We start from the raw sequence: 72,089 nt of genomic DNA on the forward strand, positions 1-72,089 counted from the left end.
GTTCAAGGGTACCGTTGTAATGCGGGCATTGCCATCTCACTTCAGCTTCAGTAGAAGTAAATGTTTCCATTTTCTGCTTAGCGATAATTTAAGGATTCATCTCTAATTGGATGATGAGATAGATACAGTGGTAGGCGATTATATCAATACATTGAAGACGACTTTTTTTCATTAAGTTTTTATTTTTATCAAGATTTTTGAGAATTAAAAGTTTACAAGTAAACAAAGAGAAGCTTTTTTACTTGACATCTTCTCTTGACTTATATGTGTATGATGTGTATTCATGCTGTTTAACAGATGATAAAAATAAAAAATTGAAATCGAAAGTTGTCTTCATTGTATTGATATAATATCCTTCCACTGAGAAAGGTAGATTTTACCGCCACGCAATATCTATTGGTTCAGAATAGACACCAAACACATGACCGAACCCTGATTGGATCAGGCGATAATGGAATCGGCATACAAGTGTGATCTTTGCATAAAGGATCACTTGCAATAACATTTTCAGTATCTTTAAAGAATTGTTTACGCAATATCTGTGGCAAAAAATGTAAAACTGGAAATAAACTTTGAAGATAATTATTGCAAACAATTTTCCTTCGATTTAAAAAAAATCATGTTTTATCAAATTATTTAAAAATGTCCGATAAATATATATATATGGCCAGTAAAATCTGCAATATTGTGAGTGCCTAGTTAGCAATATTTACAGAAAATACACTCACAGCGCGCAAAGACGACCGTGTAAATGCTAGTTGAATCCAGGGAATAGGAATAAAGGGAAAGGAAATGGCGCTGGTCTGGCATGAGAAAGCCAGTCGCACTGCTTTGCAGACAAGTACGGTAACCTTACACACACTCTTCTGGTACAGACACACAACATGACTACAGTCAAGGAAATTGCAGAACAATGTCGTTAATTATAATTAAACTTGAATAACGAGTAGTTCATTGTAAACTTTAATCAAATTATATTCTTTGCATTAAAATGTGGCTTTATAGTGTTGACTTAAATATGTAAATAATATATTACATGCATTCAACTTATTTTTAAGTAAACAATTAACAATAAACTCTCCTAGACTGTACAAATACCGAGATTCTTACGTACTGTATAAACCTACAGTACACACCTTTGGTACGGTAACCTTACACACACTCTTTTGGTACAGACACACCCCCATGACGTTTCCGCCCCCCGGTTGAATCGTACAATATCTTTATTTCTACAACCATTAACAACAAGTTGTGTCTGCGATACAATCTTGCGTACCGTTGTAAATAGAAGATGTTACTCTATGAACGAGGAATCGCTTGAAATTACGTCAAAGCTGCAATTTAACTTTATTTTTACTGAATTGTAGTTTTAAATTTTAAAGTTTTTTTTCCCGTTTGATATTTTTTATAAATATTTTGTGTTTAGATGTTCAGGTCTCCTGCATGAGGGATTATCAGCAGTATATTCCTCCTCTCTGGATTATGTGTTTAGGAATCAAAATATTTAATTATTTAATCTTGTTAATCATGAAACTTCATAAATATTGAACATACATTTAGTTGTGTTGATCATGAAACTTCATAAATCTTGAACATACATTTAGTTTTGTTCATCATGAAACTTCATAAATCTTGAACATACATTTAGTTTTGTTCATCATGAAACTTCATAAATCTTGAACATACATTTAGTTTTGTTCATCATGAAACTTCATAAATCTTGAACATACATTTAGTTTTGTTCATCATGAAACTTTATAAATCTTGAACATACATTTAGTTTTCTTCATCATGAAACTTCATAAATCTTGAACATACATTTAGTTTTGTTCATCATGAAACTTCATAAATCACTTAAGCAGGAAACTTCATAAATCTTAAACATGCTTTTGTTCTTTACTGTCACACAATATTTAAGGAGATGGTTCAAAGATACTTAATATTCTGGATTATAGTCGAATTTAAATTAGAAGTAGCTCCAAGTTCAATCAGAATGCTTTGAAAGCCCTAAAAGAGATCCAGCTGGGGCATTCATTCAATAGAATTGAAGTTAAAAACCCAAGTCTAGAATAGGAACATTCCTCCAGATCAATAATTATGAAATATTTTTTACAGATATTTTTTTTCCATATTTGAAAGTTTTGATTTGTTTAGAGAGTGTAGCACATCTTCTTGTAATGTTGAACTTCTCTTCAAACTTCCTGGTGTACTGCTCTGTATCCTCACAGTTCAAGGTATGTACCATTTTTGTACTGTATGGATATTTTGTACTTTTGTACCTGGGCTGCATTACTTTTGTAGCTACACCTTTTCCGTTGGTTGGGTTACCATTCAGCAAAATTCAAAGTTTAAATCATTTGTAAATGATTCAATTTAATCTGGTTAAAAGTTGAAACTATAAATCCAATGGTACTTATTTCTAACCTACAGATAGAATTACGAATGTGAAAATCTGTTATTTGGAATTAAATGTTCTTTGTGTTATGTTTTTGAAAGGAGATATAAACTAAAGGAAAACAGCTAAATCTTTAAAAATGTCAGATAATGTCATTAATTAAGCTTTATAGCTGACAAAGTAATCTCAACCAGGTATAGACTGTTAATTATCTCCTTGTGTTTAGACAGCGTTGACCTCTGCTTGCCCACTGCCTGACTGGTTGAAGGTTCTCTGCAAAGCAAGGTAGCAACAAACAAAGACGACTTTCAATAAATTTAACCACAAATCACAATCAAGGTCAAAATATTTTGATTAAAGCCATCTAAAATCCTAGATTTCTTAAGATTCAAAAGTCTAAACTTAAAAATCTGTCAATGTTTAGTTGCAAGCAAATAGATAATCAAGTACAATACGTGGCAACAGAGAAATGGACCAATTATACACGACGTCACAAGTGTCAAATTTAACAAGGCAAAAGAAATTTTCTCACATTAGTTGATATGTTTTCCAAAATTAAATAAAAAAGTGTAAAAACAGAAAATAAAGAACACCTAAAATTGCATTTATTGTACTGCAAGATAAGCACTTTATTCTAAAATTATCACTATTATTAGTAATTTGTCGGACACAAAAAATGAGTTGACACTTGTGACGTCAGAATACAGCTGTACTGAGATTGTACAAATTCTACGTTGCAATCTATTGTACGAGAATCTATTTGGTTGCAAACATGCTACTAAACTCATCTAAAACATTGTGTATAATTAGGCCTGAGATCGCAGAAAATGGACAAGGAGGAGAAATACCATTAAATAATCAGGTAGGACAATTCAACACCAATATCATGGTTTTAGATTTTCCAGTCTGATAAGAAGAGAATTAAAAAATCACACCGACTTCAAACAAAACTTGTTTCAATATTAAAGTAAAAAAGAATGTTGATGTGAATTTTTTTATTACTTTTTCCACTTAAGAATAAAAAGTGTTTTGAATTTGTTGGGGGAGTATTCCCATTTAAAGTTTAAAGTTATTGTGACCCTCTATTAGAAGAGGGACAGTGGACACGCTTGATTCACAACGGTACCCTTAAAAGAATGACAAAGACCTTCTCGTTTTTGGAATCTGATAAATTATTCTGTTTGATAAATCTATTGTGATTTCTCGATAAAAAGTGATTTTTGGATTCATACGGTCAAGATAAGGATGAAATGGGTGGCAATGAACACATTTTTAGGTAAAAACGACGATATCTTCCTCAATCTTGCTCTGATAACGGCTGAGAGGATACCGCCAATCTTGCATGCAACTCACTTAATGACGGGCCCTAGAAATAAAATGAAGATGATTGATCAAATGTGCTGTCGAGCAACAAAATAATGTTTCAAGCACAAACTAAATTGTCAAAATTACAGTCGATAAATCATTTGTAAAAGTTGCGAGAATTTGGTCTGGTAGCAGGACTGGATTAAAACATCTATAATCCATTTCTTTTAAATGTCCAACATTTATTTAGGAACTACTGATATACTAATGTAAGTCATGTAATCCATGATTTAAAAATAGTCCATTCCTGATCCATTCCTGATCCATTTCTGATCCATTCCTGATCCATTCCTAATCCATTCCTGATCCATGGATGATCCATTTTTGATCCATTCCTGATCTTTTCCTGATAAATTCCTGACACATTCCTAATTCATTCCTGATTCATTCATGATTCATTCCTTATCTATTCCTGATCCTTTGCTAATCCCTTCCTGATCCATTCATGATCCATTTATGATTAATTTCTGGTCCATTCCTGATCCATTCCTGATCCATTCCTGATCCATTCCTGATCCATTCTTGATCCATTCCTGATCTTTTCCTGTTCCATTCTTTATCCATTCCTGATCCATTCTTTATCCATTCCTGATCCATTCTTTATCCATTCCTGATCTATTCCTGATCCATTCCCGATACCGTCCTGATTCATTCCCGATTCATTCATGATTCATTCCTGATTCATTCCTAACCTATTCCTGATCGTTTCCTGATTCATTCCTGATCCATTCCTGATCTATTCCTAACCTATTCCTGATCGTTTCCTGATCCATTCCATATCCATTCCCGAACCATTCCTGATCCATTCCTAATCCATTCATGATCAATTCATGATCCATTCATGATCCATTCTTGATCCATTCCTGATTATTTTCCGATATATTCCTGATCCTATTCCTATAAATTTCTGATCCATTCCTAGTTCATTCTTGATCCATTCCTGATCCATTCCTGATCCATTCCTGATCCATTCCTGATCCATTCATGATCCATTCATGATCCTTACCAGATCCATCCTGATCCATTCCAAATCCCTTCCGGATCCATTCATGATCCTTTTCTGATCCATTTCTGATCAATTTCTGATCCATTCTTCCTATCCTATTTTCAAGTTGTGTTGTGTATACCAGTGTTGTCAAAAACCACTCTTGCAATTACTAACAATAGTTATCTTTCAAAATTTATATTTCATTTTGAAACATTATGAATAAATTATTGAGAAAACACTTTCGCTGGTAAGTATATAACTCAATGCTCCTGTCTTGAGAAAATGAAAATATAAGAATAAACTTTAAACATTTGTTTATTTTACTATTCTTTTGTCGAATATTATTGATGATTTTTGTGATCATTGATGATCATTTATCATTATGAATGATCATTTAACATAATAGATGATCATGAATGATCATTTTTGATTTTGTGATAATCAATCCCGATTAATGATAATTTCATAAATGATTGATCATTCTTTAATTGTAGATCATCAATCATTTAACATTGATCATTGTAGATCATTGAATTAGCTATTTTTTCATCTTTAATGAAATCATGAATTGTTTATCTTTAGGTTGAGATGACAACAAGGAAGGCAGAGGGAGGAGAAGAAGTAGAAACTAACCCTGATGAGATAAATGTTTGTCAGGTCAGATCAAACCAGATTCTGAAAATTGAATATGTCCTTTTTGGAGAGACTGCCAAAGTAATTTAATTAAGGCTTTTATTTAAGAGCTGCGTGTCCGATACACAACAGTACCTTTTACAGTTTTCGTTTTTTATCTTAATTGAAGTGTTAAATATCCTACTTTTTCTCTCAAATCTGCAAGTCCTTTTTACCAAGAAAACATAGTAAAAATAATCAATTTTTAGAATAACAAGGAAATCTTCATTATGCTTGCTGAGATGAGAGTTTAAAAGGTACTGTTGTGAATCGAAAGTACCTCTATAAATAAAAGGCCGTCGACAGTCCCAATATAAATAAAACCAATGGTCGGACTATAATATTAGAGATTATACCACTTGTGAAAATGTACTCAACTCAATAACCAAGATGTATTTGATGTTAAATTAATAAATAATTTTTGTAAAAATCTCTGCGAGCCCAGGTTTTGAGGGAAAAAATTATTTTTTATTCTCTAGGTATAATTCTCCCACTGATTCTTAAACAACGAAGAATTTAAAGAGCCGGCTATCTGCAGAATTTGAAGTAAAATGTGCTTGATGAATTCGTGGACTATATGTACTGAATAAGTGTGCTATTATATGTACTGAATCAATGTTCTATATGTACTGAATCATTAACCATGTTCTCGATCTGTAAACTATATGTACTGGATCATCAAAAATATGTAATAAATATAAGTGTGCTATATGATCTGGACCAGTGCATTACCTGTACTGGGTCTGTGTAATACCTGTACTGGATCAGTGTCCTATATGTACTGGATCGGTGTACTGTATGTACTGGATCAGTGTACTACCTGCACTGGATCGGTGTACTATATGTACTGGATCAGTGTACTACCTGTACTGGATCAGTGTACTATATTTACTGGATATTTCACTTTTTGTACTGGATCATTGAATGATACGTACTCTGTTAATGTAAAACAACAAACATGTTCCATACATGTTCCAAACATGTTCCGATATTGTGTAAACAAGATCATAGTGTAGTGTTCTTTAAACTCTGTATCAGAGATACAACACCACAAATCTAAGAATTATGTCGAAAAGCATTAAAAAAGGTTTGGGAGAATTTTTTTAGTTATTTTATGATGATATTTTTAAATTTACAAGCAATTTCTTCAATATTTTATATACAAAAATATATATATATTTTTATTTATTTGTTAATTTATTTATATTTAATAATCTTTTGAGTTTATCAATTAATATTCTCAAAATACAAATCTTTAATTAAAAATTGAGGTTTTTCTTTATTTATTTCATGATTATATTTCAAAATTTAGTTTTTTTTTCAATATTTTCTTTTAATTTTTTGGGTTTATTAATTAACGTACGCAAAACATAAATCTGTTATATGACCTATATTATGATCTTAACTTCTTAATCATCCGACCTACAGACTAAATATGTTATTTTACTTTGTATCATTCATGATTCATGAATATACATTTTCCAATACCTGGATGTGAAATTTATCAATCTCTCGTAGTCATAATTCTATTCTCGTAATCATAATACGACTTTTGTGATCCTAATTCTATTCTCGTAATCATAATACTAATCTTGTAATCATGATAACACTTGGAATTATGATCCTACTCTTGTAAACATGATCATACTCTTTAAATCATGATCTCACTCTTGGAATCATGATCATATCTTTGGAATCCTGATCCGATTTTTGTAATCATGATCATACTCATGTAATCAGGATCATACTCTTTTTAAAATGATTCCAATCTTGTAATCATGATCTTATTTTTGCTTTTCTAATCATTCTCGTTATCACCGCGAATCATCTTAAAATCACAATATATCCAAATTGTAACATTTATATATGTTGTTTTTGTAAACATATGTTATCATGATCATATTATCTGCATTATCACAATTTTGTATTCGTGATCATAGTTATTTAATTATGATCATCCGTTGTGAAGCGTGAACATCCGGCCGTGTAACCATTTTGTTGATTGTTCTTAGGGTTTCTTCATGATTTAAACATATCAGGTCTAGGAAGCCAGGAGTTGCTTAAATGAAGTTGAATTATATTATATAATTTTTATCAATTTAAGAGTTTATATAATAAAGATTGTACATATTTTCTTATGAATTTTTTTTTTCCTAGGCCAGCTGACAAAATGTTTTATTTATTTAACACTTTTAGATTTATAATCCCGAATACCTTTGGTTGTTTAAATAGATAAATTGAACAATGAAAACGAGTAAATATGAAATATCTAGAAAAATATTCAAAAATATTCAATTACAGCTCTGTAAGTAATGTTTAATGTTTCTGTAAATGTTTAAAATGTGTATTTTTTCAATCTAATTATTAAAAGCAAATAAACACAATTTCATTGATAATTAAATTAGAAAATTTGTTAACAAAGAAATTGAGTCTTTGCCACAAGCTCAAATAATCTCTATATTTTTGCAACATGATGGTGTAAATTGGATGATATTTAACCTTATATTTTTGATCATAGTGTAAAATATCTAAAGTCTATGACATTGGGTTGTAAAGATATAGGGATTAGAAAATCAGAAGTTTCTGGTAAAGACTTAAATCCTTCAATGATTCATGTAGAATGCATTCATGGTATAATATTGTCAAAAAGTTTTTTTGCAATTTGTTTCCAATACGCCTGTTGTAGACCGTACATTTTATAAAGTCTTATTTACAAATTAAGTTTAAGTTAACCCAACTATTGTATCAGAACACAATAAGCTTTCATTTAAAAATTCTTTACCTAGACATATTTGGCAACGACCGATATTTTGGTTGAGGTCATTGAACTTTATTTTTAAAATTAATTAAAGCTGTTTGATAAATTAGCTGCGAACACTAAATATAATCTCTATTTAATCTATGTTGATGTATCCAATAACTATTTATCCTTTATGTAGTTTAGTAAAATGTTAAATCACGTGTCTAATTACAGTGAAACCCTTAATAACGAATACATCGGAAGAATTTATCAAATGTCGTCTTGACAATTTGTCAATGAGTTTTATACAATATTACGTAAATTTCAGTATTTGCGAAAATAAATAAATAGCCATGAATATGCGGGAACAGTTTTAAAGAGTTCTATATAATCATTTAATTAAAAAACTAAATATCTGCAACATTCCATTATCATAAAGTGAAGAATACGAAATTTGATGAATTCTTTCAATGTATTCGTTATTAAGGGTTTCACTGTATGAAAAAAAATATTAATGTTATCTGGTTTAACGGAACTTTAGTGTGAATTCTCGCTAATCTTCAACGCTTGATCTGTGCGCGCGTATGTAAGATGGAGATGAGTTCTGACTTCAGGTTTAAAATGAATATTGTTTATGTTATGACACCAAATCAAAACAATTTTAGAATAAATTCTTGTAAAAAAAGTTAAAAATTTTAATATATTTTATGAAATATTTAATTTTTTTAGCTATTATTTTTTGCTATAATTTAAAATGTCTAAACTAAAATTATTGTATTTATGTATATTATATATTGTATGTACGTGTATAAAACAAAAATATTTTACGTACAATTTCATAGATCAAGTTCTTAGTATATCAATATGTTATATCATTTTCAGAAATGTTCTTATGATTTTAAATAGAAATTCTTTTAAATTCGTAATATTTGGCTTTTGATCAGTCTCAAAAGAATTATACGTTTGTTTAATTATTTACAATTGTCTTAAAAACTTAAATTTTCCGACTCTTTGTTGGTTGTGTAAAGGTTATATATATGTTCTGTAATTTGTTTATTCTAAGTAAATAAATGGTTGATATCGTAAAAATAATTATTTTAGAGAGGTGAAAAGTATTATTTACGACTCTTTTATCTATATCTACTCTACTCTACTCTACTATATACTCTATATCTTTTTAAACTGATGGTTAGAATCTTTGATATTTTAAACTTTAATTATTTTATATACCAGAATTCATAGATGCAAAGATATGGAAATTGGGGATTAGAAGATCAGAGTTTGTGGCAAAGACACAATTCCTTTAGTCTGCTTTCTTGGAACCGTTCATACTTTTACAAAACAAAAATTGACGCTGAAAAATAAATCTATACTCTCTCTAATCTAATAGTTCATTGAATGGACGGAAATTGATCCACTGCATGATTTATATACATCTGTATCTGCAACCTACCCTTCACAAAAAATATTAGGTTTCATTTTTAAAGGGAGTGACCATATGGTAGTTGAACTGAGAATGCAGATTTGTAGAGTATTTTTTTTAGGATTCATTTGAAACATATGAAACGTTTTTAAGGTGCATAATTCTTCAGCAAGAGTGTGCAAATTTATTTTTAAATCCTCTTTCATTGTCCATTCTGGAGAGATGATTTTAAGAATCGTTTTTTAACTTTTAAAAAACGACGACAAAAAATGTAAACAAAATTCTAAGGTACACTAATTAGATGTTCAGTAACATATTTCTCAATAGAAATTTGTCAATAAATCAATGTTAGAATCAATTATTTCCTTTTCATCATTATATTGAATTTCTTATTCTTTCAAAAAAAATTTCGCAGATTTCTACAAATTCTTTAAATGTTGTTTTTTCAATAACAATTACAAGAAATCTACAGAAAATGTTTGTGAACAATGAGACATTACAGAAACTAATAACTGTATTAGATTACTTATTATCGAGGATAAGAGTTAAGTTTTATGTTCTCAACCCGTTCCTAAACAATTTACAATTTACTTTACTGTCGATTTTTTGTTTCATTTTTTGTGGTCGTCATTGAATAATTTTTAAAAAACCGATCTCCAAAATGGAAAATTTATGAGCATTTTTAAGATTAAATTTGGGCGCTTGCTGAACAAATATGCACCATAAAAACGTCTGGTACGTCTCAAATGAATCCCAAAAAACTCTACAATACTACATTCTCAGTTCAACTATCATACATTGCCGGTTTAAAATCATGTAGCTTTTTAACTTCTAAATATTTAGGTTTTCTTTTATTTTAAAAAATGTAGGTTTTTTTTTTAATTTGGAGGTTTTATTTTCAAATATGTAGGTTTTATTTTTAAATATATAGGTTTTTTTTAGGTATATAGGTTTTAATTTTAAATTTGTAGGTTTTATTTTAAATGTCACTTTTTTTAAGGTGTCAGTTTCTAATATCTAGTTTAATGTTTCAAATATGTAGGTGTGTCAGTTTCAAATATATAGGTTTTATTCTTAAATATCTAGATATTATTTTCAAATATGAAAGTAACATTTTTACTGCACCTAGGATGTTTTTTTCTAATAGCAATATCAATATATTAAAAATAGGTTTAATTTCTGAATATCTAGGTTTCTTTTCTGAATATCTAGGTTTCTTTTCTGAATATCTAGGTTTCTTTTCTGAATATCTAGGTTTCTTTTCTGAATATCTAGGTTTCTTTTATAAATATCTAGGTTTCTTTTCTGAATATCTAGGTTTTTTTCTGGATATCAAGGTTTCTTTTCTGAATATTTAGGTTTCTTTTCTGAATATCTTTTCTGAATATATCATGTTTTATTGTTAGATTTCTAGATTTAATTTTTGATTTGAAATTTTCTAAATATACAATTTTAGTCGGGTCAAAAAATATGAGAAAATGTTGGGTTAAAATAAGATGGTATAAAGGAGAACTATAAAGTATGTATTTAGAACAACAAAATCGTTGATTTCACGAATTTAAATTTGATTGATGAATTGTTTCCTTGGCTCTATTTCATTTGATTAGTTTTCAAACTTAAACATTCGAAGAGAACAAAAACATTATTATTTTATTTTTTTTCTAACTTGAGATAAGAAGCTTTAGAGAGATACAAACTTTGGTTTGCTGTTTCCATGTTGACTTAAAGTTTAACAATAAACAAACATTTATCTTAAAAACCAAAATATTCAATATTTTATGATTAATTTAATCTTCTCCACTTTCTTCTTCTTCTTCTTCCTCCTCTTCTTCTTCATCTTCCTCGTGAAACCCTGAATACAGCGGATATTAGTTCCAAATCTGGTTTCGGGTCCATTCCAGCACTGAGTCTTAGATAAGCTGTTTTATTTTGCCTTCCCTGATAAAAACTATATTTAACGAATCAGCTTCAAATTAAAACATTTCAATATTTATCAGAATTTCACTCTATGGCAATCCTCAGAAGATTAATCCATATATATTTTATTTAGCACTACGAAGACATCATTTTTTGATAAGTTCCTAAATTCAAAGTAGTATTAAGACAATGCAAGATTTTCCATTTAAGTATAACTTTCCCAAATTCAAATCTTGGTCGCGTTTTGGAACAAAGTCCAACTTTAGTAACGACTCCCATTTCAAAACAATCATCAATTTAAAACAAAACCCAGAATATAAACAGAAAAAAGTAATGTCTGATCAAATACACAAATATGGGTCTTTTTTAGGGAAAGCATTGGCAAGAAAGAAAAACTTTATAAAAGAATGTTACATCTTTAGAGTAAAATACGTTAAAGAATAAAAGTCACTACAAGAGTACAAGAATGTTTAAAGCCTACTTTATAATTGAAACTCCCCTTTACGATACGTTTTCATTGGAGAGCTAACTCTTCCCTCACCTACTTATCACCTTCTCCACTCCTTCCCTCAGCTACTCATCACCTTCTCCACTCCTTCCCTCACCCACTCATCACCTTCTCCCCCTTCCCTCAGCTACTCATCCCCTTCTCCACTCCTTCCCTCACCTACTCATCACCTTCTCCCCTCCTTCCCTCAGCTACTCATCACCTTCTCCACTCCTTCCCTTAGCTACTCATCACCTTCTCCACTCCTTCCCTCACCCACTCATCACCTTCTCCACTCCTTCCCTCAGCTACTCATCCCCTTCTCCACTCCTTCCCTCACCTACTCATTACCTTCTCCACTCCTTCCCTCAGCTACTCATCACCTTCTCCACTCCTTCCCTCACCTACTCATCACCTTCTCCACTCCTTCCCTCAGCTACTCATCACCTTCTCCACTCCTTCCCTCAGCTACTCATCACCTTCTCCACTCCTTCCCTCGCTACTCATCACCTTCTCCACTCCTTCCCTCACCTACTCATCACCTTCTCCACTCCTTCCCTCAGCTACTCATCACCTTCTCCACTCCTTCCCTCAGCTACTCATCACCTTCTCCCTTCCTTCCCTCAGCTACTCATCACCTTCTCCCCTCCTTCCCTCACCTACTCATCACCTTCTCCCCTCCTTCCCTCAGCTACTCATCACCTTCTCCCTTCCTTCCCTCAGCTTCTCATCACCTTCTTCCCTCCTTCCCTCACCTACTCATCACCTTCTCCCCGCCTTCCCTCAGCTACTCATCACCTTCTCCACTCCTTCCCTTAGCTACTTATCACCTTCTCCACTCCTTTCCTCAGCTACTCATCACCTTCTCCACTCCTTCCCTCACCTACTCATCACCTTCTCCACTCCTTCCCTTCCTATTAAACTATTACCATGGGAGGGTAGTACCAGGGTTGCCCGACGTTTACTGTTAAATTCAAACATATCTAAAATAGAATTTGAAAAAATTCATTTCTTTCTCTTTCAAATATTTTAAGATCATTTTATTAGATTTTAATTTTTAACTATTTGCTAATTATACTTTGAAACTGGGTCTAAAATCAAAATGAAGTAATTGAGTTTTTGCCCAAAACTTTGCAACTTGATTTCGAAACCTATTATATTTCAAACTATGAATTTCAAATATTATAGATCTACACAGGTTGCAAAGATGGATTAGAATATTTGAGTTTGTAGCAAATACTAAATTCTTATAGAAAATTAAACCTGAATGTCTATCTCTCATGTCAGAAAACGCTTTCCTAAACCAAACCGTTGAAAAAATAAATGATAAATTAGATAGAAATATTTATGAAAACTTGTGAACTTTCAGTGCTATACAAACTGAAATGCCCGGCGTTGCCAGTGGAATTAAACAAAAAAAAATATTTTTGAAAAGAAGTTCAGGATTTTTAAAGAAAAAAAATAGAATTTTTCGCCTATGTTACCCCTAGGGTACTCAAGGGTTCCGTAAAAAAATTCAACGCATTCGGACCGGCGGCCGGCCGTTTGGCCAGCAACAGCTAACATATATATACATACAAATATTTATGAGCGAAGAGGTTTATTAGATAGAAGAAGATGTACAAGATTGGGAGCTAAGGGTTAGCTAAAAATTGCAGTGTTTTCCAACAAAAATAAACAAACCATTAAACTAAATACTTCTATGGTTCTGCCGAGTTACCCAATCAAAATTTGAGTCAAATCGGCAAATCATGTTTCTATACCTGCAGTAGCTGGTTTCTACCATTCATGTTTCTATGAACTATACCTGCAGTAGATGGTTTCTACCATTCATGTTTCTATGAACTATACCTGCAGTAGATGGTTTGTACCATTCATGTTTCTATGAACTATACCTGCAGTAGATGGTTTATATATTCTGTCTGCGTAAAAGACATATCCAGCTAATTTTATTACAAGAATAGCACAAACTACAAGATAAACTTTACCTAACTATAAGAAAGAAAGTTTGTCTCCTAATTTTTCCTGATGGGAATTCTAAGATTAAACCACATTTTCCTCACTACTCTTTTAAGTGCCTCTAAATAGGTAATGCTTGTAATTGTTTAACGTCTATAGCTAAAGTATGATGTTAAAAAAAATACTCTAATATTTGTAATCTCAGATATTCAAAGCTAAAAGATCGATAAATTGTTCGTTTGAATTTAAGAGAAAAATAAGAAAAGCTTTGACATTAAAGTTGCGCAAGAAATTTTAGGTTTTTTTCTAAAAAATTAAAAGGGGTGTAGGCTAAAGTCTAAAAATAATATTTGTTCCATCTGATGTCTCTGTCCGGAGAACGTGATATAAAACCGTGTCCAAGTTGTACAAAAATTCATGCATTTGTGATATGGAATCAAAGTTCTAACAGATCATATAAAGTAAATACGGAACTAATCTAAAGATTACGATAAACTAGAGGTGCAGCCTATAAATTTTAGGCACACTCCTATAATAATTTAAATACTCATTTTTTTTGATAGATATAATTGTTTCAATCTTGTCTTTTCTCTATCACGTGTTAATAATTTCCAACAATGGCCGTGTAGTATTTAGTCAATTGGCTCCGTCCACCATATGTTACATGTGTGTTTTCATATAACTCAGACACAGTTCTACATCAATTTCTTGAGACAGGTACAGATATAGAACTATTCATTGGTCGCGCATAAAGCCTAACAATTTATATACTTTAGCGTATACCCCCTTTTATTTTACCTTAACAGTCCCTTTAAGGTTAAGATTAAGGTTAAGGTTATGGTCAGATTTGAAAAAAGGGGTTACTAATCAAAAAAGCAACTAAAAAAAAATAATTGTGCAAGGAAGAGCATTTGAGGCGGTTCGGAAGAATAAATGAGGAGAATGTGGCTCAAATACTGTTTGTATTCCTGGCCGAGAAATACATAAAGTTGGTCTGTTCTGATATAGACAAGTTAGAAAAGTTTTAGAATATTTAAATACGAAATGTATTTAGTAAACCTTGTATTTCCAGGAATATGTAGGGAAAAGTAATTACTGCCAAGGTTCAGATCTATAATTCCTGTGACTAGAACATGGGAATAGAACAGGGGGCGGAAACGTCATGTGTGTGTCTGTACCAAAAGAGTGTGTGTAAGGAATACCGAACCGAAGGCCTGTTTTGTAGGTTTATACGGTACATACGAATCTTGGTATTTTTACAGTCTAGGAGAGTACATTTGTTTATTGTTAATTGTTTACTTAAAAGTAAGTTTAAAATGCATGTAATATATTATTTACATATTTAAGTCAACACTATAAGCCACATTTTCATGTAAAGAATATAATTTGATTAGAGTTTACAATAAACTATAGTCGTTATTCAAGCTTAATTATAATTGACAACATTATTCTGCAATTTCCATGACTTCCTTGACTGTAGTCATGTTGTGTGTCTGTGCCAAACGAGTGTGCGTGTGCGATACCGAACTCGTCTGCAAAGCAGTGAAACTGGCTTTCTCATGCCAGACCAGCGCCATTGCCCTTTCCTTTATTCCTATTCCCTGGAATTGAAAATGCGGCATCTCTCCAAACTAAGAATCAACATGACAATTATTAAATCCTGACCATTATTAAAATTCCATTTGATAAGCCTTAAACTAGATCTATTAAACATTCGCCTCAATTTCAAATTTTCTAATCCCTATATTTTAGCAGCCTTTGAATTCAAATATATCAAAAAGTTTTCATTTTTTATTGTACATATACTATGTTTCTGTGTCCATACAAAATATTTAATTTTAATTTGATTTGAAGTTTGAAATATCAAAAGTTTTCACCATTAGGTTGCAAAGATAGAGTTTATGGTGAGAACTTTGCTGTGTTTCGTGAATATTTCAACAGTGGTCTTTCTACTCTACAATTGGATCTTACAGTATGTAAAACTAGATTATTTGATGAATAAAAGCTGTTTTTATTTGCTTTCTTTTGTTTGGTTTCCTAATTTCTCCGATAGGTTTCTGGAGCACCACGAATTCGTCATCATCTTCGGCTCTCACACTCTCAATATATATATATATATATATATATATATTCAAAAAAATAAAAATAACAATAATAATAATAATAATACTCCCCTATATCTGTTCTTCTAGCCTGATTACCCTCTGGATGAAACTGTGGAGCTCGGTACCAACTATCATCACTCAAGCTAACCTAGGAGACCAAATAGATTGTTTAAAGGGACTGTACGCGTATTTTCAAATGACCCTCCATTTAAAGAGGGAATTCCCCGATTCACAACGATCCCTTTTAAACTATTGACTGAATAAGAATTTGAGATATATCCTTATTAATTTTTTTAATTGTTAAACACTTTGTTTATAAGCTGTTAAAAACATATTTGAAAAATATCAATATTTACTTCCTGTAAGTGGCAGAAAATAAAACTGTACTTTTTAATGTTTAAAACCCGGTTTTAACGTAAAATAGTTGATATTTTTAAGGGACACTAGAAACGGATCAGCTGTTTTGAGTTCTCACTTTACTGTCACTTAGAATTACGCTTACAGTCCCTTTAAATGGAGTTTTAGAAAATTTTACAAACAAACTATCATCTAATCCAAATACTGGCATCAGCATCTTTAGGTTATGAAAGTTAAAAGAGTTTCGCAACGTCTTGTACTCTGGTTTTACCTCATCAACTTTCCTTTACTTTTTTTTAATACTATGGAAATGTACATTTTTATACTGCAAGGTTCAGATTGTCCCACGAAACATGACAGTTGGTTATTAGTTTTGAATGTCGTCTTCCGTGCAATGTATTAGATATTAAAGACTGTTTGCAGTTTATTTCCTTTAAAAAATCCTTTGCTCAAATATATTTTACTTTGAAGTTAATTTTACTATAATATGACTCCCATTTAATATTTTCATTCTTGTTTTTGGTATTAAACAACTTAAGAAATTATGGAAGAAGACATTTAAACTATTTAAACTGTTATGTTTCGTGGGACAGCCTGTAGCTTCAGTTTAAACGGAGAAACTACCGAAATTAGCGTTAATCTATGTACTTGCATATTTTGGTTCAAGGTGGCGTGTACATGTGTGTTGATACTAAAAGTGAACAGAAAATTATCAGGATTATCATTTGTTCTTTCTGTTGAATTATAAATGCTTATATTTTCTGATTTATTTATACTCAGATTTAGCAAGAGGAATACTCAAGGTCTCAGTAAAAAAAAATGTCTATTGAGTGTATTAATAACGCAACTAGCATCATTAAAGGGACTGTAAGCTTAATTTTAAGTGACCCTCTATGCAAAGAGGCCAATGCACGATTTACAACGGCATCCTCTACATTTTTGTCTGTTCATCGAGGACAGAGAACATCGTGTGTATATCTCTCAAATAGTGTCAAGATTACCGTAAGATCTTATTGTGTGCTTTAGTACTGAATGAACACAACAAAGCCGACGTTACCATGATCAGTGAAAAGTCCGAAGGGTACCGTTGTGAATCGTACACCCCACTCTACAAATGGAGGGTCCCTTTCACAAGTAAGCCCTGATCAAAAAAAAATATAATAAAAAAATTATTTTATATCCTATTCTCATCAAGATCATGAATCTAACCTGCCATCTTTCTTCCATTTCTTCTCTTTTACCCTTTACTGGTGCCTTGGAGACGGGTTGAACTAAAACATAATAATTCTTATATTCATGTTATATTCCACTCCAGTATGCCGAGTTCATTAGCGCCTCACCCAATCAGGGTTCAGTCATGTGTTTGTTGTCTATTTTGAACCAATAGAAATAGTATGGCGGTAACATCTATCTTACTATCTATCTCATTATCCAATTAGAGTTATGAATCCTTCAATCGGCGCTATCAGTAAAAGGAAATATTTACTTCTACTTCACGATATTTGGTTTGTGGTAGCTTTTTTCAAGTGAATATTGTAAAGAAAAAAATAAGCTTACATGTTTCGCGCATCTCTTCTAGTAACCATTGAAAAACTTAAATTGCGCCGATTTTTTTATAACATTGCATGGGGTAAACCGTTGTAAATTGTTTACGGAACTGTTTGTAAACCGTGCAGCAGTATTTCCTTTACATAACTGTTTGTAAACCGTGCAGCCGTAAATCGTTTACGGAACTGTTTGTAAACCGTGCAGCAATATTTCATTTACGGAACTGTTTGTAAACCGTGCAGCAGTATTTCATTTACGGAACTGTTTGTAAACCGTGCAGCAGTATTTCATTTACGGAACTGTTTGTAAACCGTGCAGCAGTATTTCGTTTACGTAACTGTTTGTAAACCGTGCAGCAGTATTTCGTTTACGTAACTGTTTGTAAGCCGTGTAGCTGTAAATTGTTTACTGAACTGTTTGTAAATCGTGCAGCAGTAAATTGTTTACGGAACTTTTTGTATACCATGCAGCAGTAATTCGTTTAAGGAACTGTTTGTAAACCGTGCAGCAGTAATTCGCTTACGGAACTGTTTGTAAACCGTACAGCCGTAAATCGTTTACGGAACTGCTTGTAAACCGTGCAGTCGTAAATTGTTTAAGGAACTGTTTGTAAACTGTGCAGCCGTAAATCGTTTACCGAACTGTTTGTAAAGCATGCAGCCTTAAATCGTTTACGGAACTGCTTGTAAACCATGCAGCCGTAAATTGTTTACGGAACTGCTTGTAAAGCGTGCATCCATAAATCATTTACGAAACTGTTTGTAAACGATGCAGCCGTAAATCTTTTACGAAACTGTTTGTAAACCTACCAAATTCCCGTGCAACGACTCTAAGATAAAATCTTAATATTTTTATAAAATTATTCTAAACGATTATTTTGATGTTATTAAAAATCTATTTTTGAAAAACTGTTCTTTGTTTGTATTCAGGTTGTTTAGATCCCTATTGATCTACAGAACAACAAAGCTTGGATGGTATAGAGCGTAGCAAGTGACCGAATTATTTAAATTAGGATTAAAACATTTTCACAGATTTTTACAAATTTATTATAATTAAAATCAAGTTTTCATGGCGACTTGAAACTTGATCATTGCAAGAACTGTGTTATAAACTCATTAAGTTCAGGTTTTTAAGAATTCTTTTATATTTAAATTGATTTTTGTGCTCTAAGTCACACAGACAAAAATAGAAACCCTTAACAAGCCTCAAATCTGACGAAAAACAGCAAAGGGAAGGAATTGAAATTGAACTTAGATTTAAATAAAAAAAAATTTAGACTAAAATTTGTATAAACTTGTTCTTTCCACAAACTTTTTCAACCCCGATCAAATAGTTAATTATAAATATCGAAGGATATTAAAAGTTTACACCATCAGGTTCCTAATTGATAAAGGGATTAAAAAAGTTGAGTTTGTAGCAAGAGCAAATAAAAAAAACAAAGCTGGAGAAGTGTTTTCTTTAATCATTGATATCTATAAAAAACAAGAGGACTGGAAGAGGAGGGTGTATTTACTCATATAATATGCCATGTGTAAAATATAAAATATAAAAGGGGAGGTTTTAAGCCGCATATCAAGAAATTACAAAAGTAGTTTTCAATGCTTTTTATGAATTTTGTTAAAAACTAACATTAATAAAAATGTTAAAATGTTGAGCTTATGATTTGGTTGGATCAGGTTCAACACTTTGATTAATACAATCTAGCCAACACCAAGCTCTTGACATAATCCATCCTGTCTCTGAGCACTTCTCTTATTTATATAACAACTATTGGAAGATTTACTAAGTATCGTATTATATATATGATAAAACAATAAATATAAATATATACATATATATATATATATATATATTCAAAATAGTGACAATTTGAGTTTAGATAGATAACATTAAATTTACATTCGTTGAAATTAGATTTTACTTTATTTTTGCCAAATCTGAATGTTTATGGAAATGTACCTAATTTTCAAAAAAAATGTTCATAGAAAAATAAACTTTCCTAAAATTATGAATTTAAAGATACTATTCTAAATGCAATATTGAATTATGTTTAATGGATATCTTATATTTTTGTTTATTTCAGATAGCTTAAAAGGAGTGGTCGCGAAAAATGAAAAGGGGCATAGGCTTACGTAAAAAAATATTCGATGGTAATTTCAACTAATCTTACTACTACTAATCTGTTGCGTCTATAAGGAGAAAATTATAAAAACGAACGTAGCGTCCAAACAAATCAAGAAAGTTGCAATATTCGAATCGGATCGTAAAAAATCAATTTGATTCCAAACAAATCATTCAAATATTCATAACCTATAATCATTGATCTGTTTTTTGACGCATTCATATTAAAGCTGATATTTCATAATCTTTTTATATTTCATGACCCGAGAGCTACTCTTGAAAGCGTTCACTCCTATTTCGAGGATTTTTAATTATGAAGACGACGTATTCATATTTCTAATGATGTTCGAAAATCCAGCACCAGCTCTAAAAACAAGTTGTAAGCAAAATGTTAATTTAAAAAAAAGAAAAAAAATCGATGATCATAGGTTGTAATATCTGAATGATTTTTTGGAATTAAGTAGATTTGTTTACGATCCGAGTCGAATATTGGAACTTTTTGAATTTGTATGAACACTACGCTCTTCGGTAGGAGTAGTTTTAATTATTATCTCTTTATAGACGAAACAGATAGAATCATCGAATAATATTTTTTACGTAAACCTCATTTTATTTTTTCGCGAACAATCCCTTTAATAATGATTTAAGTTTTTACCGCGAACACTATTTCTCCATCGAAATAAACTAGACCGTGTTTTTTTGCCTAACAAAATTTATAGTCAAAACAAGAAATAAATAATAAATACAATGTTGAAATATTAAATAAAGAAAGAAATATTGAAATATTAAATCAAGAATTAAAAATATTAAATTTGTTTAATTAAAAAAATGCTTTGTGAAACCACTTATAGTTTTGGTATAAATCCTTGATAAGTATCCCGACTGTGTTGGCACGGTTCAGCATCTAGAATTAGTAATGGTCAAATTTAAGAAATATGCCAACATTGACATGTTGCCAATCTTACAATCTGTGAAATAATACCATCATTTTAACTCATTAACATCTTCCTTTCTTCCTTGGCATATCCTTTCCTTACATATACTTTCCTCTTCCTTTCCATATCCTTTCTCTTCTTTCACATATTCTTTCTTCCATCGCGTTTCCTTTCTTTCTCTTTACATATCCTTTCCTCTCCCTTAACATATAATTTTCTCTTCCTTCACATATCCTTCCCTCTTCATTCACAAATCCTCTCCCCTTCCTTCACATATCATTTCCTTGTCCTTTGCATATTATTTTTCTCCCTTCACATATTATTACCTCTCCCTTTAAATATCCTTTCCTCTCCCTTTACATATTCTTTTCTCTCTCCCTTTTCATATCCTTTCCTCTCCCTTTACATGTCATTTCTTCTTCCTTCGTATATTTTTTCTCTCTTTTCACATATCCTTTTACTCTCTTCTCCTTTCCTCTCCCTTCGCACATCCTTTCCTCATCCTTACAAGGTCCCTTGCGCTATTTTTGACGGATTTTGAATGACAAATCCAAATACAGACAGGATTTACTTTGTTGTAGTTAGTTTGACGTGGTCGTGTAATTTGTTGTAGTTAATCGACTTGGTCGTGTACTTTGATGTAGTTAGTTCGACGTGGTCGTGCACTTTGTTGTAGTTAGTGTGACGGTGTCTTGTACTTTGTTGTAGTTAGTTCGACGTGGTCTTGTACTTTGTTGTAGTTAGTTTGACGTGGTCTTGTACTTTGTAGTAGTTAGTTCGACGTGGTCTTGTACCTTAAAAAGCCAGGTGAAACCAATCGCTGCTGTTCCGTCGTCATATCTCTCCCCATGTCCATAGATAATCTCACACAACACCTCTTTTCAGATTATCATTACATCAATAATAATGATGATGAGAAAAATAATAATAAACCCCCCCCCCCCCTCCCTTGAATTAAGGTATAGGGTTGCAATGCATGTTCATAGTAAATCTTTTAAAGGCTAACTTCAATTATTCGGGTTCTTGGGTAAAATGTAGAAGATAAATTTTTGTTTTGATCTCCTCCCACACCAGTTCTATGCTCGCCTCAAACTCAAATTTTGCAATACAAATATCTTTGCATCCTTGTGACGGAAACATTTGATATTTTGATAAGTTTTAAATATCAAAATTGTTAAAAACGACTCATACCAAAGAACGTAGCGTCTATACAAATTCAGAAAGTTGCAATATTCGAATCGGATCGAAAAAAATCAATTTCAATTCAATTCCAAACAAATCATTCAGATATTTCAACCTATAATCATAGATTCTTCAGTATGATTCGTTTTTAACAATTTTATCCATATAGACGCAACAGAAAGTAAGATTAGTAGCAATCACCATCGAACATTTTTTGACGTAAGCCTATACCCCCTATAATTTTTAAGATACATATTTTGTTCAAGGCATCTGATGAATAAGGGGCAAGGTTGATCTCACTCGTCCTTCTCTGAGGTTTAATCTCAATGTACCTGATAAAGTTGGAGCAAGGATGATTACACTCTTCCTTCTCTGTGGTTTAATCTCAATCTACCCGATGGAGTAGGAGCAAGAATGATCTCAATCTTCCTTCTCTGTGGTTTAATCTCAATGTACCTCTGATGGAGTAGGAGCAAGAATGATCACACTCTTCCTTCTCTGTGGTTTAATCTCAATGTACCTGATGGAGTAGGAGCAAGGTTAATCTCACTCTTCCTTCTCTGTGGTTTAATCTCAATGTACCTCTGATGGAGTAGGAGCAAGGATGATCACACTCTTCCTTCTCTGTGGTTTAATCTCAAGGTACCTGATGGAGTAGGAGCAAGGTTAATCACACTCTTCCTTCTCTGTGGTTTAATCTCAATGTACCCATGATGTAGTAGGAGCAAGGTTGATCTCACTCTTCCTTCTCTGTGGTTTAATCTCAAGGTACCTGATGGACTAGGAGCAAGGATGATCACACTCTTCCTTCTCTGTAGTTTAATCTCAAGATACCTGATGGAGAACGAGCAAGGTTAATCACACTCTACCTTCTCTCAGGTTTAATCTCAAGGTACCTAATGGAGTAGGAGCAAGGTTGATCACGCTCTTCCTTCTCTGTGGTTTAATCTCCCCTGTCTCCACCTAGAGATTAAGGTACACTGTAAATCAAAAGGAAATCAGATATTAAAAGATAGAGTTCTTCTTATCTTTTAATCCTCCCTAATTGAAATCTTGGATGGTTGAAGTATCCAGTATATCTCTCAAGTTAGATAAGAGATAAATAAACTTCTATAAGTTCTAAAAGTACTAGAAGTACGTAAGTCATAATTTTTGGTAATGCGAACCTCGGAATTAAGCTCTTATCTCCATCTTATGCAGATTTAAAGAATTTAATTCTACTCCGCTAATCGTGATGGTCAATAACCTGCAGGTATAACTTTAATCAAGGAATCAAGCATTGATCCTCAAATTCAATATCGAAACTAAGTTTACAAGATTATCAATATCCACACAAAAGTTCCATTCTCAGGAAACTGTTATATTCCGCATGTTTGGTAAATTCTACCAGTATTTTCTAATTGTTTGGTATAATCTTCCTGATTGGTATGATCTACCTGTTTGATATTATCTACCTGATTGGTATGTTCTACCTGTTTTGTATGATCTACCTGTTTAGTAATGTTTGGTATGTTCTACAGGGTGTCCCAAAAAAACGATCTTTAAGACATTGTAGAACTCACTATGGTTCAATTTTTAAAAAAGTGTACATTTTTGAAATCTTTGGAACATTTCCGATCAATGAGAGGTATCTAGCACTAAAATTAAGAAAGTATTGACTGTTTAAAGTTTGTCATTTTGGCTTGGTTGAGTTTATATATTATTTTTTTTAGAATTTTAAACATAATATGGAATCTTATTAGGGTCTGAAAAATATGCAAATCTTTTAAACAAATCTTAAAAATGCAGTCATTGTTAAGTAATGGCAAAACCTCAGTTTACAACACAGGAAAGTAATAATTCCTTGCTTTTGAGTACCACAAAAGAAAGGGTGACAGAACTAAAGGTTATGCCTGGTCTTATTACGGACTGCGGGCGCAAATTTCCAAATGCAAGACGCCTGCTTTATGTTAGGAAAGAAGAATTTATAAAAAGGTAATAGAGTAGGGGGCAGTTCTCATTGTGAATAGTAAGACGAATCCTGGAAATACATTCAGTGGAAGATCCTAGCTGACATGTCAGAACTCAGAACTCCTAGAAATGTTGTCAGGGTTGCTGCAGTAATGAACAGAGATACTGTCAAACAGATTGTAGGTAGAAATACTTTTATTGTGAGTTCTGCAAGAAGAAACTCTTTGATGTTAGACAAGTCCAGCAGGTCAAGGATATCAAGTAATATGAAATATCACCCATATTGGCCAATCAGAAGGGAGGAACTTAAACCTGAAGATTTACCAAGAAGGATACAGTTTTGTACTTTGTACAGATTTTCAACCAAGCTAAAATGGCAAACTTCAAACAGTCAATACTACCTTCATTTTAGTGTTATCAACCTGTGACTGGTTTCAATATATTGGAAATATTGCAAAGATTTCAAAAGTGTACAAATTTTTAAAAATTGAACCATAGTGAGTGCTACAATGTCTTAAAGATCGTTTTTTGGGACACCCTGTACCTGTTTGGTATGATATACCAGTTTAGTATAATGTTTGGTATGGTCTACCTGTTTCCAGAATTTTTCTCCAGTTTGCTGCTGAAGATCCATCCCATCCTTTCTATACTCAGCCAACCATTCAGGGTTATTCTCTAGTTGGGGTTTATTCTCCTAGAATATTATCGATATTCTCTAGTTGGGATGTATTATCTTATAATTATCTATATTCTCTGGTTGGGGTTTATTCTCCTAGGATATTATCTATTCTCTAGTTTGGTTTATTCTTCTAGGATATATATTTAATTTCTAGTTTGAGTTTATTCTCCTAGAATTATGATTGCTTGATTTCAAAACCATTACTGAGATCAATTACGTCATATACAAGAGTACGCAGCGTACACACTAGAAGGGTAAATTTTTGGGTAAATTCATGTTGTCGTATCCTTTACTGTTAGGACCATGTTTGGAATATAATATTTGTTTTCCTTGCAAAAATCAGAAAAATTAAGTTATCGTATTTAGAATTATGGAAATCTGAAAGTGCATTCTCAAACCACAAATTTATGTTTTAGGATTAATTATGATTATGTTCAAATAAACATACTATCAGCAAGTTTAGAAAAGTTTATGCATTTTAGTTTAAACTGTACACTGTACAGTGTACAGTGAATAGAGAGCGAACATGTCAAAAAAAAGTAAAGTTCGCGTTGGATTGAAATCTTACATAACTCGATCCTTTTATTGAATAGCTATTGAGCAGAAAATGTTTTTAATTTCTAGTAGTTACCAAAGAAATTTGCTTTTGTTACACTTGAGCGTTTCATAAAATTTAGAGAAGCTACAGGGTCACAAAGTCCGACAAGTAATGTGGCTTAATTTGACCTTGTCATGTTGTCTAGAGTGGGGTGTGCTTAGCTCCTGTGAAATGTAATTCTATAATTGTGAGAAGAAACGAAGCAAGTTTGTTAATTGGAAAATAATTTGATTTATTTTTACTTAATTCTACGAGTTTGTCCTTCTTTCCACTAGTTTCTACTTAATTCTAATTGGTTCTACTAGAGTTTACTAGTTTCTACTAGTTTCTACTAGTTTCTACTAGTTTCTACTTGTTTTTCCCCTAGTTTCTAATAGATTCTACTTGTTTGTCATTCTTTCCACTAGTTTCTTTTAGTTTCTACTAGTTTCTACTAATTTATAGCACTTTCTACGATTTTCTACTAGTTTCTACTAGTTTCTCCTAGTTTCTACTAGTTTCTACTAGTTTCTGCTCGTTTCTTCAAGTTTCTACTAGTTTCTACTAGTTTTTCCTAGTTTCCCTTAGTTACTCCTACTTTCTTCTAGTGTCTACTAGTTGCTACTAGTTTAGACGAATTTCTACTAGTTTCTAGTTGTTTCTACTGATTTCTACTAGTTTCTACTAGTTTCTACCATTTTCTACCACTTTATACTAGTATCTACTAGTTTCTACTAGTTTCTACTAATTGCTACTAGTTTAGATGAGTTTCTTCTAGTTTCTACTATAGTTTCTCATAAATTCTACTAGTTTCTTCTCGTTTCTACTTGTTTTTACTCGTTTCTACTAGTTTCTACTAGTTTCTACCATTTTCTACCACTTTATACTACTATCTACGAGTTTCTACTAGTTTCTGCAATATCTCTTATTTTCTATTCTTAGTATCAGTTATTTTCTCTAAGTTTCTATTTTTCTACTAGTTTCTATTATTTTCTACTAGTTTCTACCAGTTTCTACCAGTTTCTACCAGTTTCTACCAGTGGCTATACCTTAAGATGAAGAAGTGCTGCTCTGCGCCAGAAATCCGTTTTCTCCGCAACCCTTAACATTTTAATTAGATTAAAAAAGTTATCAATAATCAGTCGGAGTTTTTTTAACTTTATGAGCAAAAAATTAACTCTTTTTTGAAATTTGTTTTTGAAAAATAACTTATTTATAAAATTCGGTTCATCACTATAATTTATATTTTAAACTGTTTTCAATTAGGACCAATTAGGGTAAAATTTAGTGAAATTTGATAGGTAAAATAGATACTATCAATTATTAGATTCTCTAATTTTCGATTCTAGAGATTAAATTTTTTTTCCCCAAATTAGGAGGAAAATGAATTTCGGGGATTTAACAACTTTTTTCCAAGCCAAACTTTTGCCTAGTTTCATTTTTTTCATTTTAAATGTTTCAGCTTTATTAAAACGTGGTTTAAAAAAAAGTTTGTTTCTACTTACAAATGGCTTTCTTCTTGCGTTTTGAGAAGGAGTAGAGTTTGAGAGTCGAGTAGTGACTTCTTTCTTTTCGACTGTTTACATATACACCCCTTTCAGATTGGAGATCTTTTAATATATATTTATCAAGGAAAAAATGACTGAAGTAAAATGACATTGACCATCATACATACATGCAATAGAAAATGCTTAACTTGATTTGATAAAAATAAAACCTAAATTAGAATAAAGTAAACTGAACTACTGTATAAAGGATATTAAGTTGTTCTATTTTTCCCTTTCTAGTCCTTGATCTTAAAACAACATGTTTTTATCCCAAAAAGTATTTTTTACATAGTTATTGGTTAACATAGTTTTCGTGACTGCTTAGCATTAATTATTTATTCTATAACTTGATGTTTTTGACAGAAAACTAAAGAATAACACAATATTAGAGATAAACCATGTAAAATGAGAGGTCAACCACAATATTAGAGGTAAACCACAATATTATCGGTAAACCACAATATTAGAGGTAAACCACAATATTAGAGGTAAACCACAATATTAGGAGTAGACCTTAATAGGGGTAAACCATAATGTCAGGAGTAAATCAAAATATTAGGGCAAAACCATAATATTAGAGGTTCAGAAAAAAGTGAGCAAGATATTGAGCAATTTCAAATTGATGGCTCAGAAAAAAAAGCAAAATCATTCAAAAATAGTTCTTACTTGTAACACGGCACACTACAAGAACATCCAACAAAATTCTTTCAAAATTTTCAAAATTAGCCGAAGTATGATTTAAGGATGGACCAACAAGAAAGAAATGAAGAACAAGAAATATAGAAATCTCAAATATATCCATCTGATATCATATGAATATTTAAAAATATTGTAAAATTTAAATAAAATAAATGATTAAAGTTAAAAAGAGGTATAAACCACAAAATATCAGGAATAAACCACAATATCAGGATCGAGTAAACCACAAAATTAGGGGGTAGACCAAAACATTGTATGAAAATCCACTATAACATTAATGGCGACAATGTCAATGCTAACTTGAATTTTAAAAACAATGAAATTAACTTGATTGAAAATATATTTATATCTGAATTTAGTTTATTCCTGTTGCATCATATCTGTCAACATATCCTTCTTTAGTTTAAGCTGTCCTCTGCAGAACTGTAGGTTTATATCATCCCGGGGTAGATTAGATTTCAGACCAGACTATACAGAAATACAGAGATACAGAGATACAGAGATACAGAAATACAGAAATACAGAGATACAGAGATACAGAGATACAGAAATACAGATATACAGAGATACAGAGATACAGAAATACAGAGATAGAGAGATACAGAGATACAGAGATACAAAGGTACAGAGATACAGAGGTTCAGAGATACAGAGATACAGAGATACAGAAATAGAGAGATACAGAGATACATAGATACAGAGATATAGAAATATAGAGATACAGAGATACAGAGATGAATAGGTACAGACATACAGACATACAGAGATACAGAGATACAGAGATACATAGATACAGAGATACATATATACAGAGATATAGAAATATAGAGATACAGAGATACAGTTATACAGAGATACAGAGATACAGAGATACAGAGATACAGAGATACAGATATACAGAGATACAGAGATACAGAGATACAGAGCACAGAGATACAAAGATACAGAGATACAGAGATACAGAGATACAGAGATAAAGAGATACTTAGATTCAGAGATACAGAGATACAGAGATACATAGATACATAGATACAGAGATACAGAGATACAGAGATGCAGAGATACAAATATACAGAGTTATAGAGATTCATAGATATACAGAGAAAGATATTATTAATTATATTATCTCATGTAGTCAGAGGTGTCTACGGCATCAATGGGTGCTGGAAATAAAAAAATGAAGCCCCCCCCCCCCGTGTACATATTCCTGTAGGTAACGCATTGTAATATCGTAAATCTCAAGACTATAGAGCTTAAATTTGTTAAACAAACCCAGTCGGCCTCCTCCCCCCAAAGTTTCTTTTCTTATCGAAACTTTTTGTAACAGGATAGGTTTACAAAATATTGTGTGACTGGAACAGGTTGGGAGAAAAGAACCATGCGGCAAAATTGATATGTAGTATTTTGTACTCAAGAATATTATTAAATGTTCACAATATACATCTTTCAGTTTTTATATTTTTTATGTGTCCCCGTGGCCCGTATACTTACAAAGTTGTACATCTTAGAAACATCTTTAGGTGCAGATAGCTCCAGGGTTGCAGTAAACTCCATAACATTCTTCACAAAAATACCTCTCGCCTGTTGTTAAAAAAATATTTTAAAAAATTTAAGTAAAATTTAAGGTGACCCTTCGTTGATATAGTGGCATGTCGGATTATATATCCATGTTTTGTACTTCTATCTGTTTGATTGTTATTTGTTTCCTCTGCAATAGTGACTTGGCTTTAGAAACAATGAAGAAATTATCGGAAATAAACAAATTTTCAAGCAAGAAAAACGACGTTATCCTCCACATTATTGATCAGATCAAAGTTTCAACCGCACTGTGAATCCTTTTCATGAGTTCTGTTATAAATCAAAAATTGTGAGAAAAGAGTAATGCAACATTTATAATAAATTTTGTAATGTTACATATGCCAACTAAATATGTATTCACGAAATAAACATTAAAGTTTAAAATTAATCAAAAATTAATAGAATAAAAAAATAAAATAAATAAAATAAATAATATGAATAAAATAAGTTATATAAATAAAATAAATAAAATAAATAAAATAAATAAAAACAGAAACTAAAAATTGAAAATCATATTTCATCCCACATCGATAGTAAAGTTATGCAATATAAGAAGACGACTGTTGATTTTATAAAAGTCCAATGAACAGCTCGGCAATTGTACAGTGTTAACAGACTCGGCACAGTCATCCAAAGGTTGCAATTGTACTCACGCAAATATTTGTCATGTCCAGAGCTACAAAATGTTTAAATAAGTTAGTTATCGAGTCCGAGGCGTTGCAAAACTTTAAAATCTACCCAGTTTTGAAAAAGAATTAATTTGCTGATTTGCTAATCACTATGTTTTTACAATCCAACGTCTATATCTTGAGTTTGTGGTAAGACTATAATTACTTTATGTAACTTTGCATAGCAGCATGGATTTGATTTCAATCTAGCTTTTTAACAACATTAAATACACAAAAAGTTACTCAATTGTCGTCTTTATATTCTCCAGTTTAACTGCTCTCACTATATCTCGAGGTTAGATATATTTAATATTAAAAATTGTATATTTTCTATCAAAGAAAACTTCTTTTAGGATTTCTTTCTATTTAATCAAATCAAGATCGAACCTTTCTTGATTATTTGATTATTTTATTATTTGATTATTTGATTATTTGATTATTTGATTATTTGATAATTCTTTATTGGCTTCTGTTTTTAATCAAAAGTAAGTTTACAGCTAAAGATATAAAAAGAAAAACAGATGCCATAAAATGAAAAGCAAAGTACATCCCATATCCATAAAAGTTAATTTTAAAAATCTGCTTAATGTTTAAAAGTATTAAAAATATTAGACAACGTACCAAGAAACAGTTTTCAATTGCAATCTTTATCACTCCGCGAAGCGTTTTCTAAACTAACACTTTCCACTTCTTTTTTTTACTGAATAAAATGTTTCTTCAACATGTTTTTTCTACACGAAATCTTTACATATTGTTTCTACTCAAAATGTTATCTCCACATATTGTTTCTACAAAATCATTATCTTTACGTATTGTTTATACACAAAATGATATCTCTACAAAATGTTTCTACTCAAAATGTTTATACACAAAATGTTTTGTCTACATATTGTTTCTACACAAAATGTTATCTCTACATATTGTTTGAACACAAAATGTTATCTCTACATATTGTTTCTACACAAAATGTTATTTCTACATATTGTTTCTGCACAAAATGTTATCTCTACATATTGTTTCTGCACAAAATGTTATCTCTACATATTGTTTATACACAAAATATTATCTTTACATATGGTTTCTACACAAAATGTTATTTCTACATATTGTTTCTACACAAAATGTTATCTCTACATACTGTTCCTACACAAAATGTTATCTTTATATATTGATTCTACACAAAATGTTATCTCCACACATTGTTTCTACACAAAATATTATCTCTGCATACTGTTTCTACACAAAATGTTATCTCTTCACATTGGTTCTACACAAAATGTTATTTCTACATATTTTTTCTACACAAAATGTTATTTCTACATATTGTTGAAACACAAAATGATATCTCTACAAAATGTTTCTACACAAAATGTTATCTACATATTATTTCTACACAAAATATTATCTCTTCTTATTGTTTCTACACAAAATGTTATCTCTACATATTGTTTATACACAAAATGTTATCTCTACATATTGTTTCTACTCAAATGTCATCTCCACATATTGTTTCTACTCAATTAATAATATCTCTACGTACTGTTTCTACACAAAATGTTATCTCTTCATATTGTTTCTACACAAAATGTTATTTCTACATTTTGTTTTCTACAAATTGATTCCTTTCCTTTTTTCACTGCATGAAACGTTTAATGTACATTTTGTTTTCTATTTATCTCTATTTGGACAAAGATGAATTTTGTTTTGCAATTAGTTTTTTCAAAAATACAATTTTGCAACAAAATAATTCTTGAATAAAGAGATTAGGTTTGTACCTCCTGAATAGCGCAGATATGAATTAGGTTTTTAGAATTTAATTAAATTTTTAATTTCTTTCTTTTTCTGAATTTTTAGCGTGTACGTGTGCACCCATCTTAGCCTGAAAATCTAAACTTTTCCTCCATAAGTCGACTAACTCTTAACATAAAACTAAACCAAATTTAGAAAATTCTGTTCGTGCTAACGAATTCTAGAATCAAAATTCGATGCATATTGGTCTAGGCAAGAATGAAAGGCAAAGAAAGTCAATTGCGGTTGTGTATACTCTGTGTACATATTGAAACCAGTTCTCTTTGGGCGGAATTTGTAAATAATAATAGATGCATCAGAGTTTGTTTAGTATCCGAGGAGGTTAAAAGCATGAAATTTTGATAATTTTGATAATTCACATAATAATTTCCTATGACCAGAATATTTCATTGATTTTTTATGTGAATGATGGATCCCATGTCAGGCTTCGACATCCGTCTTGTGTTTACATTAGCTCCCAGAGCCAGTACACTGCAGTACTAAAGATGTGTACACTTCTGAAATGACTTTCCTTGCCTTCCATCCTTGGGTCTAGGGGTTCCTGAGTTATGATTACACAAAAAAAAAATAATTAGAGATTACTACTTTACATAAATGAAACTATACTCACCGCTAAATCCTCAGGAGAGAAGGATAAATCTCCGTGGAAAGGATTTCCATTATTCTCCTCGATCCTGTCCAATTCCTGGACATCAAACAAGAAATACAGGGTGTCCCAATATACATGGGAGTTCAGTGACGGCTTCGAGATCGTCTTTCTTAACATAGCATTGCAATACCGAATTTAGAAAAAAAAACTCAACAAATGCTAAACATTTGCAGACGAAATACTTAACGGTCAAAGGATTACATGCTTTCCTACTGTGATCGGCGTTTATATCAATAAAATAAAGACACTCTTATATTTAAGTTGACGCATCGCCATACCAATCAACAATCATTCATAAAGACGTCATTAGAATTGTCACTTAAATCCCATATTTATTAGGACAACTGTTCACTAATCCTTAATATTAACGTACTTAAAATGACGCAGTAAAATGGGCGCACTAATGCGGACACCCTAAAGCGGACAATCCTAAAGTTAACACTATAAAGTGGACACCCTGATGTGGAGTGTGGGCACACTAAAGCGTAAAGTGGACACCCCGATGTGGAGTATGGGCACACTAAAGCGTAAAGTGGACACCCCGATGTGGAGTGTGGGCACACTAAAGCATAAAGTGTACACCTTGATGTGGAGTGTGGGCACACTAAAGCGTAAAGTGGACATCCTGATGTGGAGTGTAGGCACACTAAAGCGTAAAGTGGACACCCTGATGTGGAGTGTGGACGCACTAAAGCGTAAAGTCTATTGATGCTCTAAAGTGGACTCACTAATATTGATGGTCTAAAATGGACGCACTAATATTGATGCTCTAAAGTGGACGCACTAATATCGATGCTCTAAAGTGGACGCACTAATATTGATGCTCTAAAGTGGACACACTAATAAGGATGCTCTAAAGTGGACGCACTAATATTGATGCTTTAAAGTGGACACACTAATATCGATGCTCTAAAGTGGACGCGCTAATATCGATGCTCTAAAGTGGACGGACTGATATTGATGCTTTAAATTGGACTCACTGATATTGATGCTTCAAAGTGGGCGCACTGATATTGATGCTTTAAAGTGGACACACACATAAGGATGCTCTAAATTGGACGCACTAATATTGATGCTCTAAAGTGGACATACTAATATCGATACTATAACGTGGACGCACTAATATCGATGCTCTTATGTGGACACACTGATATTGATGCTTTAAAGTGGACTACTGAAATTGATGCTCTAAATTGGACGCACTGATATCAATGCCCTAAAGTGGACGCACTAATATGGATGCCTTAAAGTGGACGCACTAATATGGATGCTTTAAAGTGGTCACACAAATATCGATGCTCAAAAGTGGATACACTAATATAAATGCCCTAAAGTGGACGCACTAATATGGATGCTTTATAGTGGACGCAAAAATTTTGACGCACTAATATGGAGGTTCAATTGTGGACACACTAATGTTAACAACGTAAAAAACGATTCATGATTTTATTTGCTCCTCCTTTCTGATTTTTGCAAACACTCCCCTAACTAAAATTTTGACCTTGAGTTGGTTTTCTGTTGCCTCGAGTTCTCGAATGATCATCTCCTGCTCGACCTCCTTCAACTCCTCCCTGTTCACCTTCTCCACCTCCTCGCTTCCTAACTCCTTTTCGAGGTCTTCATTCATTTCCTGAATTGACAAGTAAAATAAAGGATCCTAGGGTTTGAGGTCCCAGGGCATCTATATAAAAATTTAGCTTGGGTGGGTGTCTCTTTGTTTGTTTGTCTGCTTGTTTGTATCCAATAAACGTTAAAACGGCTGACCCGATCAGACCAAAATTTTGTGTGGAACAGCACGTGGCCCCAGGGAAGGTTTATGGCCAATCAGACTTTAAATATGTAGTCCTGAAATATTTTTATCTTAAACTATTTAATTTAGTAAAATTTTGAAAATCCACGAAAAAATAGTATGAAATCCGAAAAAAAAAATTCTTTAAATTTTTTACTCTACAAAGAGAAGATGCTCACAGATAAAGCCACAATAAAAAGTTGAAAAAGAAGACGGGCGCGAAGCGCCCTAAATGCCTAGTACTAAATTAAGAAACAAGGTTTTAAGTGAAAAAGTGATCCCCAGAATAATTGTCGTTTTTGAATTTGCATTTGCACCAGTAATTTTGTTAATAAATTGAAGTTCAGAGACTTAAAAAAACTTTTTGTTCATATGAAAGTTTTTTTAAAAGGCTGGGTTAGTAATTTTTCTAATTTAGTAAAAATTTTAGCGGATTTAATTAGTTCCTTGCTTAAAAATAAAATAAATATGAAATGAATAAATTTCAAAAATAAATTGAATATTTTTGAAAAAGTCTTTTTTTACAAAAAAAGTTTTGCCTGGGTAGGTTTTATCTATTATGAAAGAAGTAAAAACAATAATAGCATCTACAAAGAATTAAGTTAAAAAGGAACATAAAAAGGAACATGTAACCGAAATTTTAAAATTACAGTTTGATTTTAAATATCAAAAGTATAATTTTATAAAAAAAAACGAGTGCCCTTTTGAAAGATACTCTATCCTTGTCTTACCAAATAGCGTTTTTTAAACATGTTGTTTAACCTTTGTTTGCTTTGCATATCAAACCTATTTTTTGCATTTTGAAATTTATTTTTGTCTTAGGGTTTTGGGGAAAAAAAGGAAGAATTCTGAATTCTGTCATGGAGATTTATTTTCCTTTTCTTTATCTACAATATTTATAAACAAACAAACAAACTATACAATATTCACAAGAACACAATGCATTATAGAAAAGAAATTACACAATACATTATAAAAAATATTTTGCCATTTAAACAGTTCGAAAACAAGCTGTTTTACCTCTATTTCTTCATTCTCCATAATTTCAGACATTTTTTATTCTAAAACTTTTAAAGAGAAAAATTAGTTTGATTTTAATTACAAAGGCAACTAACAAACTTAATTATAAAAATGTTTTGCTTTTTACTTGTTAGACCAAATATTGTATTTTCTACTGAATTTACAACATTGTTTAGGATAATCTTTGATTTCAAAACTTTTACCATTTCAAGAAAATCTAAAAATATTTTTAATTTGTAGTTATTTTTTAGACATTTTCTTTAATAGGTATAGGCGTCATGAAATTGATTTAAGCGTTGGAACCATTTGGTTAATGCTTTAATGTTTCCATTAAACTTTCAGCTATTTCTATAAATCTTCAGAAATTCAACACAATGTTGTGCTTTCTAAAGATTCAGCAAAACTTTATTTCAATTTCCAGGAGGTATTCCATAAACCTTAACTTTTCATCAACCAATTCAACACTTAAAATTACAAAAGTTTACAGATCGCAAACTTAGTATGAATATATCGGCAAAAGAAATTGAGTGCCGCGCCACAAACTCTGATTTTCTAATCCCTATCTTTACGAACCAATGTCGTAGGTAGACCTTAGCATTTTCAAACCATAAATTCTGTTCAATAAAGATTGAAATATTAAAATTGTACACCATATGGTTGCAAAGACATTGGGGTTTAAAAATTTGAAGTTGAAGCAAAGACTCAAATTACAAATTCACTACCCCCGGAGACATCCTTCTTTCTTTTATCTAAATATTTCAAATTGTTAAGTGCGGGTTCTGAATAGGTTCATGTGTGTCACGGACAAGAGCTGAGGTAAATTAACTGATTTTTCTTTTTAAGAAAAATGTCATCAATATCTTTCTCATTTTTACTGAGACAAGGTTTAGGGGGTATTGTTTTATTCATTAGAGGTTAAAGTCCCTTTAATATATGGTATATACAGTTCCTTTAATATACGGTATATACAGTTCCTTTAATATATGGTATATACATTCCCTTTAATGTATGGTATATACAGTCCCTTTAATATATGGTATATGTATATACAGTTCCTTTAATATATGGTAGATACAGTCCCTTTAATATATGGTATATGTATATACAGTTCCTTTAATATATGGTAGATACAGTCCCTTTAATATATGGTATATGTATATACAGTTCCTTTAATATATGGTAGATACAGTCCCTTTAATATATGGTATATGTATATACAGTTCCTTTAATATATGGTAAATACAGTCCCTTTAATATATGGTATATACAGTCCCTTTATTATATGGTATATACATTCCCTTTAATGTATGGTATATACACTCCCTTTAATATATGGTATATACATTCCCTTTAATGTATGGTATATTTTTTAATTTTAATGGAGTAAAAAGCCCCATAACTCACTCAAATGCTTTTTTCTACTCATAAATGTTTTAAACCTAATGTTACAAACTTTTAATATTTCAAACTTTTTAAATATTTAACTATATTAAACTTTAATCTAACAGAATTCATAGTTTTAAATATTAAAGGTCTTCGGATTGCAAAGATTTTTGTCAAAAACTCATTTCATTTTTAATACCCCGTCTTTTCTTTAAAATCAAAGCAATGTGAATTCCTAATCTTAAATTTCAAAACTTACTCAAACACGAAGACAAAGCTTTGTTAAGTAAAATTAAGAGAAGAAAGTTAAATTAGATGTTTTTGAATTTGAATATGAATGTTGCTAACTCAAAATTAAATACAGGGTGTCCCACGAACCAAGTAAGATGAGAAACGAATTGAAGGTCGACTTTGATCTTTTTTGACATTTTTGGTTTTATCCAATATTGAAATTTGATCGAAATTCTTAATATCTCAGGTAATATTGAAAGGACAAAAAAGCAGACCACATTTTGGAAATGCCAGGATTAGGAGAATTTTGTAGTTATTTCATTAAAAAATATACATTTTAAATCTAGTAGGTTTGACGAAGGGATGCTGCAAATTATTTCAACTGTCATGTTTTGTTGGACATAAAAAAAGTAACTTCAGCAATCATATTTATTTTTTACGATGGTCATAATTATGTTTATTCTTTCCCTTCGTCTATTTCAAGAATTTATAAAAGAGAATTCAATTCTTTAGGTTTTCCGACTTTAAGTCAAAGAAAATTAAGAAAGTTTCTAATCTCATCTCATCTCATTTCATCTCATCTCATCTCATCTCATCGCATCTCATCGCATCTCATTTCATTTCATTTCATCTCATCTCACCTCATCTCATCTCATCTCATCTCATCTCATCTCATTTCATCTCATCTCATCTCATCTCATCTCATCTCATCTCATCTTATCTCATCTCATCTTATCTCATCTCATTTCATCTCATCTCATTTCATTTCATCTCATCTCATCTCATCACATCTTATCTAATCTCATCTCATCTCATCTCATCTCTTTCTACAGAATCTCATTTCTTTACATTCACAATATTGGCGTAAAAGCATTAACTCAGTTACTTCTATAGTTCTATTCTAACTACTTAAAACAAGGTATATTGATTAAAAATAGGGGTTTAGGACATTACATGGATCCAGATTGCTATGAAAAGTTGCATCAATTTTCAAGATTGGGTCGACTTTAAAGGGGTCAGCGCCTTGAACTTTCGATTATACATTACTTACTAAAATATACTCTTTTGTAGTACAAAACATTTAAATTTTAGAATTTGTTCTAGCTTTTACTTTATGGAAATAGTTTTCATCGATTTTTGCTTTAAAGCTTATCCTTTGGATTACAGTGAACAAATTATCAAATTTTAATATTCTTTTAAAACTGCGGGTTTCTTTAAACTTGAATGTATTAGCACGTAGGCGACACTTTGCCATACAACAAATTGACCAAACGACGATTTGCTAGTTGTCATTTTCCATGGGTTATTTTTGCAAGGATATAAACTTCCTAATTGTCATTTTCCATGGGTTAACTTTGCCAGGAGATAAACTTTCTAGTTGTCATTTTCCATGGGTTAACTTTGCCAGGAGATAAATTTCCTAATTGTCATTTTCCATGGGTTAACTTTTACAGGAGATAAACTTTCTAGTTGTCATTTTCCATGGGTTAACTTTGCAAGGAGATAAACTTTCTAGTTGTTATTTTCCATGGTTTAACTTTGCCAGGAGATAAACTTTCTAGTTGTCATTTTCCATGGGTTAACTTTGCCAGGAGATAAACTTGCTAGTTGTCATTTTCCATGGGTTAACTTTGCCAGGAGATAAACTTGCTAGTTGTCATTTTTCCATAGGTTAACTTTGCCAGAAGAAAAACTTTCTAGGTGACAATTTGCTAATTATCATTTTTCCATGGGTTGACTTTTCAGGGAGATAAACTATGGGTTAACTTTGCCAGAAGATAAACCTGCTAATTAATATTTTTGTATGGAGATAACTTTCTAGTTTTCATTTTTCCATGGGTTAACTTTGCCAGGAAACACTTGCTAGGTGACATTTTCCATGGGTTGGCTTTGCCAGGAGATACACTTGCTAGTTGACATTTTCCATGGGTTGGCTTTGCCAGGAGATACACTTGCTAGTTGACAAATTGATAGGTGACATTTTGTTATGAAACACAGGAATTGTTTCTTTGTTCCAAACTCTGATGTTAAATCTCTATATCTTTGCCACCCAATGTCATAGAACTTAGATATTTAAACTAGAAATTTTGCCAGATCAAATAATTTAAATTTGAAAGGTTGTAAAGATATGAAGATTCTAATCTTTGAGTTGAAATACCAAGTGCCGCCTAAATTATTATACAGGGTGTCACAATAAACATGAGAATTAATTCGAATTCAAAATCGTCTTTTTTCGTTTTATTGTAACCATAAAAAAGTGGATTGAAATATAGAAAATCTAAAGCCTTAAAACTGATGTGAGTAAATCTACAGAGTATAAGAAAAAAATGTGCTTACAAGTAAAAAATAAACAAATAAAAATGATTCTAATGAATCATGGAAAGCAGGAGCTCTCTGACGGACTCTTCCCTCTTCAGACTCTTTGTGAATCACTGCGATTTAATGGTCTCACGCTCTCAAGCTTAAATTGTTGATAATTTCGCCAATTAATTCTAAAATACCAAAGCTAACAAGTGCTTTACATTACTAAAATGTACATGTAAAGAGCTACAGAAAAGCATAACTGAGTTAGAGCGGTAAAATCTAAGATGAGGGCGTTGCGACACTTTAAAGTCAACCCTGTCTTAAAAATTGATGAGACTGTTTATAAGCAGGCTGAATCTATGCGGAATACCGATTCCATTTCTGTTTTAGCCCAGGCTGATCCTATTTTCTCCTTCCTAGCCGTGGTTCATGCCTATTGTCTTGCATTTAAACTAGGATCTGGGGCAACGGTGGCTTTGGTTTTTTCAGCGTTCAAACATGCGTTCAAAGCATGTTTTCTTGGTTGGCATTTTCTAACGACAAACATTTCTCTACTTTGGCGACTTAATGTCCGACCCACTTTCTGTTCGATCTATAACTATGTACAAAAGAGCTAATACGTACGTTGTCCTGTTTATAGGCCGGCCTACTCGTAATCCGTATGAGGACTGAAGGGATTACATTAATGGACCTATTCCGAGCTATTGAGCTCACGCCGTTTACAGTATAATTACCTAATTTCAATAGTCAAAAATAGTTACGTCTGCTAGACTATATTTTCTGTAAGCAGTAAAAGATTGTTTTGTTATTCTAAAAAATGTTGTATATTTTTCTGTAATATTTCTACAAGATAAACTGTACTGTGTTTGTTTACGGGCATTTTTCATTAAACTACGTATAACAGTACGCTATCAAAACATAAACAAACAAAGTCTTAACTCTAGTAGACGATACATCTACGGATTACAACTTGTCTAGATACTAAATCAAAATATGATGTAAATCGTCACTCAATTCCCATGTTTATTGGGGCACCCTGGACATAAAACTTAGTCTCTTAAACTAAAGAACCATGTTTTTTTATTAATCTTGTCATTTTTTATATACAAAATGCTCTTTTTACTGACAAAGAAATCTCGGAACTTAATTATTTGCTTTTGAAAGGAAAGTTGATTGGATCTAATTTATTTCCGTGTAGACATCTAAAAAAGATATGAAAGGTTATCGTGAACACTTTTTTCAGCTTGTTAATAGTGCCCACAAGATCGTCTTCGCTCCTTGAAACAATTTGCGGCATTTATTTGTAAACATAGTTTTACAAACTAATTTCGTGAAACAATAATTTCAAAAAATAAAAAATGTGCCCTGCGTTTATTGATTTTTTTTATTTCCGGATTTTATCTAGATTCAAAGAATTTTGGTTTTATTTAATTAATAACAAATCTGAACAAAATCATTTATATCTCAGATAATTTAAAAAGAACAAGAAAGGCACATCCTGGATATACAAAACTATCCTGCACATAAACAAAATGGTTTCTGCCTGAAAAAGAAAGTTCAGCTTTCACTCCACTTTGAATAGCAGATTAGGGACTTGAATGTCTACGTATATCCTTCAATGATTCCCTGGAATCATTATTAAAGCCTGTATATGGTGTTGAAAGTTTTGTAGCCTAATTTCAAGGGTCATTTTACGGAACTAAAGGTTTATAGAAATTGCAAAAAGTAAGTTCGAAAAGTAAATATATATAATAATTTATAATCAATGAGTTAATGCAATGAAAGTTATTTCAGAAGTGTACGTAAACACAAGACGGATGTCGAAGCCTGACATGGGATCCATCTTTCACATAAATAATCAATGAAATATTCTGGTCATAGATAACTGTTATGTGAATTATCAAAATTTTCAAAATGTAATGTTTTTAACCTCCTCGGATACTAAACGAACACTGATGCATCTATTCTTGTTTACAAATTCCGCCCAGAGAGAACCGGTTTCAATTTGTATTCAGAGTATACATGACCGCGATTAACTTTCCTTGCATTAGAACTTTAACTCACTTTATTGTAGCCCTTTACGTGTATATTTTAGCACTGAAATGCACTTGTTGTTAGCTTTGGATTTAAAGAAATAATTGACAAAATTCTAATAGATTTTTGCTTGAGAGCTTAAATCACAGTCATTGGATTTCAACATTCTAAACCTTATTGGAAAGCCTATGACAATAGGCGGAAGATTGTTCAACTATATTTTAAAAAATTTGCAAAAATTTTTGCATATTTGAAATGGCATGGTCAAGGGCTTTTCAAAAATGTATAATTTGTTATTTTTTAGTTAATAACTGCAATTCCCAATATACATTTGGATTTATATAAAATTGGCAAATACACTCACGATATGTTGGGCAGAAGAGACGTCTGTAGGAATAGGGTTAAAAACGGTTTGATATAAATTAATTTTAAGATCACTAAAATACATACATTTTATACTCAAGTATTAATATTCAATATATTTTCCCGGATATCAAGGTTCAACTGATCAATATTTTTGATTTATCAGCATTTTTCAAGATCATGAAAATGTATTCAGGATTTAAAAAAGGAAAGCTTTCATGACCTTTCATGTCGGCCTGCCATAAACATAATTTTTAACAAGGGTGTAATGCAAGGAAAGTTATTTCAAAAGTGTACGCATCAGGGAGTAAGAAATAGAAAGGGAGATATAACTGACGCGGTTCGCCCTACCATATGATTATACATGCTTTACAGACGAAGTACTCCATTTGAAAACGAGTTTTTTTAAAGGTCTTCTTTTAATTTTTTAAATGTACTTTTTACTTTACCATAATAAATGAAAACAATCTTATTTAATATAAAAAAATACGTTTGTATTGCTAATTATTTTGCATCTTAAAAAATGAATTTATTTGGCGATGTTCAGCATACTTTTTTCCCTGTTAAATGTAATTTCAATGACCTTTTCTGAATACATATACGCGGTAATTGTGCATAAGACGACATTTAAATATTTCTTATTCAAATGGAGTACTTCGTCTGTAAAGCATGTATAATCATATGGTAGGGGGAACCGCGTCAGTTATATCTCCCTTCTATTCCTTACTCCCTAGTACGCATCTTTTGTACTGTAGTGTACTGTCTCTATGTGGTAATGTAAACGCAAGACGGATGTTACAGCCTGATATGGGATCCATTTTTCACATAGGAAACTATTATGTGAATAATCAAAATTATCAAATTTAATGCTTTTAACCTCCTCGGAAACTAAACGAACACTGATGCATCTATTTTTGTTTACAAATTCCGCCCAAAGAGAACTGGTTTCATTATGTATGCAGAGTATACACAACCGCAATTAACTTTCCTTGCATTACACCCTTGATTTTCAATATATCAAACACTTTATTCTTAAAATATTTTTGACACAGTGCATACATTCTGATCCTGTTAACAATGGATATATTTTCCCCAATGTCAAATCCAATCCTTCCAAGTATTATAGTATAACAGAGATAAGAGAGTACACAGATCTATTAAGGGATAAACTATGCAATATTTTCTACAACAGGTTCCATTGTGTACAACTGGAGTACACGACCAATTAGAAGGGATATTTATGGACCCTTTGGATATAACATATAAACTAAATACATAAGTTTTATGTTTAATGTGAAAGGTTAGAGTATATCTTTAAACATTGTAAAACTTAACAAATGAATGGGTATAATATGCAACAAGTAGCGGCTAAATCATTAAATGGCAGTCAAAAACCTTTTGAGGAAATATATATTTGTATCTCTATTCTTCCTAAAGAAGATTTTATTGAATTGTAAATAAATCTTTGAGGAAATGAAACAATTTGGGGAAAGCCTTGTATTCGAATTGAAAAATTTGAAAATTTCATTTTGCCGGCAATACATCAGGATTTTCCAATTTTAAAATGTATTGAGTGAAAAATTATAAGTAAATGCATTGTTTATTGCTGAAAATATAAAGAATTGTTAAATGGAAAAAATTGCATCTATTCCATGTTAAATTATGTTTAATAAGAGTAAAGGAACTGAGGTTTTGTGTTTCGTGGTTTTACCACATTATCATAGCTGTATCAAAATGTCTGTTTTGTATTTTCTCTATGATTTTACTGATATATTGCAGTACACCTCCCCCCCTGTTTAGCTCAGACCAGTTCGTGTTTAAAAACAAACTCTGTTTAAAATGTGCATATGGTTACCAATGTTCATGAGTATACACAGTCAAAGTCTTAGAAGGACTTAGCGCTTTCCTGAGCGTATTAGGTATAACTATTAATTAATTGTTAATACTATTTTTACTAGTTGTATTTCTATTGTTATTTATTAGTTATTTTTGTGTTAATAATATGTATTTTTCAGCATAAAAACATACTGAAGAAATACACGTTATTGCTTCTACCCGTTCTTTATCCGCGTGTTGGTTGGCTTTGAGTTCAAGACCTGATTAAAGAATTTAGCGAAAGTTCGCGAAACATTTTGCTACAAATCCCTATGTGTTTACAATTGCAACCCAATGTCGTGTACATATTTTAAATCATGAATTCTGTTAGATCAGATAATATAAGGTTTACATCATTAGGTTGCAAAGATATAGGTATGAGTCAATTTGAGTTTGTTGCAAAGAATCAGTTCCTTTCACGCTATTATGAAATCTCATGCTTTTAGTAATAACCAATTTTTTGAAGAGCTCTTGAAAAGACGAAAAAAAATTTATTTCTGATTACCCCCAGGGTATACATAGGTTCCGTCAAAAAAGTCAGCCAATTATATAGGACTAGTCGTTTGACCAGTTATAGTGATTAATTATTCACTTTGTGAGTGAAGAGCATTATTATATAGAAGATAAACTGTTACACAAATGTCTATTTTTTAGCTTCCTCTCGAGATTTTAGCTGGTTTCTTATAAAAGACAATAAAGTATATAAAAGTATATTTGTAAAATTAATTATAAAAAAAGATAATAGTTATTAAACATTTGCATAAAAATCTTAGGAAGACATTTATCTATACATAAGAAATATTACTTTTTAAAAATATCATTAAAAACAGGTACAGAGGGTTCAGAGGGTACAGAGGGACTTTTCACCTCGAACATTTTCAACATTTATAAAAGAACTGTTAAAAATAGTTATCAAAATAAATATTTTAGCACTAAACATCTGTGCTAATTTTAATAATACATTTGTTTGCGAAAAAGTAAATTTGCACACATATATTAAAATGATAAACTAAAATGCAAGTTAAAGGAAAGATAGATCGGTTTACATAAAAAAAAATTTCGAAAATTGTAAATTAGCTAATTATAAACCGGGTTTATGTTCTGTATGATCGATGCAAATTTTTCTTTTGCAAAACTAAGAATTTTAGATTACTGTTTAAATAATCAAAAGAGAAAACTGCGAGCTTTTAAAGATTAAATAAATGCTCTAATAAATAACTTTTGAGCTTGTTTTGTTGCAGTAGTGTTGGATCATTGAGCTTAAAGGAACTGTTTGAAGAGGCGTATTCCCAATTCACAATAGTACCCTTGAAACATTAATCTGATTAATAATGTGGAAGATTTCAGGCTTGAAAACTGTTTGGCTCTGATAATTTCTTAATTGTTTTTGATGCAAGAAATGCGCAGGTTAATTTAATATATAAAACCACAAAAGAAACAATCAGTTTTTTTGTACAAAAAAATTGAAATCTAATTCATACTTGATCAGACAAAGCTTTCAATGGTACCTTTGTAAATCCACAATGCCACTGTATCTATGGAAAGGCACTTGAAATATCGTTTACAATAACTTTAATGCTCTATCTATCTATCCATTCGTCTACACAAAAAAAAATCACTTTCGTTAATACCCAAGAACTAGGCCCGTACAGTACAACACAATTAACACTATGTCTGTACAGTACAGGCCCGTACAGTACAACTTGATTGATGCTATGCCTGTACAGTACAGGCCCGTACAGTACAACTCAATTGATGCTATGCTTGTACACTACAGGCCCGTACAATACAACTCGATTGATGCTATGCCTGTGCACTACTATGCCCATACAGTAAACACGGATAAGTGCTATGCCTGTACAGTACTATGCCCGTACAGTACAACACGATAAGTGCTATGGCTGTATAATAAAATAAAAATTCAGCAAAAATGTCGACTTCATAATCAAAATCAAATAAAGATAATTATTTGAATGTTGTGCACGTGTATTTAACGGTTCTGTCAATATTCCAGAAAGCTGTGACTTTCGATCACAATTTTGCTATTAAACATAATTGTTTAGCCTTTACATAAAATACTTTGTTGCCGACAAATACATTTTGAATGAAAAGTCTAAAACAAACAAAACCGTAAGTTTAAAGATTGTTTGATTATAGACCAAAGCGCGTAAGATTTCAAATAGAAGAAACCAAATGCTTCTAAGTCTGGTTAATCCAGGGTGTGTGCATAAAAAAAAATTGTGATCGTCTTTATTATTCTGATCCTACTGTATGCGGGACTTTATACTGAAGCATTGTATCTATAGCTGTACCGGGCCTGCAGTACACTGTAGCAGTGTATCTAGCTGTACCGGGCCTGTACACTGTAGCAGTGTATCTAGCTGTACCGGGCCTGTACACTGTAGCAGTGTATCTAGCTGTACCGGGCCACACACTGTAGCAGTGTATCTAGCTGTACCGGGCCTGAACACTCAAGCAGTGTATTTAGCTGTACCGGGCCTGTGTTCCTTTGAATATGGGAGGTAGCTGTACCCAACCTGTACAGTGTACATTGTATCTAGCTGTACCAGGCCCTAACACCTGAACCACCTATTTGGGTTTCATAACATGGAAATCCTAGATCCTCGAGTTCATGTCTTGATTTCTCAACCTTCAAAATAAAATAAAATTAGTTCAGCTTTCCATATTTTTTATACTGGGCTTTCCACAAAGAATGAGACTTAAGATACGACTGTATCCTATTAAATGGTTTCTGTGGCTTCTAATGGGAAATAAAGCAAGAGTCGTTATATATCTTTCATATAAAATTTTTAGAATAATTAAACGTTCCACATATTTCAAAATTTTTGGAATAATTAAACGTTCCACATATTTCAAAAAAAAAAAAATTCTGAACAATTGGTTTTTCTTAAACCATGCAAAATCTTAACCCTGAGAAAAGATATATGCAGAAAATGGAACCAAAACAATAGATTTTTGGTTCGTTTTTGCCTTATGTTTTCTCTCAAGGTTACCTACAAAGACGACCTTAAACTTTTGAAATATGACGAGTTTAAGGTTAAATTAAGTCTTTTGCCTTGAATATAAGGAAACATACGGTATACATTTTGTGGGTAACCCTACAGTAGAACAAAGTAAACTTTCAGGCGTCATATTTCTGTTGAAGGTTGTCATTAAAGTAATCCTTGTAGAATAACCCTTTATGATAATAGATGAATATTGCAATCTCCTCTCATTAAAAGTACAATGAGACCCATAAAACTAAGATAGGAAGACTGCATTTAAGAAAATAGTTTTACCGTTAGCTTTAAAATAAACTTGTTTAGTAAAATTGGTCTGTGTACTGTGTGCATTGGACAATTTCCTTTACATGGACTATTTAAAACTATAACTTGAGTCTTATATTCGATCTTTCTCTTTTACAGTTTAATGTGTCTCACTGTATTTTGTAAAAATACTCTAGAAAGAAAATATTGTAAACCTGCTGACGTTGAACATACGGCGTTATTAGGCCGAGGGCGAAACCTCCGCCTCCGGCTCCGGTCAGCTTGGCGTGAATAGAGTTACCGGCGAATATTTCCACAACCCGGCCTAAGGCGGGGTGGGATACGCCCAGTCCTGCCAGTAAACCCTGGTTGATGTCGATCAAGTTCTAAAAACATGAAAAAATTGATTATTTTTTTTAAATTTATGTTGTAGGGTACAGGGCGGAAAANAATTAAAATTTTATCTTCGGCCAATATGTTTTTTTAGTTCTAGAAATTAACAAACATGTGTGAGGATTTAAAAATGTTAAATCGACCGTGTTTGTTTTAAATATTTGCATATGCAAACTATGCCTGAATTACGAATGGTTTGCATAAGATCCTGGAGACGAATTTAATGCGTTATATACGGATAATATGACTAGGAGTCTGGAACCCTTAAAGTACGCACAAAAAGTACGTTTGCCTACTGGAGACAAAAACTTGTGACAAAGTACACCTTCAGAACCGGGTTTTAGAAATTAATTGTATAAAAATAAAGATTTAAGAAATAATTGTATAATAAAACTTAATTTTATTTAATGCTGTTGAAACTCAATACTGCTTAAAGGGGGGGGGGTCAAATTGACTCCCACCCACTATAGTTTCAGTAGAAGTACATATTTCCATTAATTGTTATAGCGACGATATGAGGATTTATCTCTTATTGGATAATGAGATAGATAGAAAAATAGATGTTACCACTGTATATATTGAAATCAGGTACATTTAGAGTTTCCATTGAACGTAAACTTTCGTGAAAAAATGCGAAATTTCGCGAAAAATGCAAATTTCGCATTTTCGCCAAACAGATTAACGAAAATTTTCGCATTTTTCCTACTAACGGATTGCGAAAAAGTGCGAAATTTTCAGCGGAAAAAAACGTTCCCGGAAAATGTCATGTTCATTGTAATGAATGCTGCGTTGACCACAGAAGATTTTGAATGAACATACCTCTAGTGTTCTAAACTCCTCCTGGCATCCCTTGAACCCCTTGATTGCTGATGCTTGAAGGCTGGATATAGCAGTCTGCGTAATACGCTCAATTGCGTCAAATATCGGCCCAATCACCTTAACAATATTTCTTTATAAATAACGTGGTAATCTATGGTTTTCTGCATGTTTTTGTTTTAGTATGTCCGATTAAAAATCAGGAATCCAGCTTTACCGATTTGCCTTAAATTTAGAATAAGGAAGTCGGTAGGAATGTTCTGATCGCTCGGTTTTAAAGTTCTACGTTGATTAAGTTGACTTTTGAAAGAAAAAATAGTTTCCAGATTCCGAAACTAGGTTATAAACTAGCTAAAAATAGTTTCCAGGTTGCCAAACTAGTTCTATAAACTAGGAAAAAATAGTTTCCAGGTTCCCAAACTAATTTAAAAACTAGCTAAAAATAGTTTCCAGGTTCCCAAACTAGTTCTAGAAACTAGCTAAAAATAGTTTCCAGGTTCCCAAACTAGTTTATAAACTAGCAAAAAACCCAAGTTATGCCTTGCAATAAAGTTTTCTTTAAAAAATTCAACCTATCCAATTAATAACTTTTAAACTGTGCTAATTTTAAGAACGTCAAAACGGCTGAACCGATCGATCTCAATTAAAACAGAAAAAACGATTATAAATGTCTTTAAGAAAGAGAGTGCAAAGCTCCCAAAAACCTTGCATATACATATTAGGCTTGTTTTATATTGTTGTTGATGTTAAGTCTATTCAAGTTGTTATTGGTTTTAGTTTATTATTATTGTTGGCTGGTTTAATTTAGTCATGTAATCAATTTAATTAGTTCCAGTTTGTTATTTTGTTAGGTCTTGTTATTAAATTTATGGTTAGTTTGGTATAGTTTTGTGGTTATGTTGGTTGCTTTAGTAATATTTTGTTTGGTTTGGTCTAATTATGTCGTTATTTGAACTGGTTCAGTTGTTTTTTTTAATTGGGTTGTTCTATTTATCCCGTCCTCGATGTTATTTTAACAATATTGTTGGTTGGTTTTGTCTAGTTTTGTCATTATGTGGGTTGGTTCAGTTGTGTATGCTGTTTACAGATTTGATCTACTTATGTCGTTATTTGAATTAGTTCAGTTATGGTCTCGGTTTGTCGGTATTTTATTCGGTTAAATTATTTTAAAGATACCTTGGGTAAAAGAATATGTCTGTTTCTAACAGCTGAGACTAGTTCTCTAGTATTCCTGGGAACTTTTGTATTTACCTAAACAAAACATTTTCTCAAATTGGTTTCTGAGTTCTTCTTTGCAAAAACAGCATTTCTTAGACCTAGAAGTGTTATTCAAGATTTTCTATTAAAGAAAATATTAGCTTAATTTCCGATTCCCCCTTTAAACCTTTAAACTGCTCAAGGATTTTGGACTTATCCTTAGTAATCTAGATAAACACGTGCAATTATGTAACAATTGATTTGCAACCTGTTTTATATCTAAAACACAGTGATGCTAGCGTACACTTCCATTTTAAGGCAATTTAAACACGATCCAAGAAAAAAACACAGCGATCCACTACTCTTTTAATATGTAATTCTGTATATTCGCAACTTTTGTTATTAAAATATCTTGGTAACATGTCTCGGGTGCATTTCCGGAGTTGTGATAGGTAAAAATTGAAAACTCCTTTTTGGTATTTGTCGAAATAAAAGAAAAAGTAAAATCTATAATAATTCCGCTTCTCATTAGCTTTAAAGTAGTTTTGAATGTTTATATATTTTCAATCATTTTCTCATGGCTTCTCATTCTTAAGATTGACAAATAATTTTTTAAATTTCTCTTCTCATAAATACGTTTTTTTTAATTTCCTAAATTTTGCTATAATTGCCTATTCATTTACTTTATATTTTATTGGTCTATTCTGTCCTATAGGACGGATCATAATGTAGAAAAACATCGAAATATATTTCCTAATGTGAAATTGTGCATTCTACAGATAGAGAACACTTTTAACCAATACGGATTTTTACAGTTTCAAGGCCTTTTAACCTTGAAAGATCGCAATAAATGTAGGAAAATAATAGGCCATATCGAGCGATAATGAAAGGCCCTTTTGGTTTAGTCGTTTAACATTTTATTGTCCACTTCGAAATGTTCAAAATTGATTTCATCCTGCAATTTATGAATAATTTTCACAAATTAAGATTTTTTAATTTGAGAATTAAAGAAATGATTTTTACCAGTAGAATCTGTAGACCACTGAGATCAGATACAGGCAACATTTCTCCAGATCTACAATGTAACAAGATAAGGAAGCTAGGAGAATATAACAAGCTAGGACGGAGCTAGGAGGATTAACAAGTTAGGACGGAGCTAGGAGGATATAACAAGCTAGGGCAGAGCTATAAGAATATAACAAGCTAGGGCGGAGCTAGGGGAATATAACAAGCTAGGGCGGAGCTAGGAGAATATAACAGGCTAGGGCGGAGCTATAAGAATATAACAAGCTAGGGCGGAGCTATAAGAATATAACAAGCTAGGGCGGAGCTAGGAGAATATAACAAGCTAGGGCAGAGCTATAAGAATATAACAAGCTAGTGCGGAGCTCGGAGAATATAACAAGCTAGGGCGGAGCTATAAGAATATAACAAGCTAGGGAGGAGCTACGAGAATATAACAAGCTAGGGCGGAGCAAGGAGAATATAAGAAGCTTGGGCGGAGCTAGGAGAATATAACAAGATAGGACGGAGCTAAGAGAATATAACAAGATAGGGCGGAGCTAGGAGAATATTACAAGCTAGGGCAGAGCTAGGAGAATATAACAAGCTAGGGAGGGCGGAGCTAGGAGAACATAACAAGAAAGGACGGAGCTAGGAGAATATAACAAGCTAGGGCGGAGCTAGGAGAATATAAAAAGCTAGGGCGGAGCTAGGAGAATATAACAAGCTAGGGCGGAGCTAGGAGAATATAACAAGAAAGGACGGAGCTAGGAGAATATAAAAAGCTACGGCGGAGATTACAACAAAAATAGTACGGAGCCAATAGATTACAAGAAGCTATGTAGAAAATTAAATATTATGTTTTCAAATATTTCTAGAATCCCTGGCAAGTAGTTGAGGTGTGGTGTGTGGTGGGTTGGTAGAATGGATAAATGTTAAAGTAGGACGGATATAGAAGATATAGATATGACCCTCTACTGACCTATATGCCAGGGCACCTCCAAATGTAGAGACACTGTTGTCTATTCCTAGACAATAGAACGTTATTATACAGAGGGGAGGGGGTAGGAGGGTAGAACCTATAGTTAGAGGGAGCCTTGTTTATATTGGAATGGAAAACGGTGGTGTGGATTTAGCCTACAAAGGCAGTATAAAATATGCCTATATTTGGAATATATGCGGCCAAGCTAATCTATCTTAGGAATCTTGCATTCAAACTGCCGCAGGACAACATATATTTATATATATTTACACATTTTTCCAGGAATAGGGGCGGTGTGCTAGGGTGGGGCAGAGGGGATGGAGAGAGAGATTGAGAGAGAGAGAGAGCTAAGAAGGAAGATAGGATGGGATGACTGGAGTGAGTGGTCTACAGATTTTTACCANTACAGCGAGGAGTTGGGGTGACAGTAGGTTCAGAAAGTGAGAGTTAGTAAAAGAGAAGTGGGTGTGAAAGGGGATGGGAAAATAGAAAATGTGATTGTTATGATGCAAGTTATGAAGAAGTTTGAGAAGTGAGGGTAGTGTGTGTTAGAATTACATAAGTGAGAAGGGATGAATGGGTATTATTAAAGAGTAAGAGAGTTCTGATGTCGAGAGTGAATATAAAATGTTATGATACAAGGAAGCAAATAAAGAGAATAAGATAATTATTGATATATATAGAGCCCCAAGGAGACGAGAATTTTGACTTGACTGATTAAAGGTTTGCGGCAGAATAACAGAGACAGGTCAGATAGATATATTTAATTTTGGGTAGGAATACCTCATATTACGGTAAGGAGGGGAGGGGGGGGGGNCCCCCCCCCCCTGTAATCTTATAACAAAAATGTTCCACTCCCTCTCCCCCCCCCTTACTAATAAAAGGCCTTAGAGTATTGGTATAGAGTTGAAATGCATGTTATTAGCCCAATTTGTTAAGGCCAGGTCATTGAAGAAAAAATTGGACCGATATCTTTAATAGTTTGGGTACTCCGTGCTAGGGAGGGTTGAAAAAAATGCAAAAAAAAGTGTTAAAATGTGGAAGACGATGCCTGGCCGCCTTAAACAAGTCCCACAAGATTCAACGAAATGAGATAGAAAGGATACGGGGCATTGTACTGACAGTCTGCAGTCTACACGTGTGATATTGATATCAACTCATGTTCTGAACCCTCTAGTAATAAGTTATAAGAAATATATACACTGGAAGTTACTTTATGCGTTTCATTAGAGTTTGACCTTACGTCCTCTGTAAAAATATTTATCGAGATTATTTTTGGTACAAACAAATATAAAGATGTGACGCATGTTTCTACATCCATTTTTCAAGGGCTTTTAAAAAAATATATTTTTTAGGTTTGTAGCGAGCTTTAGTCTCAAAAAAAGTTATGGGCTACTATTTTAGATTTTTTTGCACGGNGGGGGGGGGGGGCATTCTGTTTAGGCTCTAAAAACAAATCTTAAAATTTGTTCCAACTCCACACAGATTTCAAAGATTAAAACTAACTCTGTTCTCCGGTGATAGTGTCAAAAATTAGAGTGCTAGGACAAAAAAATTAAACTCTCGCACTAAACGCCCCCCTCCCAGACTGTTTAGGGTTAATAATCCTTTTAATTATCTTTAACGATATAAAAAAAATATTTTGGATTAAAGTTTATACATAAACATTATACATATCATATCAATGAAGGGAGAATTATTCTTTTAAATTATTGATCTTTTAGTAAATAATGTTCTTAATCATTCTAATTTTTCTTCCAGCAATCTGCAAGTAGTTTCATGTTTATTTTTAGAGTTAAAATTAAAAGTATATCAAAAGAAGCCTGAAAATAAAAAAGGAATTTTTGTTCAAAATAAAAGAAAATATATATCCTCCTTTCCTATCTACGATAATTTAGTTTTCTTGGGCCGCTTGAAAAAAAAGCATTTAAAATACTGTTGTCCCAAATTGAGGCAAACATATTTGGGTGCATCGCCATTCTTCACGGGTTGACCAAACTGTCGGTGCTCATAGAAAAAAGCCTTCCGAGAAATGACTTTGTAAAATCCAGAGGGGGGGTACATCCCCCCCCCCAATTTCATTCAGGGGGAGGGGGTAATGGACTGCCCCCCTGAATCCACCAATGGGACGGGGGGGGGAATGTATGAATACATCATATTACATGATGTTCGCGCGGTTCATGTTAATATGAATGTTAAAAAAATTTGAAAAAAGTTTAAATGATTATTTTAAATATTAATACCTGATGGAGTTCCATGCATTATTTTCTCCGCCATAAACGCCCAATCAGATATTAACTGTCTCTTCTCAGGGTTTATTTCTATCTCTTTTCTTCTAGTTCTAGATTCAATAATTGTTAACAATCATTGACAATACAAATGCTGGGGCCTCGTCTTAAAGGGGCTGTGGCATATCTGATTCACAATGGTACCCTTTTTAACTTTATCTAAGGAACATTAATAAGGAAGATATCCTCGGTTTTCTAGCTTGAAATTTCTGCCAAATACTATAGAGTTTCTCAAGCATAAAACTGCAAGTCACTTTTTCAAAGAAGCCACAATTTTAGAGAAAAAAAAGATATCTTTAACATGTTTGCATAGATTTAAGTCTTCATTCCTTTATACTAAAAAGTGAATTTATAATATAATAAAAATAAATGGAGACATAATAATAGAGAAGTATCTGTATATAAAGCCTGTAAACCATTGATAAGACAAAGTAATTAGTATTAAGAAAATTAGTATGAAGGCACTAAGAATTTATACTATACAGTGATTACTAATAATTGTTCTCGTCTTGGTTCTTTCTTTTAATCAAAATTGTCTCTCAGGACATTTCTTAATTTCTGGCTTTTATATTTTTTTAAATATTCGCTGTGAAATTTTTAGAAGATTTACATTTTAAAAATTTATGAATTGACATCAATTTTTTTTATGACCACTTGTTAAGTTTAAAAGTCAGTCAAAATTTCACTTTTTCGCGTAAAAATTAAATATTTGACTTATCAGCCTTTTATTTTTGCATAAACATTTTTTTGATCTTTCATTTTTGAATTTTAGTTTTGTTTTTATTCTCAGCGAATAACGCACATTTTACTAAAAAGTCTTTTGATTTCATTTCCAAATTTACGTATGTAACAACAGGTGTTACAAGAAAGCGAATCATTTATATTAAAATCTAATGATCATTTGAATTCCATGAACCGTAGCCATGAAAAGGTTAAAGTATTAAAATAAAAAAATATAAAAATTAAATATTTAATTGACTACCTTGAATATTTCTTGCAGATGAGATTACAGAGTTTTATTAGAAATTGTGCGTGAATGAGTTTATACTTCTTCTCTTTATATAAAAAATCAGATTCTTGTGAATTTTTTTTTGCAAAAAGTTCCAATTAACTTTTTACACCTACGATTTTTTTTTATAAGTAAACTTTCGTGGCTTAATGTGCATCAAAATGTAAAATGTCAAATGTGGAATTTTAACATTTAATGTTATATTTTTTAACACATACCTTGTATCATGGCCATTCTCCTTACAGTTTCCATTACCAGTATTCTGTTCGTTCAACTTTAATAATAAAAATATAATCATTAACGGTTTCTAGCTCACAGTTATATTTCTAGTCTAGTAAACCAAAACCGAGTTAATAACCACATATTCAACCTACACTACACTACACTACACTACACTACACTACACTACACTACACTACACTACACTACACTACACTACACTACACTACACTACACTACAATACAATACACTACACTACACTACACTACAATATTACCAGGTTTGAGTAGAGGACTAAGGAAGAGGAGAAACAAACTGACATTGCTGCACTACTCCCTAGTCCAGCTCCTAAATATTAAATTTTTTTATTTTCACAACAGAGTTAAAAATAGGCTAAATGTTAAACAAAGATAGTTGAAGCTAATTTGAGTGTTTCAAAACTTAAGAAAGATCAAGCTTAGATACATGATAGGCTTAGTAGTTTTGGGTTCAATCCCTTTAAAACGCAGTGAAGTATAGCTTCCAGTAATAGAACCACACAACAGCTTACATTTTTGTAATGCATTGGGGTTCCGAGGTTTTTGTTTGTGGGATTTTACCAATTTTAACAGCGGTTTATTGTAATTATTCTGAGAAATCTTGAACAAAATAATAAAACAAAAATAAGTCAGGTAATATTACATGATATTTTCTCAGATCATTTTTATTAATTTTTATTATTATACACGAAATAAGAAAGACATAAACGAGTTCTCAGATTTTCTTATACGATTGGTCGCGGAGAATTACAGAAAAGTACATTTTTAAATAAAAACAAAGTATTTTTAAGTAGTCGGAATAGTTGTCAATAGAAAAAAAACTGGCTAATATTTGAGGAGAACCATGATAAAATAAAAATAAGAAGATTCAAATTCATTTTCGAGGTATTCAATTTGAAATTATTAATTCATATTATTAATTAGCTGTCAGTCTCGTGCACTGTAAACAATCTTAGATTAAACTCGTAACTCTACATTCGACACTCGGTTAGAGAGTCCAAGACTGGGTTGGGTCCGTTGGTAGGGTCTAAAATTCATGTGTTTATTTAGTAAACTGTATACTGGACCTATTGGTATCTCTGAAGACAAATTGACCGCAAGCGGAGGTAGAGCGGAGAAGAGTCTCATGTAAAGGTAGAGAAAGGCTACAATACCACTGTCGGAATCTGTATTGTTGTTACAGCTAGAGGTTACAAAATCTCTCATTCCTTCTATTGTTTCAGCGTCTAAAAATTATGTAAATATTAAAAAAGCAGCGCTCTAAGAACCTTAAAATTGTATAAACAAGTAAAGTGTATAAAATTCATATTTTCTAATTTTTATGTAAATTTGCTACTCTCGAGACCCTTGATATTTCAGACTATGATTTCTGCTAAGTTAAAAGGTCAAAGTTTGCAATATCAAAGGTTGCAAATATATAGGGATTAGAAAATCAAAGTTTGTGGCGAGTAATCAGTTCATTTTAGCTCAAGAGAGTTTTAAAGTACTAAAGCTCCTAGGCAAACTATTTTTAATGATCTAACCGTCGTGTCTTAGACGTTTTTTTATTGTATATTGTATAGCGTAAATACATGAAGTAAAATAACAATGTTAAAACCTGCTGGGGTTGGAATCTGTGTACATGTATCGAGGCATAAACTTTCACGGAGCTGGGTCAACTCTTCCAATCTCCAGGTATATCTATAAATAAATATATAGACATATAATAACAATGTTGATAATAATATAAAGTGAGACATGTTAGCACTGAGTGCAATGCAAAATGATAAAATAATAACCATAATGATAATAAATGAGGCAAATAATAAAACTTAATAATAATAAGACTAAACAAGTTTTACTATTCCCAGACTTAAAAACTAAATTAGTATTCGCAATTTTTAACATTTTGCAAACAAAATATTGCAAATCATGAACCGTAAAGCAAATAATTATTATTAAACAGAAGATTTGTGTCTTATAACTGTAATACCGTTTGTTAAAACTCCACTGAAAATGAAACAATTATCTTTATTAAAAATAATTATTTTACTTTTAATATTTTTATTGTTTTTTTTTGGCAACCATTTTTCTAGGGTTTTTGCAGTTATTATTTACTAAATGTATCTAGGCCCCCATCTCCGAAAAAAATATAACTTTTCAAAGCAAATGAAGATATCAAAATATGCTGCTGAATGTCCAACATGAAACACAATGTCCAGCAATAACCAATCATAATAAACAATAGAAGATATCTAAATATATAAAGTTGTAATCTCTGTTCGTCCGTATATCCAATTATAACTCATGAAACCCAGGACCGATTTAAAGGGAGTGTTCGCCAAAAATGAAAGGAGGTATAGGCTTACGGCGAAAAATAAGCGCTTTTGATCGCTACTAATCTTACTTCTATCTGTTGCGTCTAAAATTATTAAAAACGACTTATACTGCTTTTGGGATTACTCCTTATAGACGCAGCAGATAGAAGTAAGATAAATAGCGATCAAAAGAGCTTATTTTTTGCTGTAAGCCTATACCCCCTTATTTTTTCGCGAACACTCCCTTTAACCTATAAATTTTTATTGGGGAATTTGGGAGAAGCAAGTTAATTTTCTTAGCCTGGTTTTGAGATTCTCAGGTAGTGGTTCGACTTGTACTGGGAAGAATAGCTAAAATCGTTATATACAGTTAAGATCGGGTAAACGACGGGAGTAACAATAGAGTACCCTGGGTAATGCATGGTTCCTATCCTAGTATTTATATAATAATACAGTTTAATAATCTTTGTACAAGGAGAGTTCAAGATTTAACAAAACAAATTCCGATTGATCAATCAGAGACGACCAANAATCAAACGTGCTTTGGTCTAAAATTCAACAATCTTTTAACTTTAACAACTTTAATAATTTTTCATTCAAAATGTATATGCCGACAAAAAAAGTATTCTTGAAAAAATGCAAAAAAAATATGTTTAATGGTTCAAATTGTGATCGAAAGTCAAAGCTTTCTGGAGTATAGACAGAACCGTTAAATCCACGTGCCCCCCCCCCCGCAAAAAAACTAATTTCACAAATATATATGATTGAACACTAAATAGCTAATACTATTTTGTAATTTGTTAGCCAATTTTGACATTATAATGATATATATTGACCCAATAAACTTGGAGAGAAAAACGTGTGAATTCCTTTTGAACACCCTTTGTATCTAAAAGAGGTAATTTGCTGATGAAGGAAGAATATTAGACTATTATAAATATAAACTTACACTTTGTTCATATCTGGGAATTTTACAACAAGGTAGTCTGTACCTTCCTGAAAACAATAGAAAATTTTTGAAAACATTTGAATGAAATGTTTAATAATGATGATGTTTACTATAAGCAAGACCATTAAAGTATGGAATTGGAAAACGACATTTAAAGGATATTGTGTGTATTTGACGGCTGTTACACACAAGCAACTATTTTTTACCAGTAGTTTTAAATTCACCTTAGTGCGGGTCTGTGTACACTGCACAATAGCTGTGTTTCATGTTTATTGAACTATTTAAACTAATCGTCTTTCTTTTTCTCACTGTAGATAAGGAATAGGAATCAAAAAGGTATTTAAACTTGGAAAATATAATAAAACCGTTTATTGACAAATATTTAAATTGTTTTTATTTGTATCAATGAATGTTATTTTTAAAGGACAAATGATAAAGTTGTGACTTAACAAATTCTTAAAGTAATTGCCTCTGGTGCAGTTTTATATATTTAGGTTGGCATACACAGAATACATGAATGAAGCTTGCTCATCAAATATATAAATAAAATAGGGTCGTATGAAAACAAAAAAAATCACTAGAATTTGTTAATTAAAAAAACATGATTTAACAGTTCAAGGATACAGACAGCTGCATTATTTTTACTTAGGTTGGCAAACACATATATTGTATAAAGGAAGTTTGGTAAACAAATATATAAATAAAAAAGTTTGACGTAAAAAAATAATTAAATAGAATTTTTGTTTAAAAAAACATAATTTAAAAGTGAAAGGATGAATGAACCCTTGAAACATAACAAAAAAAACATGTGGACTGCAATTTTTCGCATGATTGATTAAAAGATTTGTATGAAACCAGGAACTTAATTAGAATTAATGAATGCAACCAATTTAAAAAAAAATATTTAAAAATTTGACATAGGTACCTTAAAAAAATATCTTCAGATAATAATATTCAAAATAGGAAATTCAAACATTAATTTTATTTCTGTAACTCTTAACATTTGCATGAACTTGAAGAATTTTTTCAAAGGTTACGTCGTCATAAGGATAAGAAAATCAGAGTTTGAGAAGAGTTATCATTTAGTTTAGCTGATATTGAGAAGTATATAGATTACCTTAATAGTAAGTTTAGTTCTAAGGTTTATACTGACAGCTAATGCAGTTTTACCAAAAACAACAGCATGCTCTCCGTACAGGATTACCTAAACGATATCAAACCATATTACAGGGGGGGGCTATAGTTTCAAACCTAGCTCTTGTTGTCATGTCTGGGCACAAATATTATGATCCACGTTTAAGATGCATCAATCAATGCTCAGTGAAATTGTATTTTAAATACTATTATAAAGCATGACGAGAGCTAGAATTACCATTGTTAAATTTTTTAAAAATAAAACTGAATTAGAAATCCCTTGATTTTAGATAAAAATATTAATAAAAATATTATAATAATAAAGTATCCCCCCCCNAAGCGAAGAGTCTACACAGTATGCCCGTTCACCCCTGCAGTAGATGCATCTTTTGTATAATGATTGATGGATTGTACAATCTCTCAGCGTATAAAATAGGTTGATTTGAAGAGAAAAAACGTTATTCATTTGAATAAAAATTAAAATAAAATTTTTTATTTTAGGAAAGTTTTGTATGTCATATTTCCATTAAATAAAACTAGCTTTCTCGTCCGAGTATTTCCTTCATTGTGAAAAATCTATATATTGTATATTCAAAGGATACCATTATCTTTTGGTGTTCGTCTCTTGAATCGGGGTATCGTATACTCTAAGAATGATATTATTTCTTATTGTTTCTCTGATATATCTGTATATTGTACACTCGAAGAACAGTACTATATCTTGGTTTTCCTCCGGGGTTTCTCTGATATATCTGTACATTATATACTCCAAGGATAGTACTATATCTTGGTTTTCCTCTGATATATCTATACACTGTATACTCCAAGGATAGTACTATATCTTGGTTTTCCTCTGATATATCTATACACTGTATACTCCAAGAATAATACTTTATCTTGGTTTTCCTCTGATATATCTATACAGTTTATACTCTAAGGGAAAAAAGTTTTTACCTTCCCAGGAGAGGACACCTCCAGTTCTCTCATTTTTATATTTCTGAAATTATAATTTAATTTTTTTATGTTTAACATTTACTTTAGATATTTAAATCAGCATTTCAATTTTTTTCCAACAAAAATTACATTTCAGCATTTTAAGTCCTAGAAACGCAACGAAAAAATTTGTTTAATGCATTTTAGAAATGATTGATTGATGCAGGATGTAACTAAAATGTTGAAATGATGCAGAAATCAATGAAAGATTAAATTGTGTTGCCTGTTAAAGTGAAAAAGTCCTTAACTATGCTGCATTCAATCAAAGTTGTGATGCATTTATGCCTTTGATTCTACTAAGATTGTCATTGATACAGTAAATGCATTTTAGTTGATATTTTGGATGCAGAACGCTAAGGAGATGATGCATCTGATACATCCGATATAGCTGTCGATGATAATGCTATAGCGCAACAACTGTTTATGATGCATTTGATGCAATGAAATTAATATTGTCAGGTTTGCCAAGAACATTTCTTACTCTCTTCAGTTCCGCTAAGGCAAGATTATGTCCCTTTTAAATTAAAATGCAGATTTTTTAAAAACATGTTTTTCTGCTATAGTATTGATTGATGGAGAGATAATAAAGTATATGCAAGGTAATTGGACTGTATGTGTACCTTAAATTTACAGTTCCTAGGGAGGGGGGGGGGGGCAAAAAAGTTGGCACCCCTCTATATTTATTTCTGTATAAGCCCGGCCTAGTATATAGATAATAGGGTGGATAAAGCCTGAAGCTGAGTTGGGTTCGCTTGGGAAGAGATATTTGACATTTTTTCATCCGTAAAATATCAACGGTTAGAAAAAACAGGAGAAAAAACTAAGCTTAGAGTATAATATGAACGGGACATATCTGGATATTTCAGGATATCAGGATATCAGGATATCAGGATATCAGGATATCAGGATATCAGGATATCAGGATATCAGGATATCAGGATATCAGGATATCAGAATATCAGGATATCAGGATATCAGGATATCAGGATATCAGGATATCAGGATATCAGAATATCAGGATATCAGGATATCAGGATATCAGTTATATCAGGATATCATGATATCAGGATATTAGGATATCAGGATATCATAATATCAGGATATCAGGATATCAGGATATCAGGATATCAGGATATCAGGATATCAGGATATCAGGATAAAAGGATATCAAAATAAATGGATATCAGTATATCAGGATATCAGGGTATCAGAACAAAAAATGAAATATTCCAATACTAGCAAAAATTTTAAAACACGTTGGGGAAGAAAAAGAAATCAAATTTTGAATAAAATAAAATGTTTAATCTATGTTACCCTCAAGGTACTATTGATTTCCTTTAAAAATATCAGTCAATTTGATTATTATATTTAGCTGAATATATTCTGACTAGAAATACTAGAATTTATCTAGATATATACACTATACAGCTAGGCAGATAGATAGGTATATATCTGACATATTAAATATTAAACCCTGAAAGGGTTGTGGTTCGGTGCAACTCAACTCTCCAGACACTTTGGCTCCGTTTTAACAGGTTTAGATTATTTTGAGTAATTAAACTTGATAACACTTGCTGAGACACAAGGATGTGAAACATTTTAGCACTGAGTGCAGTGCAAAGTGAAACACGTTAGCACTGAGTGCAGTGCAAAGTGAAACATGTTAGTACTGAGTGCAATTCAAAGTGAGACATGTTAGCACTTAGTGCAGCGCACAGTGAGACATGTTAGCACTGAGTGCAATGCAAAGTGAGACATGTTGGCACTGAGTGCAATGCAAAGTGAGACATGTTAGCACTTAGTGCAGCGCACAGTGAGACATGTTAGCACTTAGTGCAATGCAAAGTGAGACATGTTAGCACTTAGTGCAGCGCACAGTGAGACATGTTAGCACTAAGTGCAATGCAAAGTGAGACATGTTAGCACTTAGTGTAGTGCACACTGAGACATGTTAGCACTGAGTGCAATGCAAAGTGAGACATGTTATCACTTAGTGCAGCGCACAGTGAGACATGTTAGCACTGAGTGCAGTGCAAAGTGAGACATGTTAGCACTTAGTGTAGTGCACACTGAGACATGTTAGCACTGAGTGCAATGCAAAGTGATACATGTTAGCATTTAGTGTAGTGCACACTGAGACATGTTAGTACTGAGTGCAATGCAAAGTGAGACATGTTAGCACTTAGTGTAGTGCACACTGAGACATGTTATCACTTAGTGCAATGCAAAGTGAGACATGTTAGCATTTAGTGTAGTGCACACTGAGACATGTTATCACTTAGTGCAGCGCAAAGTGAGACATATCAGCACTTAGTGCAGTGAAAAGTGAGACCCGGCCACAATTTTTAGGTAGACTATAAGTGGGCAGTAAGATTTAAAATTTACCTTAAAACTTTTAATTTCAATATTTATTATAAAAACATTAAAATACGCTTTTGTTTTTGTGTGTTATTCTTTTTAAATGTAAAAAAATATAATGCCAAAACTAATACTGCATATTTTGACGGGTGCGAAGCCTATTGAAAGTGTGATTTAAGCAAATTTGATTCTTTATTTGCATTTAAATATATATTTGTCACGTCTTAACAAGTATTTAAAAGGGAGAGGTCGAATTAGATGGTTTTGTTGTGACAATTTTTTTTACATCTTTTCCAATAAAATTACATTAAAATACAAAGTTTTTGTTGCAAAAAAAATAAGAATCATCTTTAAATTACAATTAGGATTTCAAGAAGTCTTGAATTTAAAATCTTTTCTTTGTTAAAATTGATGAATTATTTTATTTCTTTTTCATATAAAGTCTCCGAATATTATTAAAAACACATGCAAAAAAAGATGTATTTTTCATCAGTAATATCTTTCTCTCAAAAACTATAAATGAGTTTTATGAAAATTATTCACGGAAAATTTCAACATTTTATGATATATTTCCCAGAAGATATAATTAAATTACTGAGTTAGAAATATAGATGTTTTATATTTGAAGGCAGAGCTTACACTACTTAAGGTTAAGTAACCGCGCTTACGTTTACAATCAGCTAACTATCTGTCTTTTTATCTACAGGGTGTCCCACATCATATTAGATCGTCAATGGGTCTAAATTACGATTTTTAGGACTAATCAGAAAATATAGGAATAGTGAATCATTTCAAAAAATTAAATATGGCTAATATGAAAATTTTCTTCCAGAAAATGCTAGGTTTTATGTGTTTCTTTTGGCGTTAAAGCTTGGAGATAATCTAATATGATATGGGACGCTCTGCATACATACATAGATTGCAATTAGTTTATGTTTATTACTTTATTTATACATAATGTTTTGAATTAGCTCTTGTTCAGTTTATCCATTTGTATGTTTGTCTATTTGTTTGGATGTCCGATCATAACTCATGATCCCTCAACCGATTTGCCTTTAGCTTTGGATGGTGAATTAGGGAAATTCTACAATGAGTTGGTCGACTTTAATAAAAAAATCCTGGCAAAACTGGGTTTCTAAGTTCGTAATATCTATCTGGTTATCAAGTGGAGTATTTAATATATTCTGGTTATGTAGTGGAGTATTTAATATATTCTGGTTATATAGTGGAGTATTCAATATATTCTGGTTTATGGTGGAGTATTTAATTAAAGATTCTTGTTATAAAGTGGAGTATTCAATATAGTCTGGTTTATAGTGGAGTATTCAATAGATTCTTGTTATATGGTGGAGTATTTAATATATTCTGGTTATGTAGTAGAGTATTCAATAGATTCTTGGTATATAGTGGAGTATTCAATATATTCTGGATATTTAGTGGAGTATTCAATATATTCTGGTTTATAGTGGAGTATTCAATAGATTCTTGTTATATAGTGGAGTATTTAATGTATTCTGGTTATGTAGTGTAGTATTCGATAAATTCTTGTTATATAGTGGAGTATTCAATATATTCTTGTTATATAGTGGAGTATTCAATATATTCTGGTTTATAGTGGAGTATTTAATTATAGATTCTTGGTATAAAGTGGAGTATTCAATATATTCTGGTTTATAGTGGAGTATTTAATAGATTCTTGTTTTATAGTGGAGTATTTAATATATTCTGGTTATGTAGTGGAGTATTTAATAGATTCTTGTTGTATAGTGGAGTATTTAATAGATTCTTGTTATATAGTGGAGTATTTAATATAGTCTGGTTATGTAGTGGAGTATTCAGTATATTCTTGTTATATAGTGGAGTACTTAATAGATTCTTTTCATATAGTGGAGTATTTAATATATTCTGGTGTATAGTGGAGTATTTAATAGATTCTTTTTATATAGTGGAGTACTTTATTTATTTTTTGGTTTATAGTGGAGTATTGAATAGATTCTTGTTAAATAGTGAAGTATTTAATATATTCTGTTCATGTAGTGGAGTATTCAGTAGATTCTTGTTATATAGTGGAGTATTTAATAGATTCTTGTTATATAGTGGAGTATTCAATAGATTCTTGTTGTATAGTGGAGTATTCAATATGTTCTTGTTATATAGTGGAGTATTCAATATATTCTGGTTTATAGTGGAGTATTTAATAGAGGCTTGTTATAAAGTGGAGTATTTAATATATTCTGGTTATGTAGTGGAGTATTCAGTAGATTATTGTTATATAGTGGAGTATTCAATATATTTTGGTTATATAGTGGAGTATTCCATATATTCTGGTTATATGTAAAGTGGAGTATTTAATATATTCTGGTTATATGTATAGTGGAGTACTCGACATATTCTGGTTATATGTATAGTGGAGTATTCAATTTATTCTGGTTATATAGTGGAATATTCGATATATTCTGGTAATAAAGTGGAGTATTTAATATATTCTGGCCTAAAGTAGTGGATCAGTCTATTTCTATAACTGTTAAACATTCAATGTTATTGGTAGAGCGTATAGACTAACAAAAACTACACACGAGTCTAGCTTACGCACATAAGTGACGCGCACTCCAACTACGCTTTTTTCCCAAATACCATCACTTACATGTGTAACCTTAGGTACGCCATAAAAACAATTTAACGACTTAGCTTTGAAAGTTTACAATTAGTATCCTTCTGGATGAAACTAGGTAGGGGAGGGGAGGAGGGAGGTAGGGTATAATGTGAGATATCTTAAAGAAGAATAAAAAAGAGAAGATGGTGATGAAATGAACGGCATTAAATGGAAATCGTGAGAAGGGTTAGAGGTTGTAATGGAGAAGGAAATTTAGAAAAAGGGGTAGAGAGAGAAGAAGAGTCTACACTGTACAAAGAGAAGTCTACACTGTACAAAGAGGAGTCTACACTGTACAAAGAGGAGTCTACACTACAAAGAGAAGAGTCTACACTGTACAAAGAGAAGAATCTACACTGTACAAAGAGAAGAGTCTACACTGTACAAAGAGAAGAGTCTACACTGTACAAAGAGAAGAGTCTACACTATACAAAGAGAAGAATCTACACTGTGCAAAGAGAACAGTCTACACTGTACAAAGAGAATAGTCTACACTGTACCCAGAGAAGAGTTTACACTGTACAAAGAGAAGAATCTACACTGCACAAAGAGAAGAGTCTACACTGTACAAAGAGAAGAGTCTAAATATGCAAAGAGAAGAGTCTACACTATGCAAAGAGAAGGGTCTAATGCTAAGAGAAGAGTCTACACTGTGCAAAGAGAAGAGTCTACACTGTTCAAAGAGAAGAGTCTACACTGTGCAAAGAGAAGAGTCTACACTGTACAAAGAGAATAGTCTACACTGTGCAAAGAGAAGGGTCTACACTGTACAAAGAGAAGAGTCTACACTGTGAAAAGAGAAGAGTCTACACTGTACAAAGAGAAGGGTCTACACTGTACAAAGCGAAGAGTCTACACTATGCAAAGAGAAGGGTCTAATGCTAAGAGAAGAGTCTACACTGTGAAAAGAGAAGAGTCTACACTGTGCAAAGAGAAGGGTCTACACTGTACAAAGAGAAGAGTCAACACTGTACAAAGAGAAGAGTCAACACTGTACAAAAAGAAGAGTGGCTAAGCTATAAAGTAACCGTTCACTAAATTATAATTAAAGTAACCGTTCACTAAACTATAATTAAAGTAACCGTTCACTAAACTATAATTAAAGTAACCGTTTACTAAGCTATAATCAAAAGAACATTTTGTGAAATATTCTTCGATAGTAAATTTCCCGAATGATGTAAAATTTCGTAACATTTATTCTATTTTAATTAAAAAATTTATGATAAAGTAAGACAGCACTTTACGTCAAACTAAAGAAAATTTCAGATTTAGAAGGAAATCAATTAAATAAATATTTAAGGAACTCCTGTTATTTAGGAAGATGCAAATAATTTGAATTTTTAATTTAAAGCCAAATAAATCTCAGGCTTGTGCATAAAATCAAAACTAGGGGAGCTACGAGCTCATTATGTCGAACCAGTAATTTCCCTACATGTTATCTTTTTCTTCTATCTAGTTAAGTCTAGCACTGTCAGAGTGGCTGTGTTTGATACAAAAGAAAAGTTAATAATGTCTGCTGTTCTCTCTGCTTTTATCCGTGATCTTTTCTTATATAATTTTGTTTATATTTCTAGTTGAATGATCTCAGCATTTTATGTGTTATCGTTGAAGATGGTTTAAATCGAGTTATCATCCTACGCAGTAGAGAACTGTATAAAAATTTAATCTTCAAACCATATTTTTTTCATGTCATCAATCTTTTGTACAAAATTATTTGTTCTAAAAATATATTTTTAAGATCTAATAGAAAAAGGGTTTTGCAAGTTTAGTTGCATCACGGTCATTCAAAGCATTCTTGTCATGCATTTCTTAAACCCTAATCATGCATTCTTGGATATTTTCCTGTCATTATAATGCAGAATACTTAACTTGAAAATATTAACGATAACAGTATATTAAAGGATTTAAAAGACTCCAAATACCCTAAATTTCGAAATTAGAATCACAAGTAATCCTATTATAATGCTAAAATTTGTCCATAAGAGCGATAATACAAAATACTTTCTTTGAAGTTTTCATTAAAAAACTGTTAAATAAGGAATTTTGCAAATTTGTTCGATACTTTTCGTGGACTTGAACGACAAAAATTAGGTTCAACAACATATTCAAGTCTTTCCGCTTAATCAAAGGAACTGTAAGCGTAATTTCAAGTGACCCTCCATTTATATATGGCAATGCCCGATTCACAACAGTAATCTTTATTGCTTTGTCTGATCAAGTATGAATTAGATATCAATGTTTATAATTTCAAAAACTAATTATTTTCAATTGTGGTTTCTCTACAACAGTGACGTAAGAGGAAAACATTTATAAATTTTTATATAACATTTTTGGCCATTTTGGGGGCACAGGGAACTATTTCCAAAAATGGGGGTTTTAAAAAATGTCAATTTCAGAAGCAAACAGCTTAATTGCTTCAGAATGTATGTAAGATTAGTTTGGTTGTTAGGACATGAGAGTTGAGAGAAACTTTGTATATCAGTGCAGAACATATTGCAATGGTAATTAAAGCATCATGCATGCCAGTTTATTACAAAATGCATGTCAGGATGCTATTGCACCATGATTAACAGTTTAGCTTGCATGCTTTATTTCTGAGCAATGCTTATTAGTGTATATTGTATGTATTGTACACGTTGTTTGTTTTTAATGTATTATTGTATGTATATTATATATAGTACAGATTTCCTATATTGTATACATTGTAACTATTATATATATAGTATATATTGTATCTATTATATATATTGTATAGCATACATTGTATAATATTATATATTTGAATGAACTATATAGCCTAAATATTAGGGTTTCCATTCGCAAAACTTTTGCGCATTTTTTGCGGAACGAAACGCAAAATTTTTTTTTCTTTGCGCATCAGTTTTGCGCGAAAAAACAACAATTTGCGCAATCATTCGCAAAAGTCATTTCGCGCAAAATTGCCCTATTCCGCTTTTGCGAAACTCAATAAAAATAGCGCAAAAGTTCGCAAAAAAAAAATTTGCGCGAAAATAGCGCAAATTTTGCGCAAAAGATTTAGCCATTTCGTGGAAACCCTACTAAATATCTACCTAAGATGTGTACTGTGTAAAGGCCTAGAGCAGAATAGTTCCAGCAAAAACAAGCAAGATTAGACGAACCTTGAACATTTGGTAAATTTGAATCTACTGATTTGTAATTTCAACGTTTCGTGAATTGGAAATTCGCAAATGCTCGCATTCAAGTCGATGACTCTGCTGAAAACGTGCCAAAAGTGCTAAATAACCTTTAAACTGAGCATATTAGAGAACCATGTTATTTTGCACAACAAAAAATGTATTGGTATAAAGTTTACCGTGTAAAAATGAATTCACTTTGGTTTAAACGTTTAAGATAAGATATAAAGTTTACCGTGTATAAATGAATTCACTATGGGTTAAATGTTCAAGCTATGCTAGAAAGATATAAAGTTTGCCCTGTATAAATGAATTCACTATGGGTTAAATGTTCATGCTATGCTAGAAAGATATAAAGTTTTCCGTGTATAAATGAATTCACTAAGGGTTAAATGTTCAAAATGAGATGGCAAGTATCATGTTTACCGTGTAAACTGTCTGATCTTGCTAAAATTTTAACTAAAAGATGTTGTTTTTAAACCGAAACGGCCTAATTTTCTTAGAAGATATTTTAACAGTAAAATAAGCAGATTTACTCAGCTGGTAGTATTTTGTGGTGTAGTATTTGGTCTAGTAGAGGGGGGGGGGGAGAAGAGAAACCAAATTTCTAATTTTAAAATTTTAATAAAAAGTGTTTCCATTATCACCATCATGTATTCACGTCAATGAAAACACAATGAAAAAGTTGTCAATGTTTGCAGGGTTTTCATTGGCAAATATCAAGATTTTCAGACAAAGATTCTCTGTTAAAGGATTAGTTTTATTTACCAAGGGCCCTCTGATACTCTATAGGGGCATAGGAAGGTAATGCTAGAGGTGCTAGTTTTATTTACCTAGGGCCCTCTGATACTCTATAGGGGCATAGGAAGGTAATGCTAGAGGTACCGACGATACAGTATAGGAGAACCTCGACGTTTATTATTTATTGGTTTAGAATAATGTAAAAAATAAATAAGTATAAAGCAAGGTATATAATGCCCCTAAACTAAAGATTCAACTAAATAACAAAGTCACACTTAACCACACAGAAAACACAGCATGACGCAGTGTGTCATCCAAAAGATTAAATGATCCTTTCTTTCAATACTTTACATTCATCCACATTAGTTTATATCAACTGCACCCATACTCTCATTATACGTGAATAATAAAAATAGAAACGTGTTTTCATTAGATAGATTTTATCCAGTTAAAAACTCTCTTCTCTATGTCAAGTTATCTAAATTGGACAATATATTTACATAGAACCTGGAGACAGACGATAAAACCATGATGTTAAAATCCTATTTCACTGCATGGATAGGAATAAATTCTTCCCGTATTTACTTCAACATTTTTATCGATAACTTGACAAATATTAAACCTTCTTCCTAATCCTTTAACATAATTTATAAACCATTACATGTTTTCCTTAACCTTTAAACAGGCCTTACAAACCTCTAAGATATGCAACTAAACCATTTCCATAAACTTACCGGGTCTAAGTAAACCTTTACCAAGTCTTCCTTAACCTTTACCATGTTTTTCTAAACCTTTACCATGTCTTCCTAAATCTTTAAACGGATCTTACTAAACCTTTAATATGTGCACCTAAACCCTTACCATAACCTTTACTGGGTATAAGTAAACCTTTACCAAGTCTTCCCAAATCTTTAAACAGGCCTTAATAAACCTTTACCAAGTCTTCCTAAACCTTGACCAAGTCTTCCTAAACCTTTATACAGGTCTTAATAAACCTTTACCAAGTCTTCCTAAACCTTTAACAGGTCTTCCTAAACCTTTACCATGTCTTCCTAAACCTTTACCAAGTCTTTCTAAACCTTTACCGAGTCTTCCCAAAAATTCAAACAGGTCTTGCTAAACCTCTGCCAATCCTTCCTAAACCTTTACCGAAACTTCCTAAATCTTTACTAAGTCTTCCTAAAGCTTTACAAAGTCTTACTAAACCTTTACTAAGACTTCTCAAACCTTTACCAAGTCTTCCTAAACCTTCAACATGACTTACATGCATTCTTACACAAATTTGTGATTTACTACATTTCCAATTATTACAATCCACGTTGAATTACTTTTTTAAAATTATTTAAATCTAGGACATTAAATAATTCATCTTAACTAAGGAAATGTATGAAACTTTAATTCCGACCTGTAAAGCTGTAAAAGTCTGTAATTGTATTTTAACATTTCTACATATTGCTCCCAGATGGTTTGGTATCAACTGTCCTTGAAATACTGGCATCTAGCACAATGTGCTCCAGATACCTCACCTAGTCTTGTAATTAAGAAAATTCTATATAAATATTTATAAGCCTGGGAGTTCCAGGCCTATGCCTGGTTTCCCATGCAGTTGCCTAGCTTGGTGTTTAACCTAGAAAGAAGGCATAGTTGTAGTATACTACTATACTACTGCCTGATAATCAATCATGGTTGAGTATATAGGTTGTAGTGTGTGTATAGGTCAATAAACCTAGACTAGACTCTATACACTACAAGACAATGGATAGAAGTGCAAACCATTTATTTACCAACATCCTGCATAATTTCACTTTCAAGACACTTTAATTTCTTTTCTCTCCTCCTTTAGGCCTAGTCTTCTCTTAGTCTTTTCGTAACCCTCCCCCCCTCTTGTTTGTATCTACTGCACCCCTCCCCCTTTGTGTACATTGTACATATATTCTTTTCAACTCTTTAACAGATATTTGGGGATTATCAAAATATAAAATCTTTTCATAGCTTATGTGATCAGTTAGAAATACATGAAATATTCAGATATAATTTAATTATTCAGAGATAAATTGATTATTTAGAGATAACATGATTGTTCAAGAACAATTTAAATATTCAGAGATAATTTAATTTTTCAAAGATGGATTTATTATTTAGAGATTATTTGATTATTCAGTAATAATTTGTTTATTCAGAGATAACCTGGTTTGTCACAGATATTCAGAGATTTCAAAGATTCCATGATTATTTATAAATAACTTCATGATTCAGAGAAAACTTGATTATTCAGAGAAAATTTAATTATTCAGAGCTAGATAACTAGATTATTCGAAGATAACTTAATTGTTCAAGAACACTTAAATTATTAGAGATAATTTATTTTTTTAAAGATGACTTTATTATTTAAAATTAATTTAGAATTAATTTAGAATCAATTATACAGAAATAACTTGCTTATTAAGAGATGATTTGATTCCGAATTAAATTATTTATTTGGAGATAATTAAAATTGATATTTTAATGAAAAAAGATAGCTTGAAAGATAATAACAGTGATTATTATTCCACTACAATGTGATTGTTATGGCTGGAAAAGTTATTTATGAACGACATATTTATACTCGCAGGAAACATGATCGTTTATAATCTTATCTACATAACCAATAACCATAGAAGCTTAGATTTCTAAAAGTGACCTGTTGTGAGTTTAGATGAGATTAGATGGGTTTTATAAACTTTCAGTCTAGACTTGATTTTTCCTGATCTTTTTGTACAAGGAGATGATACAGTCCTGTTCAAAGCAGCCTGGGCGTATACAAGATAAGGAAAATTATGTGTAAAGTACAAGTAAAGGACATAACAATAGGTTAGGGATGAAACAATTGTTAAATTGATAACTTACGATTGTTGATACTTTGTTTGCTTGACTATGTCTGGTGTGCCCCTGACCCTATCTTTGTCTGGAATGTCCCTTGACCCTGCATATGTCTGGTGTGTCCCCTGACCCTATATATGTATGATGTGTCCCCTGACCCTATATATGTCTGATGTGTCCCCTGACCCTAAGTATGTCTGATGTGTCCCCTGACCCTTTATATGTCTGATGTGTCCCTGACCCTATGTATGTCTGATGTGTCCCCTGACCCTTTATATGTCTGATGTATCCCTGACCCTATATATGTCTGGTGTGTACCCTGACCCAATATATGTCTGGTGTGTCCCCTGACCCTATATATGTCTGATGTGTCCCTGACCCAATATATGT

General features: G+C 31.9%; 4 protein-coding genes and 1 long non-coding RNA gene across 5 annotated transcripts in view; 2 read left to right on the forward strand and 3 right to left on the reverse strand.

Annotated features, from left to right (window-relative positions):
* Positions 1-6,551, forward strand: part of LOC111696773 (FMRFamide receptor) — a 20,770-nt gene extending 14,219 nt beyond the window's left edge. The window contains exons 8-13 of the mRNA XM_023466501.1: positions 1,427-1,492; positions 2,155-2,234; positions 2,622-2,680; positions 3,206-3,257; positions 5,331-5,405; positions 5,900-6,551. Of these exons, the coding sequence (XP_023322269.1) occupies positions 1,427-1,492; positions 2,155-2,234; positions 2,622-2,680; positions 3,206-3,257; positions 5,331-5,405; positions 5,900-5,905 (338 nt within the window). The 3' untranslated portion in view covers positions 5,906-6,551. The remainder of the gene's footprint in view (positions 1-1,426; positions 1,493-2,154; positions 2,235-2,621; positions 2,681-3,205; positions 3,258-5,330; positions 5,406-5,899) is intronic.
* A 2,200-nt stretch (positions 6,552-8,751) lies between these two features.
* LOC111696762 (extensin-1-like) lies at positions 8,752-12,806 on the forward strand. The gene is made up of 2 exons (XM_023466492.1): positions 8,752-8,774; positions 12,074-12,806. The coding sequence occupies exons 1-2, from the start codon at positions 8,752-8,754 to the stop codon at positions 12,804-12,806; spliced, it is 756 nt and encodes a 251-aa protein (XP_023322260.1).
* Positions 12,807-12,866: 60 nt separating this feature from the next.
* On the reverse strand, positions 12,867-35,216 carry LOC111696763 (uncharacterized). Its single transcript, XM_023466493.1, has 12 exons — positions 35,160-35,216; positions 33,852-33,980; positions 32,312-32,386; positions 29,138-29,227; positions 28,013-28,114; positions 26,906-26,976; positions 26,450-26,501; positions 24,737-24,838; positions 23,091-23,157; positions 17,618-17,679; positions 16,097-16,199; positions 12,867-12,970 (listed from the first exon to the last, which is right to left on the reverse strand). Exons 1-12 carry the CDS (start codon positions 35,190-35,192, stop codon positions 12,867-12,869), a joined length of 990 nt encoding a protein of 329 aa, XP_023322261.1. The 5' UTR covers positions 35,193-35,216.
* Positions 20,942-21,924, reverse strand: LOC111696774 (uncharacterized). Its single transcript, XR_002764152.1, has 2 exons — positions 21,807-21,924; positions 20,942-20,981 (listed from the first exon to the last, which is right to left on the reverse strand). It is a non-coding gene; the product is annotated as an uncharacterized LOC111696774 (long non-coding RNA).
* A 10,113-nt stretch (positions 35,217-45,329) lies between the features above and the next one.
* LOC111696771 (mevalonate kinase) lies at positions 45,330-59,963 on the reverse strand. The gene is made up of 14 exons (XM_023466500.1): positions 59,895-59,963; positions 58,924-59,010; positions 57,807-57,853; positions 56,158-56,240; positions 55,628-55,786; positions 54,800-54,870; positions 54,521-54,576; positions 53,249-53,346; positions 51,006-51,051; positions 50,045-50,096; positions 49,001-49,075; positions 47,828-47,944; positions 46,831-47,001; positions 45,330-45,999 (listed from the first exon to the last, which is right to left on the reverse strand). The coding sequence occupies exons 1-14, from the start codon at positions 59,925-59,927 to the stop codon at positions 45,907-45,909; spliced, it is 1,188 nt and encodes a 395-aa protein (XP_023322268.1). The 5' UTR covers positions 59,928-59,963; the 3' UTR covers positions 45,330-45,906.
* Positions 59,964-72,089: the final 12,126 nt, after the last annotated feature.

Source organism: Eurytemora carolleeae, unplaced genomic scaffold (genome assembly GCF_000591075.1).
Source record: "Eurytemora carolleeae unplaced genomic scaffold, Eaff_2.0 scaffold126, whole genome shotgun sequence".
Lineage (NCBI taxonomy): Eukaryota > Metazoa > Arthropoda > Copepoda > Calanoida > Temoridae > Eurytemora > Eurytemora carolleeae.

Coding starts and splice junctions, on each gene's coding strand:
- LOC111696771 (XM_023466500.1), bottom strand. CDS start 59,927: ATGAGAGAACTGGAGGTGTCCTCTCCTGGGAAG. Junction 49,076..50,044: donor GTGGTCTACAGATTCTACTG/GTAAAAATCATT, acceptor TGTTTTGTTTAG/GTAAATACAAAAGTTCCCAG. Junction 46,000..46,830: donor CGTATGTTCAACGTCAGCAG/GTTTACAATATT, acceptor TTTATTTTGAAG/GTTGAGAAATCAAGACATGA.
- LOC111696763 (XM_023466493.1), bottom strand. CDS start 35,192: ATGTCTGAAATTATGGAGAATGAAGAAATAGAG. Junction 16,200..17,617: donor AAATGGAAGAAAGATGGCAG/GTTAGATTCATG, acceptor TTGGTCTCCTAG/GTTAGCTTGAGTGATGATAG. Junction 12,971..16,096: donor GTATTATTATTATTATTATT/GTTATTTTTATT, acceptor ATTCTATTTTAG/ATATGTTTGAATTTAACAGT.
- LOC111696762 (XM_023466492.1), top strand. CDS start 8,752: ATGGAGATGAGTTCTGACTTCAG. Junction 8,775..12,073: donor GAGATGAGTTCTGACTTCAG/GTTTAAAATGAA, acceptor TCCTTCCCTCAG/CTACTCATCACCTTCTCCAC.